The sequence below is a fragment of the Zootoca vivipara genome, chromosome 11, assembly GCF_965207765.1.
Source record: "Zootoca vivipara chromosome 11, rZooViv2.hap1.1, whole genome shotgun sequence".
NCBI classification, from domain to species: Eukaryota; Metazoa; Chordata; class Lepidosauria; order Squamata; family Lacertidae; genus Zootoca; species Zootoca vivipara.
The window spans coordinates 58,180,446-58,241,106 of record NC_142594.1 but is presented as its reverse complement, the minus strand read 5'-3'; the positions used below and the strand labels follow the sequence as shown (position 1 = coordinate 58,241,106).

Sequence of the window (60,661 nt, the reverse complement as noted above, 5' to 3'; positions counted from 1 at the left end):
TCTGGTACAACATCTCTTTTCTTCAAAGAACAGGTAAGAGCCAGAACACAGGAATGGGGAAAACTGGGGCTTATATAATAACAGGGAAAATCTGCAGGGAAAAGATACATTTGGGCAGGAATCAATGGCACGGATTCCCTCCCGCGGGAACCAATCCAGCAGAGGATCAAAATCCTGCACCCTGAACCAGCAAATGATAGACATTCCTGCTGGAACTTGTACATTCAAATAAACTCTGTAATACAATACAATAAACTCTATATATTACAATACATACTTGGCTGTGCTATTACTTTAATACACCACAGCAACGAAATAAATAATGGGACTATAATGAGGATGTGAAAATGAGAAGAGTATAGCTCTAATTAAGTTAAAGATTTTAAAATTAAAATGTATTACAGCAAGCAGGAGAAGTTAAGATGTAAAAAACCCAGGAAGAGGAAGTTGAGGGAAATAATGGGGGGGGTTGGGAGTTGTATTTTTTATATTTGATATGAAATTTTGATGTTTAAAATGCAAAATCCTATCTATCTATCTATCTATCTAAGAAAAGAGGGCGCTTATAACTCTATTGTGGAGCAGAAAACCTACATCTGATGTGGAAAGAGCCTTAGCAGGAGTAAACACAGAAGTGCCCAAACTTTTCAGAGAGGGCCAGATTTGATGAAGTGAACATGCGTGAGGGTCAACCAAAATTGTTGAGCTTTTTTTAGGATTGAAGTTGCTGAGGTTTTTGTTTTGTTTTTTACCCCATGACATATACTGCCACAGGGGCCGGATTAAATGGACTGCCGGGCCGGATGTCCTGCCACCCACAAAGAATTTACTGGGTGAGCCTGTGCGGGTGCCCCAGACTCTGAGCATTCTCCCCCCCCCCACGGTCCTCTTCTACTGTTCTTTATTTCAGATTCACTAAAGTAAAGAAAGACATCGATCAACAAATACTCATAGGATTGCAACAGGTTGAAAGCAGCCTAAGGATGAACATGATCATTAAACGGATTATTTCCAAAAAATACCTATCTGTCCACGAACCTGTTACTGTACTTAGATTTGTATACTGTTGGGTGTTTTTTTTGGGGGGGGGGTCTTCTGCTTTGGCGAGTAAGATTGTCTTCCATGAACACGGTCTCAACAGTGAATCTCAACTGTCAGACCATGGGGGGGGGGGAGAGAAACATCCCTAAATACTGTCTGTTTTTGATGATTTGGGATGTGAAAGGAGAAATTAGGAGGGCAGAATCACACTTCAAAATGACCTTAATAGATTAGACAACTGGGCCAAAGCAAACAAGATGAATTTCAACAAGGAGAAATGTAAGGTACTACACTTGGGCAAAAAAAATGAAAGGCACAAATACAGGATGGGAGACACCTGGCTTGAGAGCAGTACATGTGAAAAGGATCTAGGAGTCTTGGTAGACCACAAACTTGACATGAGTCAACAGTGTGATGCAGTAGCTCAAAAAGCCAATGCAATTCTGGGCTGCATCAAGAGGAGTATAGCATCTAGATCAAGGGAAATAATAGTACCACCGTATTCTGCTCTGGTCAGACCTCACCTGGAGTACTGTGTCCAGTTCTGGGCACCACAGTTCAAGAAGGATACTGACAAGCTGGAACGTGTCCAGAGGAGGGCAACCAAAATGGTCAAAGGCCTGGAAACGATGCCTTATGAGGAACGGCTTAGGGAGCTGGGTATGTTTAGCCTGGAGAAGAGAAGGTTAAGGGGTGATATGATAGCCATGTTCAAATATATTAAAAGATGCCATATAGAGGAGGGTGAAAGGTTGTTTTCTGCTGCTCCAGAGAAGCGGACACGGAGCAATGGATTCAAACTACAAGAAAGAAGATTCCACTTAAACATTAGGAAGAACTTCCTGACAGTAAGAGCTGTTCGGCAGTGGAATTTGCTACCAAGGAGTGTGGTGGAGTCTCCTTCTTTGGAGGTCTTTAAGCAGAGGCTTGAAAGACATATGTCAAGAATGCTTTGATGGTGTTTCCTGCTTGGCAGGGGGTTGGACTGGATGGCCCTTATGGTCTCTTCCGATTCTATGATTCTATGGTCCTATGATTCTATGAAATACGAGCTGCAGATTTTGGCAAGGGGTTCCCTGCTTCCCTGCCAGCTGCTGCTGCTCCTCCTGTTTCTGACCAAGGGAGGCAGCAGCTGAGAGCCCAGCCAGGAGCGCCCCCCCCCCCAAATAAAGCCTCTCCTCTGGATGTGCGCAATGCGCAGGTCTCCTGCTTCGGAGAGAGAAAGCGCAGAGAGGGTTGAGCTTGGTGCGCTCGGATTTGCAAGGGTTAAAAGGAGCAGAGCTGGATTCCTAGAGAGGAGAGGAAATTAGGTTCCGGGTGGGGCGGGGCCAGGTCCTCCAGCGCATCAGTCCCTCCCTGAAAGGGGAGCAGGCTGGGTCTTGGGTTTTCCTCTTGTGCAAGCGCTTCCTTGGTGAGTCCCTTCTCTCTTCCCCCTTTGGGTGCATTGGGGAGAAAGGGGGTCCGAGGGATGCCTGGGGGGCGGCGTTCAGATCATGCATGGGGGGGGGATCCAAGCCAAGAAGCAGAGGGTCCTTTCCTCTCTGCAGATCCAGGCTGGGAGGAGTCCGCGACTCTGTCCTTGCTTTGTATCGCTGCGCTGCTTGCCACTTTCCAGAGGGGTCTTTGGATGAGGAGAAAAATGCGTGCAAATATGTATGAATCAGGACATGCAAAGCAAGATAGGTCAAGCCTTTATTTGTTGTAATTGTAATTACTTGTCGTTAGGGTTAGAGTTAGGGTCAATTATAAATGGAATGTAATTAATGAAATGTAATAGCGATGTTTATTTCAGTTTATTTTTGTATTATTTTAACTATTTGTTTTATTACTGTGGAATTTCCAAAAGAAAGTATTTGTAAAAATTAAAAGAAAAATAAATAATAAGTTGCATTACTGAAATAAATGCACGTTTCGACGATATTCTAATATTCTGAGTTTCACCTGTAGCCAGATGGAGACAGACATAAAATATAAACAAGAAATAAAGGCGAAAATCTGACCTAAAACTGAAATAATGGGCTAATGCTGCCAATTTCTTCAAAAGTCCAATACAATGCAAGCAGCACGCAAGGGCACAGGATTCAATCAAGTTTCAATCAAATATTAGTACAAAAAGAAAACAATAAGAGAGCAATCTGTTAATTTCTTATACGGTTTGAATGCCAAGGTGTTTCTATTTGAAATGTAGACCACTACATCCAAAAATGGAATTTCTTTTTTGTGATGCTGGCAAGTAAATTTTAAATGGAGGTCCAATGTGTTCACCCATTCTTTGAATGCAATACACGTTGCTTCAGATTTAAAAATTATGAGCAAATCATCGGTGTATCTCTTAATCAAAGTGATGTCATTTGTAAAGGGGTTAGATTCAGAAAAAAATGTTTGTTTTCAAAGTCAATCATGTGAATGATCGCTACTGATGGCGCCAATGCCGCACCCATGGCAACCCCCTTGGTTTGGATGTAGAAGTCATTTTTGTACCTGAAGAAATTATTTTCAAAAACAATATCCAATAATTGGATTAAAAATGATAAGGAGGGGTTTGTTCTTGTCTGGAACGTAATAAATTTTCAATGGTTCCTCTTATGGTCTCTAATGGAATATTAGTGTAAAGAGAGCCTGCATGAGTGTTGCCAGGATCGCTCCTCTAGGTATGGGAAAGTCTTCCAGTTTAGCAATGAGATCTTTAGTGTCTCGAATATATGTGGTGGTGGCAGTAGAGTATTCAAATATGAATGAGTCTAGGTACTTGGATAAAGGTTCGGTGAGTGAACCAACAGCTGAAACAATAGGACGGCCAGGGGGTGGTGTGATATTATTATGGATCTGTTCTGAACTCAGTTCTGAAGCTGAGTTCCTTCAGATGCAAGCAAATCCTCTGTTTTCCTTCAGTTAGAAGTATAGCTCCCCCCTACCAAAAAAAGGGGTGTGATCCAGACTCGTGGATGATGCAGACATGCAGCCTCTCAGGTGCCCAGAGGATCTTCTGAGACGGAACAGGAAGCCCAGCTGAGAACCCTGGAGGTCTTGCCACCCAAGGATCCCAAGGCAGGAGAGGCCCTGTGGGGAAGGAAGCAAAGCTGGGGTGGGGTTGGGGGTGAAAGAGGCATCCCCCCCACCTGAGTGTTGAGAGTTACTGGGAAACCCTCTCCCACCAGCTTCGTCTGCCTGTTCTATAATTCCCAGAGTCCCCAGGCAAAAATAATGAAGCCTTAAAACACTCTTAATGGGGTATCTCCTAGGAACTCTCAGCATCCTTAACAAACTACAATTCCCAGGATTCTTTGGAGGAAGCCAGGGCTCTTTAAAAGGGTCCTGCAGTGCAGATGGGACGTAGGGCTCTGTCTGTTGTATTTCCCCTTCCCTTATGGAATAACTTTTTTATTGGGTTTTATAACAAGGATCATAGGGACACGGGTGGTGCTGTGGGTTAAACCACAGAGCCTAGGCCCTAGTGCCGATCAGAAGGTCGGCAGTTCAAATCCCCGCGATGGGGTGAGTTCGAATCCCCGCGACGCCGGCTCCCTCAGCCAATAACGCGAGATGAGCGCCGCAACCCCAGAGTCGGTCATGACTGGGCCTAATGGTCAGGGGTCCCTTTACCTTTTATAACAAGGATCATAGGAGTAATCAATGATACAAATAAATAGACGGAGTCTTTTCGCTTCATTTGTAGATCACAAAAATTGTATGATAAATTTGGAGGCAAATCCATAACATATGCTGAATTATTGGTGGTCAGTGCATGAGTTTCTGGTTCATGAATGGGTTTAAACAAAGCGGGAAACGGGAGAGAGCAGAGTTAACAGTCTTCAGCACTTAGCCAAATTCCTAGTCAGGAGCCCTTGTTGAATGAGGAAGATAATTTCCCCTGATGTTAACAATAAAACAGTATAAAGTGTCGGTCTATCCATGAACATGGGAGGAGCATTCAAAGTGAAGATAATTATTTGTGTTTAAATTTAGACCATATCTCCTCTCAATCTCCTCTTTTCCAGGCTAAACATACGCAGCTCCCTCAACCCTTCCTCATAAGGCTTGGTTTCCAGACCCTTGATCCTCTTGGTCACCCTCCTCTGCCCACCTTCCAGCTTCTCCACATCCTTCTTAAATGGTGGCTCCCAGAACTGGACACAGGACTCCAGGTGTCATCATCATCATCATCATCATCATCATCACTTTTAATTTGAGTATCATACAATACTCAAGGCGGTTTACAAGCTGAAGAAACAGAATCTAATGAAATACAAAACAACCTTATAACAATCTAATGTAATACAAAAATGTGATAATAAAACATAGCTTTAAGATAAGCAATCAAATAATGTAATGTTCAACAATCATTAGAATAGTATAGAATAATATCAGCATATGAAAATTAAACAGAAACCCACTCTTAACATTTACAATAAATCATTTCAGAACAACAGCAATCCACAGTGCATAAAAAATACAATACAAATTGAAAAACAGAGACTGGAGGGTGAGGCAAGGCAGGTGGAAGGAGGCCTTGCCTGATGGAGTCTGATTGTGTGGTCCAGGCACCCCCAAACTTCGGCCCTCCAGATGTTTTGAACTACAATTCCCATCTTCCCCGACCACTGGTCCTGTTAGCTAGGGATCATGGGAGTTGTAGGCCAAAATATCTGGGGGGCCGCAGTTTGGGGATGCCTGGTGTGGTCTGACCAGGGCAGAAGAGAGTGAGACGGTTACTTCCCTTGATCTAGGCAGGTCCTCCCAGGTTTCCCAGTACTTCCCTGCTGGTGAGGACCAGATCCAAGATAGATGATCTTGGAAGGCAGGAGCAATCAGTTGCCTTCATATTTTGCATGGTAACTTTCCTTCAAGGTGGGCTAGAGGCTTGCTTTTCCTACTTCTTCCTGTTAAAGGAAGCTCAGAGTCTGGGCTGCGGTGGAGTCCAGGCCTGGTTCTTAGCAAGACTCAACCATGCTTACTCAAGGAACATCTTATCTTCTCCTGACAGCATATGGATCTTATAACAGAACAATGTATTTGCTTTGTAGGATTTGTTAGCAGTTCTCATAAGGACAGACGGAACTTGGCAGAAGAACAAAGGCTTCCTTCCGACCTTTTGGAAGCTTCTTGAGAGCCCAGATGGATGAGCAAGACTCAGTTGGCTCTGAAGCAGGAAGAGGCCATGCCATCAAAACCGAGAGCAGTGGGGGATTATGGGAAAACTCTGTGCAGAAGATCCTGGGTGAGGAGGACACCGTTTGCTCAGATATGAAGAGCAAGCTGTTCAGGCAGTTGTGCAACCAGGAGGCCAAAGGACCCCGAGAGGTTTGCAGCCGACTCTACAACCTTGACTGTCAGTGGCTGAAGCCAGAAAGGCACACAAAAGCTCAGATGGTGGACCTGGTGATCTTGGAGCAGTTCCTGGCTGTCCTTCCACCGGAGATGGAGATCTGGGTGAGGGAATGTGGAGCAGAGAACAGTTCCCAGGCGGTGGCCCTGGCCGAAGGATTCCTCCTGAGTCAGGCAGAGGAGAGGAAGCAGGTGAGAGAGACTTTCCTGTGGATACTCCCAAGGGGCTCCAAACAGGACGGAGAACAAACAGGGCTTCGAACATGAGAGAGAGTATCCCCAAATTCTCTCCTAATGGTCCATATTTTTTGGGGGGGGGACCAACCTAGGAATTATCTCTTATACCCTAAAATATTTGCCCCTGTCATTCCTTTTCTAATCCTTCTCCCTATTCTCTGTTTTGAATCCTTGTTGCTCTTTCAGGAAAATGATCTTTTTGCAGAAATGGACTTTGATTCCTTTGAGACCGAGAGGATTCCATTGGAGACCAAAGAGAGGCCACTCTGTAAGGAGGAAGGTTTTTTTCTCCATTTGGTCACATTCTGTGGATTTTGAAACTAATCTGTGGATTCTTTTAATCTTCTTAGAGAATACACTTGTGTATTTCTGCGCAACTAAAATATAAAATGGGTACAAACATCTTGCATGCAATCAGCACGTGGCGCTGTGGTCTAAACCAGTGGTCCTCAACCTTGGGCCTCCAGATGTTTTGAAACTACAATTCCCATCATCCCTGACCACTGGTCCTGCTAGCTAGGGATCATGGGAGTTGTAGGCCAAAAACATCTGGAGGCCCAAGGTTGAGGACCACTGGTCTAAACTACCGAGCCTCTTGGACTTGCCGACAGCAAGGTCAGCAGTTCGAATCCCTGCAACAGGGTGAGCTCCCGTTGCTCTATCCCAGCTTCTGCCAACCTAGAAGTTCAAAAGCACACCAGTGGAAGTAGATAAATAGGTAGCGCTGCGGCGGGAAGGTAAACAGCATTTCCGTGCGCTCTGGCTTCTGTCATGGTGTCGAGTTGCGCCAGAAGCAGTTTAGTCCTGCTGGCCACATGACCCAGAAAGCTGAGTCTGGACAATCGCCGGCTCCCTCAGCCTGCAGTGAGATGAGTGCTTCACCCCATAGTCGCCTTTGACTGGAGTTAACCGTCCAGGGGTCCTTTGCCTTTACTTTTTACTACTATTTATTTGGTCCATCTGTGGTTAGAGATGCACTGCTTCACCTCTGAGGAAAGCATGCACTCATGGTCTCCTACATCCCTTTATTTCTCGCAGATGACAGAAGGATGCCAGCAAAACCTCCTCATCCATCTTTTCATGGTAGCGGAGAGGAAGCAGTGGCTGTAGAACCAGATGTGGTAAGGAAGGAGCACTGTGGGGAAAGGAGCAGTCAGGGTTCCTCTGAGGCTGAGGAAATCTCTCTCTTCCTGCTCTGTCTTCTTGCTATATTGATAGTGGAATGCTAGTATAAGTTGGGAAGCAGGTAAGAAACCCTGGAAAAAAGGTTGCCAGGATTCACCTAATCAGCCTCCTCAGTTGCACAATGGGCTTCTCCCCCCTTTCCTCCTACTCTCCATTCCCCCATGCGCCCCTTGAACTTGGCTTTTGCGCATCAGGAGAGTTCCACCCCAGAACAGCACACAGGGAGAGTTTATAAAGAGGGGGTCCTTCCGTCTGGCAACAGGAATGCTTTCGCAGACATAGTGATTTGAAGACCACCGTGCCGTGTGGAGTTCCACCCATTCATACAAAGTTGAATACCCATCGTTTAAAGACACAATAAAAAAATGCCATTAAAACAACAACGCATTTAACATGTAGAAAGCCACAGAGCCATGTCATAGAATCATGGAGTTGGAAGGGACCCCGAGGCTCATCTAGTCCATCTCCCTGCAATGAAATAATCTCAACCTAAAGCACCCATGACAGATGACCACCCAACCTCTCCTTGAAAACCTCCAAGGAAGGAGAGTCCACCACCATTCCACTAGAACAGGCATGTCCAACAGGTAGATCGTGATCTACCAGTAGATCACTGGCTCCCCTTAAAGAAGCTCAGCAAGTTTTGCTCCCCTAAAAAAGGACCTGAACCCCCCAAAACAGGCCTTTCCTTTCAAAAGAAAAAGCTCAACAACTTAGACCTGAACCCCCCAAAAGGGCGTAGATCACTGCCCGTTTTTAACTCTGCGATCGCAGCCTCTTGGGAGTTGGCCACCCCTGCACTAGAACCTGACATTTGTCCCTATTGCATTTCATTCATTCCGTTAGTAGGGCTGCATGAGGCGGATTTGTAGCCAGTTGACTGGCAGAATTTCAAGATGATGAACATAGATGGTCTGTGGTGCATGAAACCCTAGATCAGTGGTGATGAACCTATGGCACGCGTGCCAGAGAGGGCACTCAGAGCCCCAGTAGGGCCGTAGCTTCCATGCCGGGGGTGGAGGAGAGGAGGGCTCGCACTGTCCAAAGCCTCTGGCACCTGGGTCTGGCGAGCATTGAAGGGCTGAGCAGGTATTGACTTTTGATCCGCCAGTCTGTTTTTCCTACTCGGGAGTAATCCACCTTGAGTTCAGCAGGGCTTAACTCCCAGGTCAGTAAGCATATAAATACGGCAACCTAAGAAGGGGCTGCTGGGATTACATGTTCACTAGGGTTTCCCGCGGACGTCGACAGAGAAATAGTAATATATTATTTATACTCCGCCCATCTGGCTGAGTCTCTTTATATTTATTTGTATGTGCGCATATTAAAAACTGGGAGAGGGTGGCTCTTAGTACAGCTCTCCAGTGTACAGTAGTGGCCAAAATTGTGGAACCTACTGGAAAAAATGTATTTCCGAGGTTTGATGGCTCATAACACCACTATAGTCGTACCTCGGGTTACGTACACTTTGGGTTGCGTACTTTTCGGGTTACGTACTTTTCAGGTTATGTACCGCACCCCGGAACGAATCAGGTATGTAACCCGAGGTACCACTGTAGTGCTTTTTTTTCTGTGGGGACGCAGGGGGACACATACCCCTAAACATTTTGTGAATTTAACGGGAGAACAAATTCCCTGTATTTATTTCTCCAGATTTGAAATGTTTTTATTTTTCCCTAGAGGTGAATTTCTTGAGTCAAAATGAGAGTACCCTTAAACATTTTTTAAGAAAAAAAAGCACTGAGTTATACCATAAAATTATGTATCGATGGAAAGATAATTTAATGAAGAATGTAATGCAATAACTTTTATGAAGGATTATTTATTACAACAGCAGTCAAAGAAATGTGAAATACAGAAAAAATGAGATATACAGGTTAAATTGCTGTGTTGGCACTTTGCGATAAATAAGTGGGTTTTGGGTTGCAGTTTGGGCATCGGTCTCTAAAAGGTTCACTACCACTGCACTAGATTAATGGTTCAAGTAGGGAGCTGTGTTGGTCTGCTGTAGTTGAAATAATTTAAAACAAATCTTTTAGAAGAATTTTTTTAGAAGATACTTTAAAAAGACTCTTCTTTTTAATGGGTTTCTCTTTATTTTAATCTGCCTTTTCTAAGTGCTCACAGACTGACTGCTTCATTTTCTGTTCTAGGACCTTTCTTGGTATTGATGACACTCTCACTGGTCAGTCATTACCTGTGTAGTAGATGAGCTTTAAGCTAAGAGGAAGATACTTTTCTTTTTCTTTTAGGTTCCAGTGTGCTTTGAAGATATAGCTGTTCATTTCGCAGACGAGGAGTGGGCTTTGCTGGATCCTGACCAGAGAGCTCTGCATAACGAAGTCATGGAGGAGAATCGTGGGATCCTGGACTCGCTTGGTAAGGCTCCCTGTGGGATTGTAATATCTGTTTTGAAATTCTGTGTGACAAACCTACATATTGATGTATTTCAAGAGCGTTCCGTCTAGCATCTGGGATTCTAAGACTCTCGCAGCTCACTTTGGATGTGGGACTATCTGCTGTTTGGTCTGCAAATATTCTTCATTCAGTTATGCTTTTTTAAACCATGACCAGGCTGGACTGAACTGCCCAAGCCTTTTAAAATGTAGGCTTTAAAGTTGTTTGGGAAGTTGTTTGGGAAAACGAAGAAACTTCAGTCAGCTTTTTTGTTTTTGTTGTGTCATTTTTGTTTGAGGAATGAGATGAGATTGGAGATGTTTCAGCTTAACAAAAGACATAAAAGAAAAGATCCTGGCTTTTTGATCTTTGTGGTTCCAATATTTAAGAGCTGCATTTGTTCCTGAAGCTCTAATAAATTTCTCTCTTGGTTGCAGGTGCTGAAGAATTGCAAATGAAGAATGCGGGAGACCCCGACAGAATCCACAGAGAGGAGAAGCCGTTGAAATATTCAGGGTCTGGAAAGAGATTCAGTCAAAGCTCCCACTCCACTTCCCATCAAATAAATCTTTTGGGGAAGAAACAACATCAGTGTTTGGAATGTGGAAAGAACTTTTGTCGGAAATCCAACCTCACTTCTCATCAAATAACTCACAGCACGGAGAAACCATATCAGTGCCAAGAATGTGGAAAGAGTTTCAGTTGGAAGAGAAGTTTCACTTCCCACCAAAAAATTCATACAGGCGAAAAACCCTATCATTGTTTGGAATGTGGAAAGAGCTTCAATCGAAAGGATGCTTTCACTTTCCATCAAAGAATTCATACAGGGGAGAAACCATATCAGTGCATGGAATGTGGAAAGAGCTTCAGCCGGAAGCAAAGTCTAACTTTCCATCAAAGAATTCATACAGGGGAAAAACCCTATCATTGTTTGGAATGTGGAAAGAGCTTCCGTCAGAAGGATAGTCTCACTTCACATCAAAGAATTCATACAGGAGAGAAACCCTATCAGTGCTTGGAATGTGGGAAGGGGTTCTATGGGAAGAATATGCTCACTTCTCATGGAAAAGTTCATACAGCGGATAAACCCTATCAGTGCTTGGAATGTGGAAAGACTTTCCGTCAGAAGAGCGAGCTCACTTCCCATCAAAGAATTCATACTGGGGAAAAACCATATGAGTGCATGGAATGTGGAAAGAGCTTCACTCACAGAGCTGGCCTCGTGTACCATCAAAGATTACATACAGGGGAGAAACCATATGAGTGCTTTGAGTGTGGAAAAAAGTTCAGTTGGAAGAATATGCTCACTTCCCACCAAATAATTCACACAGGGGAGAATCCTTATCAGTGCTTGGAATGTGGAAAGAGCTTCAGTCGGAAGGATAGTCTCACTCTCCATCAAAGGATTCATACAGGGGATAAACCATATCACTGCTTAGAATGTGGGAAAAGTTTCACCCAGAGGGCCGCTCTCATGTCCCATAAAAGAATTCATACAGGAGAGAAACCATATAAGTGCTTGGAATGTGGAAAGAACTTTGCTCACAAAGCTGGCCTCATGTCCCATCAAAGAATTCATACAGGAGAGAAACCATATGAGTGCTTGGAATGTGGAAAGAGGTTCAGTTGGAAGAACATGCTCACTTCCCACAAGATAATTCACACAGGGGAGAACACCTATCCATGCTTAGAATGCGGAAAGAGCTTCAGTCGGAAGGATAGTCTCGCTTCCCATCAAAGGATTCATACAGGAGAGAAACCTTATCAGTGCTTGGAATGTGGGAAAGGGTTCTATGGGAAGAATATGCTCACTTCTCATCAAAAAGTTCATACAGGGGAGAAACCCTATCTTTGCCTGGAATGTGGAAAGAGTTTCCGTCAGAAGAGCGAGCTCACTTCTCATCACAGAATTCATACAGGGGAGAAGCCATATCAGTGCTTGGAGTGTGGAAAGAGCTTCACTCACAGAGCGGGTCTCATGTACCATCAGAGAATTCATACAGGGGAGAAGCCATATCAGTGCTTGGAGTGTGGAAAGAGCTTCACTCACAGAGCTGCTCTCATGTACCATGAAAGAATACATACAGGAGAGAAACCATACGAGTGCTTGGAGTGTGGAAAGAAGTTCAGTTGGAAGAATATGCTCACTTCCCACCAAATAATACACACTGGGGAGAATCCCTATGCTTGTTTGGAATGTGGAAAGAACTTCCGTCGGAAAGATAGTCTGACTTCCCATCAAAGAATTCATACAGGGGAGAAACCATATGAGTGCTTGGAATGTGGAAAGAGCTTCACTCAGAGAGCCGGTCTTATGTACCATCAAAGAATTCATGAGAGAAGAAACCATATTGGTCCTTGGAATGTGGAAGAGCTTCAACCAGAGGCCCAGTCTCACTTCTCATCAATTAACTTACCGTGGGGAGAAACCATGTAAGTTTTGGAATGTAGAAAGAGCTTTTACCCACTCACCATCAAATAATTCATATGTTGGAAACCATAGAAATGCTTGTAATGTGAAATGAGCTTCAGCCGTAGCTCCGATTTCACGTTCCATAAAGAAACTCACAATGAGGAGAATCATAGAGTGTCTGAATTATAGTTATAGCATTTGAGAGGACTCTGTGTGTTGTGGGACCCTGGTGGCACTGTGGGTTAAACCACAGAGTCTAGGGCTTGCTGATCAGAAGGTCGGCGGTTTGAATGGGCATGACGGGGTGAGTTCCCGTTGCTCGGTCCCAGCTCCTGCCCACCTAGCAGTTCGAAAGCACACCAAAGTGCAAGTAGATAAATAGGGACCGCTCTGGCGGGAAGGTAAACGGCGTTTCCATGCGCTGCTCTGGTTCGCCAGAAGTGACTTAGTCCTGCTGGCCACGTGACCTGGAAGCTGTCTGCAGACACGCTGGCTCCCTGGGCGTATAGAGCGAGATGAGCGCCGCAACCCCAGAGTCGGACACAACTGGGCCTGATGGTCAGGGGCCCCTTTACCTTTACTAGCATTTGAGAGGACTCTGTTTGTTGTCTAGTCCACCCACCTGGAATGCAGGAATCTCCACTATGCCAGATGAGCATGCAACCTCTTCTTAAAAACCTCCACGGAAGGAGAACCCACCACCTTCTGAGGCAGCCTGTTCCGCCCTTGAAGAGCTCTTACCTGTAGAAGGTTCTTCCTGATGTTTAGTCTGATTCTCTTTTCTTGCAACTTGCATCCATTGCTCTTCCAGAGCAGCACAAAACAGGCTTTCTTCATCTTGTCCCCTCTTCCATGAGACAGCCCTTGAGATATTTGAAGATGGCTATCATATCTCTTCTCAGTGTCTTCTTTTCCAGGCTGACCATTCCTCACAAGGCTTGGTTTCCAGACCCTTGAACGTCTTGGTCACCCTCCTCTGCACCCATTCCAGTTTGCTTGTTTTCTGTTCCTGTTCCATGGTGTCAGGGACTGGGCAGAGGGGGACAGGTGGAGACCGCCTCCCCAGCCTGACCCTTCCAGAGAAGAAGAAGACAGTTCAGAATTACAACAGGGGTTTGAGGGAGGTCACAGCTCAGAGGCAGATGAGGGGGAAAGCTGGGAAATAAGGGGAGATGAGGAGGAAGAGGAATCACCAGGAGAGGAATAGCTGACAGACACAGTGTCTTTAGAAAGCATTTGATGCCCCCCTCTTCCAGAACCTGGCAAGCCTTGAAAGTAGTAGAGCAAAGGGCTCAGGAGCCCTGTAGCAGAGAAGGTGACGAATGAGGAAGTGGGAGGAAAAGGGGGTGGAGAGTCACTCGGGACATCGCCATTAGTCCAAGGGGCTGCGTTCTAAGCCTCTTGTCTGTAAATATTGAATAAAAAGCAGGTGGTAAGGACTTTTCCTTGTCTGTTCCTGGCAACCTGCTGTGGGGGTTGTTTCCTCTGCCGCCTGACATGTAGACTAGTCTGATTTTATTGTATGTTGAAAAATTCCAATAAATTTTCTTCCACCCTCACTCTTTTGGATGCTTCCTTGATTTCATTCTCCAACGCAGGATCACTCTGGGCATTTGGGTCAGAGAGACGAAAGCACATTCCAAGTCCTACATTTTGAGAAGACAGCAGAGTGGAATGTGGGTTTTGCTTAAGTGGTGATTAACTTACAGTCTGGTTTTGAAAAACTGAATTAACTCTAAATGATTTTAAACTGAGGAATTAAACTTACAGCTGAACCCATAGTTTATATGCCAATCTTCCTTCCCTGCCAAAAAACTGACGCTTGCATTGAGATACACCTACCTTATTGGTTCCAAGATGGCTCTCCTGCTTAGCTTGCTGTGTGCCACATGAAACCATAGATCAATGGGTATTTCTTTATTTTTTTACCCACCTCTCTAAAATTGGGATCTCGTCTAAGATTTTACTGTGGCTCCTCAAGATATTCCTGCTGGGGCAGAGCTGAAAACTGTTTCTAAAGGCATTTTGCCCCTAAGATTGAATTCCGAGACTTAATTTAAAAACAACAACAGCATTTAGCTCCTAACACACCTTGCTTTCACTATGCCCTCTTAGAATTTCAGTGGATGCAGCAAACAAATGGGGATACTTAGCCCTGCAGCTACAGAGCGGCTTAACTCAGTTTTCCCTCTGATGCTTTGTCCCAGGCATTGAGACAGGCGGTGGCCTGAGAACATTTGTGATGCTTGCTGAATACCTGCAGCTGCAGGAAGGCTGATCATTTGGGCACCTGCAAGCCAAAGCCTATTAAAGTGGGGGAGAACATACCAGTAACACTTTCCCAAAAGCTTTTCTCCCAGGACTTTTCATTCTCCAAGAGAATAATTTCAAAAGGAGATTACAGCATGAAACGGCAGCTCCTGAATTCCGTCACCGTTGGCTGGAATGGGGATAATTGATTCTCGTGCTATTAATGTACGTGTATTATTTATTTTTATTTATTAGCTAATTCTATTGACACCCCACCTTCCAAGGAGCTCAGGGCGCCATACATGGTCTTCTCCCAGCAACACAGGGAAGCAGGTAAGGATAAGAGGCAGTGACAGAGATTTGAACCTTGGTCTCCTAGTCCATCCAACACTCTCCACTCCCATCATCCTTGACCACCTTAGGGATGATGGGACTTGTAGTCCAACAACATCTGGGGACCCAAAGTGGAGAAAGACTGCTCTGCACATTACACCACAGTGGCTCTCTTATGCATGGCGACCCACACCAGACAAGCCCCTTCTCTCTCTGGGGGAATGTGTAAGTGGGACTCCTGCTTCTCTCATAGATTTCTCACCAAGGTCCTATGGTCCGCTGGGGATTCCTTTGTTGGGTTTAGCATCCTCTTGCACTGATGCTACCATGTTTTTCCATAATGACAAGGACATGGGATCATAGGGGGCTCCTTTATCCCACCTCAGACCTTTGCTTCAGCTAGCTCTCATTTGTCTCCACGGACTGCAGCCGTTCTCCAAGGTTTCAAAGATGGGACATTCCCAGCCCTACCTGGAGATGTTGTGGGTTGAATCCATAGCTTTATATGCCACACTTCACAAACCCAGGGTTTGTTTCCTTGGAATGAGGGACGGCGGAGACTGGTATTTTTAGAATATATGGTTTATTTACACATATCTACAACCTGACCCTGCGATGGAGGAAATCACAGCGTCAACACCCCAATAAGTTCTTGCGTTGGCCCATAGTCGCCACCTTGTATTCAAACAAATCAAACATTTCTCTGTCCAGCCCGATGCCTTGCTTCCAGCTTCCCCTAACCCCACCCACCCTAACAACCTAACTCAAACCTAACCCTAAATCCCTAACCATAAGCCAGAGCCTGAACATTAACCCCTAACCATAACCCAACCCTCAAGCTCTAATTCTAAACTTGACCCTGAACCCTGTACAATCATCCCCTGACCCTAAAGCTAACGACCCTCTAACCCTACACCCTACCCTGAACTTTAATCACTAACCCCTGAACACAACCCCTCTAACCGAAACCCCAACAAAAACCCCTAACCACAAACCCTAATGGCATCTTTAACCCCTAATGTAACACTAACTGCAACCCCTACCCATCAACCCTCTTCCAACCATAACCCTCTAATCCTTCTAACCCTAATCCCCCGACTCCTCATAAAAGTCTATCAGAGTTCCTCTCGTCAGTCTTCCTGTGTTCATCAAAATGAACCTCATGCCTCGTGGTGACTTCCTTTCCCTGTGTTTTTTGCTCCCTGAAGCACAGCCAATCGCCATTGTCTCTTCTGCCCTGGAATCTAACTTTTGTCTACTTTCCTTGGGTACACAGACATAGGCAAGACCACCAAATACATGAATGTGCGACATGTTAGGTGCTCTTCCATGTCTAAGTTCCAAAGCCATATGTGTAGCTCCCTGGATTGGTAGTCTGTTTTGGAGACACCCTTCTCCCCATATGCATTTGGGAAGGCCATAGTCACTCAACACGAACCTAGTCATTTCCAGAAGAGATCTAAACTTTCTCTCAAGGACTGAGCTTTGCTTCAAGGTGTGGTTAACATGCCTCAAGTGTGTTATCCCTTCCTCATTCAAGAGGGTTTTCATGTGGTGCGAGAGAAACCATTTGGAACCCTTTCCAATTGGGCTTCAGGCCCCATCATGGGACTGAAACAGCCATGGTCGCGAAGGTCGATGATTTCCGGCAGACTACGGACAGAGGGGAAAGCTGTTTCCTGGTTCTACTGGATCTCTCAGCGGTTTTTGATACTGTTGGCCACAGCATCATTCTGGACCGTCTAGGAGGGATGGGAGCTGGAGGAACTGTTATGCAGTGGTTCTGCTTCTTCCTCCTGGACTGTGTCCTTATTTTCTTTGTGTGCTCAGCAGATACCAGGAAGAGCATCATGATGACACCACCATGGACACGCAAAGGACGGCAGTCACAGTCAGCAGCAGCACAAATTTGCAACTTGGAGGCTCTTGAAGCACGAATTACTTGTCAACGTCTTCAGAGAAGAGATCAGCATTGATGGCTACCTCGTCAGGGTTGCCAAATCGCTCTTAACCGTCTCCCCAGGTGTGACGTGGAAAAGGTATTCAACACCTCGTACAGCGACTTGCACCTTGAAGAAATATTGGGCACTGAGGGTCTTCTCCATTGCAATCCTCATCCACATATTGAAGTCTCCAAAAATTAAATTAATACACAGCAATTTATAGAGGGTTTCTCTGCACTGAGTTCTTGGGTGGGCAGTGAGATTGGTGCTTCCTGAAGCTCTTGCCCTATTCCAAGCACTACTATGGTTTCCCCCTTGTATGAATTCTTTGATGGGTTGTGAGATTGCCCCTCTTATTGAAACTCTTTCCGCATTCCAAGCACTGATACGGTCTCTCTCCTGTATGAATTCTTTGGTGGGAAATGAGACTTAACTTCTGGGTGAAGGTGTTCCCACATTCCAAGCACTGATACGGTTTCTCCCCTGTATGAATTCTTTGATGGGCTGTGAGATTGCCCCTCTTAGTGAAACTTCTTCCACATTCCAAGCACTGATATGGTCTCTCCCCTGTATGACTTAGATGGTGGGAAATGAGACTAAACTTCTGGGTGAAGGTGTTCCCACATTCCAAGCATTGATATGGTTTCTCCCCTGTATGAATTGTTTGATGAGAAGTGAGACTGCCCTTCCGTGTGAAGCTCTTTCCACATTCCAAGCACTGATAAGGTCCCTCCCCACTATGAATTCTTTGGTGGGAATTGAGACTATCTTTCCGATTGAAGCTCTTTCCACATTCCAAGCACTGATATGGTTTTTCTCCAGTATGAATTCTTTGATGGGAAGTGAGATGGAAGCTCCTACGGAAACTCTTTCCACATTCCAAGCATTGATATGGTTTCTCCCCAGTATGAATTATTTGATGGGAAGTGAGACTATCCTTCCGACTGAAGCTCTTACCACATTCCAAACACTGGAATGGTTTATCCCCTGTGTGAATTCTTTGATGGGAAGTGAGTCTTTTCTTCCAGTTGAAACTCTTTCCACATTCTAAGCAGTGATATCGTTTCTCCCCGGTATGAATTATTTGATGGGCAGTGAGATTGTTCTTCTGACTGAAGCTCTTTCTACATTCTTGGCACTGAAATGGTTTCTCCCTGCTGTGAGATATTTGATGAGCAGTGAGGTTGGATTTCCAACAGACGTTCTTTCCACATTCTGAATACTGATAGAGTTTCTTCCCCAAGAGATTTCTTACATGGGAAGTGGAGTGGGAGCTCCGGCTGAAATTCACATGTCCCCGATATTTAAATAACTTCTCTCTTGTGTGGATTTTTTTAAGCTCTCCTTTATTCTTATTTTCCAATTCATCACCACCTGCAAAAAAGAGAGAAACTGATTAGAGCTTCAGGAAGAACTGCAAATTCAAAATATGGGAAGCTGAGATTTGAAAAGCCAGGCTCTATTCTTCAATGGATTTTGCTTAGCACAATCATGGAATCCTCACCATCTCCAATGTCATTCATCTCTTTAGTAAAGCAAAACTGGACACAAGCAAAATAAAATAACCTGACAGAAGCTACTCCAAGTCTCCAACTCAAAACAAAAATTTTAAAAAGCCTGGCCAGTTCACACCAGCCTGATCATGGTTTAAAAAGCATCAATGGAGGAAGAATATTCAAAGTAGGAAACAGTAAATAGCAAGCCATTCAAGCTGAGTTTGGGGGGGTGTTAGAATCCTAGATGCTATAGAAAATATTGGAGGTTCATCATGTACACATATGTAAAGAATTTCGAAATAGATATTGTGTTCCAACAGGAGGCCTTACTTAGAGAATTCATGATCCCACGATTCTCCTCCATGACTTCCTTATGCAGAGCTCTCTGGTCAGGATCCAGCAACACCCACTCATTGTCTGTGAAACGAACAGCTACATCTTCAAAGCAAACTGAACCCTACAAGAAAAAGAAAAGTATATTCTTTTAGACACAATAAAGATTATCTTCCACACAGGTAACTACTGACCAGTGAACTTCACATCAATACCGGGGAAAGTGGAGACTGAGAAGAGATATGATAGCCATCTTCAAATAAGTAAAGGGCTGTCACGTGGAAGATGGATCAAGGAACAAGAGGGAACAAGATGCAGAAAGCCTCTTTTCTCCTGCTCTGCACAGTTGGACCCAAACCAGTGGATCCAAGTTACAAGAGAAAAGCTGCATGCTAAACATGAGGAACCAACTCCCTCAGAAGGTGACGGGTTGTCCTTCCTTGGAGGTTGTTAAGCAGAGCTTGGATGGCCATCTGTCATGGATGCTTTTGTTGAAATCATTGCATTGCAGACCCTTGGGATCCCTTCCAACTCTCCAAGTCTACATTCCTATTGCTCTGTGGTTTCCTGCCTATTAATTATTGTGTTGTTTTAATAGGATTGTTTTGCTGCACAGTTGAGTTATGGATGCTTCTTTTAAGGTCTTAATGGAATTCTTCATTGTCTTTTAACGATGGGTCTTAATCTAGGTGTAAATAGGTGGAAGGAACTCTACACGGTGGTCTTCAAACCATTCTATCTGCACAAGGATTCCTGTTGGCCTCTACTCTCCCCATGTGCTATTCTGGGCGGAGGAGAGACTTTCCTGATGTCCTAAAGCCAACTTCAAGGGGTGCCTGGGGGCACGGGGAGGGAAGCGGGGAAGCGGGGAAGCCACTGTGCAACTGAGGGAGCCGCTTGGGTGAATCCGGACAATGGTTTTGTATGGTTTCTTGACTGCTTCAAAGTCCATTTCAGCATTCAACAATTAACACAGGAATCAAATACAGTGATTGATAAATAATGCTAGCAATTTTCAGAAGGTGATGTTAGGTGAGGCTGCTGTGCATTCTTCTCCGAATGGCAGTTTCATCCCTTCTTGAGAGCAGCTTTGACGAAAGCCAAAGGGAGGAGAAGAGACATTTATTCAGGCCAAAGGCAGCCTGGCTTCCCCTCTTTCCCCACAATGCTCCTTCTTCCTACCTGGTCTGGTTCCACAGCCACTGCTTCTCCTTCACCACCATGAGGAGGTCTTGCCGGTGTCATTGTGTCACCTGCGAGAGACAAAGGTAAGTGGGGGAAGTCACGAGTGCATCCTTCTCTGAGAGGAGAAAGGGGGCCTCTCTCACTTAAGATGGGCCTCAGGATAAGTCTCCCCTGCAAAATGCATTTCGGGGTTTGTACCCATTCATGATTTAGTTGCGTAAAAATACATCTCCCCTTTTCTGGGCTCTTGGCCCCAAATCTCACCCCCCCCCAAAAAGGAAAGGAACCCACCAATTATTTTCAAAATCCACAGAATGTGACCAAACAGAGAAAAAGCTCCTTCCTCCTTACCCTGTGGCCTCTCTCTGGTGACCAACAGAGTCTTCTCTGCCTCAGGGGAATCCAGGCTCCTTTCTGCAAATAGATCCTTTCCCTGATGGAACAAAGATTTAAAACAAAGTAAGGGGCAGCATCGAAATCAGATTGATTATATTCTCTGCAGCCAAAGATGGAGAAGCTCTATACAGTCAGCAAAAACAAGACCTGGAGCTGACTGTAACTCAGATCATCAGCTTCTTATAGCAAAATTCCAGCTTAAACTGAAGAAAGTAGGAAAAAGCACTGGGCCAGTAAGATACAATCTGAATCAAATCCCTTATGAATACACAGTGGAAGTGAGGAACAGGTTTAAGGATTTAGATTTGGTGGACAGAGTGCCTGAAGAACTATGGATGGAGGCTCGTAACATTATACAGGAGGCAGCAACGAAAACCATCCCAAGGAAAAGGAAATGCAAGAAAGCAAAATGGCTATCCAACGAGGCCTTACAAATAGCGGAGGAGAGGAGGCAAGCAAAATGCAAGGGAGATAGGGAAAGATACAGGAAACTGAATGCAGATTTCCAAAAAACAGCAAGGAGAGACAAGAGGGTCTTCTTAAATGAGCAATGCAAAGAAATAGAGGAAAACAATAGAATGGGGAAAACCAGAGATCTGTTCAAGAAAATTGGAGATATGAAAGGAACATTTCGTACAAAGATTACCATAATCAAGGACAAAAGTGGTAAGGACCTAACAGAAGCAGAAGACATCAAGAAGAGGTGGCAGGAATACACAGAGGAATTATACCAGAAAGATATGGAGGTCTCGTACACCCCAGGTAGTGTGGTTGCTGACCTTGAGCCAGACATCTTGGAGAGTGAAGTCAAATGGGCCTTAGAAAGCACTGCTAATAACAAGGCCAGTGGAAGTGATGATATTCCAGCTGAACTATTTAAAATTTTAAAAGATGATGCTGTTAAGGTGCTACACCCAATATGCCAGCAAGTTTGGAAAACTCAGCAATGGCCAGAGGATTGGAGAAGATCAGTCTACATCCCAATTCCAAAGAAGGGCAGTGCCAAAGAATGCTCCAACTACCGCACAATTGCGCTCATTTCACACGCTAGCAAGGTTATGCTTAAAATTCTACAAGGCAGGCTTAGGCAGTATGTGGACCGAGAACTCCCAGAAGTGCAAGCTGGATTTCGAAAGGGCAGAGGAACCAGAGACCAAATAGCAAACATGCGCTGGATTATGGAGAAAGCTAGAGAGTTCCAGAAAAACGTCTACTTCTGCTTCATTGACTATGCAAAAGCCTTCGACTGTGTCGACCACAGCAAACTATGGCAAGTTCTTAAAGAAATGGGAGTGCCTGATCACCTCATCTGTCTCCTGAGAAATCTCTATGTGGGACAAGAAGCTACAGTTAGAACTGGATATGGAACAACTGATTGGTTCAAAATTGGGAAAGGAGTACGACAAGGTTGTATATTGTCTCCCTGCTTATTTAACTTATATGCAGAATTCATCATGCGAAAGGCTGGACTAGATGAATCCCAAGCCGGAATTAAGATTGCCGGAAGAAATATCAACAACCTCAGATATGCAGATGACACAACCTTGATGGCAGAAAGCGAGGAGGAATTAAAGAACCTTTTAATGAGGGTGAAAGAGGAGAGCGCAAAATATGGTCTGAAGCTCAACATCAAAAAAACCAAGATCATGGCCACTGGTCCCATCACCTCCTGGCAAATAGAAGGGGAAGAAATGGAGGCAGTGAGAGATTTTACTTTCTTGGGCTCCTTGATCACTGCAGATGGTGACAGCAGTCACGAAATTAAAAGACGCCTGCTTCTTGGGAGAAAAGCAATGACAAACCTAGACAGCATCTTAAAAAGCAGAGACATCACTTTGCCGACAAAGGTCCGTATAGTTAAAGCTATGGTTTTCCCAGTAGTGATGTATGGAAGTGAGAGCTGGACCATAAAGAAGGCTGATCGTCGAAGAATTGATGCTTTTGAATTATGGTGCTGGAGGAGACTCTTGAGAGTCCCATGGACTGCTAGAAGATCAAACCTATCCATTCTTAAGGAAATCAGCCCTGAGTGCTCCCTGGAAGGACAGATCGTGAAGCTGAGGCTCCAATACTTTGGCCACCTCATGAGAAGAGAAGAATCCTTGGAAAAGACCCTGATGTTGGGAAAGATTGAGGGCACTAGGAGAAGGGGACGTCAGAGGACAAGATGGTTGGACAGTGTTCTCGAAGCTACGAACATGAGTTTGACCAAACTGCGGGAGGCAGTGCAAGACAGGAGTGCCTGGCGTGCTATGGTCCATGGGGTCACGAAGAGTCGGACACGACTAAACGACTAAACAACAACAACAACAAGGGGAGCAGGATTACAAAAGGAATGACAGAGGAAAAAATTTAGGGGTATCTGATATCATTCCTAGGATGCTTCCCCCCCCCCAAAGGATGGACCATTAGGAGAGAATTTTGGAGATACTCTCCCTCCTGTTTGGAGCCCCTTGGGAATATCCAGAGGACAGTCTCTCTCACCTGCTGCTCTGCCTCCTTCCTCTCCTCTGCCTGACTCAGGAGGAATCCTTCGGCCAGGGCCACCGCCTGGGAACTGGTCTCCGCTCCACATTCTCTCACCCAGTTCTCCATCTCCGGTGGAAGGACAGCCAGGAACTGCTCCAAGATCACCAGGTCCACCATCTGAGCTTTTGTATGCCTTTCTGGCTTCAGCCACTGATGGCAAAGGTGGTAGAGATGGCTGCAAATCTCTCTGGGTCCTTCAGCCTCCTGGTAGCAGAACTGCCTGAACACTTTTCTCTGTGCATCTGAGCGAAGGGTGTCCTCCTCACCCAGGATCTTATGCACAGAGTTTCCCCAGAATCCCCCACTGCTCCCAGGGTTGATGGCATGGCCTCTTCCTACTTCTGGGCCAGCTGAGTCTTGCTCATCCATTTGGGCCCCCAGGAAGCCTCCAAGATATCAGAAGGAATCCCTTGTTCTTCTGCCAAGTTCCGTCTGTCCTAAGTAGAGGCGTCTGCAAATCCTACAAAGCAAATACATTGTTTTGTTATTAAACAGATACATGCCCATAAGAAGAACAAAGTTCCCTGAGCAAGCGTGGATGAGTCTTGTTTAGAACCAGGGCTGGAATTCATCACAGGCCAGACTCTGAGCCTTCTTTAAGAAAGGAGCAAACAAACAAAAGGAAGGAGAAGTAAGCCTCCAGCCCTCCTAAAAGTAAAGTTACCATGCAAAATGTCCAGGCAGGATGATGAATCTGCCCAGCTGAAGATGAATCTGCCTAGCTGCTCCTTTCTTTCAGTATTTTCAGTCAATGAATGAATCAGAACTAGTTACACGTAGGTAGCCGTGTTGGTCTGACATAGGCGAAACAAAATAAAAAATAAATTTCTTCCAGTAGCACCTTAGAGACCAACTAAGTTTGTCATTGGTATGAGCCATTGGTATCTGAAGAAGTGTGCATGCACACAAAAGCTCATACCAATGACAAACTTAGTTGGTCTCTAAGGTGCTACTGGAAGGAATTTTATTATTTTTTATTTTGAATCTGAACTGTTATTGACAAGTGAATAATTCATACTGAGTGTATTTGAACACTAGGCGAGATTGTGGGTCCTAACTCTGTAGTCCTCAAGAGTTGCTCTCCCTCTCACTAGATATCTTGATATATATTAAAGATTTCTTGGTTTACAAAGGTATGTCTCATTGATTTGCCCCCCCCATGCATGATCCGAATAGCCTCCCCAATGCACCCTCCCCTATAGTCCTGGGACCCCCTTCTCCCCATTGAACCTAAAGCGGGAAGAGAGAGGAGACTCACCAAATCCCGGGAGTCTCTTTTTTTCATTTTTTAATATATATATATTTTTATTAAAGATTTATTGGTCTCTCACTATATATCTGAGTTTCTAACACTGATCCATAGGCTAAAATACTGTTAAGGCTCTTTTACTGCTATTATCCTTGCTTATAAAATTCCACAAGGAAAGGAATTTCCACACACACACACACGCCTGCATGTGGCACTTATTCTTGCACACTTGTTCTACTACTCTGCTTATTGTGATGCATGCAGATCACAACAGAAGACTCAGTCTAATCATTTGCATCAGTTATTATTATTATTCCTATTATCCTTTCTTATACAACCCAATAAAAAGGCATTCCAGAAAGAGAAGAAAAAGACCACAAACACACACAAACCCCTAGGCCCCACCTGTGCTGTATTTGCAAAGCAGGATAAAGAGTCCTGGCTTCCTCCAAAAAAATACTGGGAACTGTAGCTTGTGAATGATGCTGAGAGTTGCTAGGAGGCAGGGAACTCTGGGAATTATTGCTCAGCTGGGGGGGGGGTGGAAGAGGGTCTGCAAGGAACTTCCAGCAGGGGGTTTCAAGCAGCGTTAATTAATGACAAATAGTTCTTCATTGAAGCAATTAAAATCTTTACTAAGTTTAAAATAAACATCTTCATAACATAGTTCTAAAAACATTTAAGAGATCACACACTGAGTACAGACTCTGTTCCATACTAACACGGCTCTGAGAAACAAAAAATTAAAAAAATCCTTCCAGTAGCACCAACTAAGCTTGTCATTGGTATGAGCTTTTGGTATGAAACAGAAGTCACCAGACCCTTAAGTATAGTGAGAGGGTGGGGAGGGGTATTACTCAGAAGGGTGGTGGGAATGGGTGATTGACTGACAGGTGTGGTAAATATGTGTATGACTGTTAATGACTGCACTTGGTCTTGCAGGAAAAAGCAAGGGGTGAGGTGGCTAAAAATAGCTTGATCATGTATAATGAGATAAGAATCCAATGTCTCTATTCAGACCAGGTCTCTCCATGGTTTTAAGCTTGGTAATGAGTTGCAATTCAGCAACTTCTCTTTCCAGTCTATTTCTGAAATTCTTTTGTAACAAGACAGCCATAGCTGCCAAGTTACCCCTTTTTAAAAGGGATTTTCCCTTATGCTGAATAGGCTTCCTCGCGAGAAAAGGGAAAACTTGGCAGCTATGAAGACAGCTACTTTGAGATCTTGTAGAGATCTTGTATAGATCATCTACCTACCTGTAACAACGACTCTGAGACCCAGACAAAATGGTCGCTACATTGAAGGTAAGTTGACAGTTAGGCTTCAACGGTTTTACCAGCCCGAATGACATGGACGTTCCTGTTCTCTTTCCCCTCCCCTCCCAGCCCAGCATTTCCCTCGTCCTTCTTTTCAGACTATCTCCCTTGGTGGACATCCCTGCCTCCTGAGGGAGGGAGTTCCAAAGATTTAACTCTGCTCCGCGTGAAAACGCACTTAATTTTCTCTGCCCTCCCTCTTCCTCCCTTTCTTTCTTGCTCAAGCCAGCTTTCCTTTTTATTTTGGAAGTATATTTTATGTCCAAATGTTTTTGTCTGGCTACAACCCCGGCTGCTCATAAATGTGACCTTTTTTCTGCGTAAATGTGAATGGCGTTTATATGCACGCCTTTTTTCCTGACCCAAAGAAACATCATCCTCCCCCCAAGAGGCAAGCGACGTCTGGATCCAAAGGAAGGAGAGAGTTGCAGACCTCTTGCAAACTCCCCGGCTCTGCTCCTTGACTTGGGGGTCGCCGCCCCCATGCATGATCTGACCCCCTTCTCCCCACTGAAGCCAAAAACGGGGGGGGGGGAGAGCAGACTCACCCGATCCCGGGCGAGAGGCGCCACCATGCAAGGCAGCACTTGCAGAGAGAGACGAAAGCCAGGCAGCCTCCCTGTGCAAGAGGCGCTCCGCCTCTATTGCTGGAGTCAAGGCGGAGGGAGGGAGGGAGCCCCGTGCATTGCGCGCCCCCGGAGGAGAGGCTTTCTTTTGGGGGACCCTCCTGGACGGGTTGGGTTCTGAGCTGCTTCCTCCCTTGGCCAGGAACAGGAGGAAGAGCAGCAGGCAGGGAAAAGGCTTTGCAAGAAGAAGCAGGAAGCCCCTTGCTAGAACCCTAGAATGGGAGAGGGCGAAGAGGAGGAGGAGGCATCTGTCAAGAATGCTTTGATGGTGTTTCCTGCTCGGCAGGGGGTTGGACTGGATGGCCCTTGTGGTATCTGTTGTGACGTGGGGTTTGTGATTTCAGCTCTCTTGACATAACACGCTGGAGAAAGTTCTCTCCTAACACTTCTTTATTAAAGCAAACAAGACTGACTCTGAGGGCAGGAAGGCTACATTTATAGGGACAGGGAACTAGCTAGAAAGGGATAGATTTTGGAGGGAACAATATCAGGCAATCGCAGTGCTGCCTTTTGGAGGAAACCAAGAAGACAGAGGATCCAAATACAGCAGCTTAAATGAATCAATAGTAGCTGTACCTTCTGGAACCAAAAGGCAGTTACTTTATCCTAATGCAAATACAGACAATGTTGTTGTTGTTTAGTCGTTTAGTCGTGTCCGACTCTTCGTGACCCCATGGACCATAGCACGCCAGGCACTCCTGTCTTGCACTGCCTCCCGTAGTTTGATCAAACTCATGTTCGTAGCTTCGAGAACACTGTCCAACCATCTCGTCCTCTGTCGTCCCCTTCTCCTAGTGCCCTCAATCTTTCCCAACATCAGAGTCTTTTCCAAGGATTCTTCTCTTCTCATGAGGTGGCCAAAGTATTGGAGCCTCAGCTTCACGATCTGTCCTTCCAGGGAGCACTCAGGGCTGATTTCCTTAAGAATTGATAGGTTTGATCTTCTAGCAGTCCATGGGACTCTCAAGAGTCTCCTCCAGCACCATAATTCAAAAGCATCAATTATTCGGCGATCAGCCTTCTTTATGGTCCAGCTCTCACTTCCATACATCACTACTGGGAAAACCATAGCTTTAACTATACGGACCTTTGTCGGCAAGGTGATGTCTCTGCTTTTTAAGATGCTGTCTAGGTTTGTCATTGCTTTTCTCCCAAGAAGCAGGCGTCTTTTAATTTCGTGACTGCTGTCACCATCTGCAGTGATCAAGGAGCCCAAGAAAGTAAAATCTCTCACTGCCTCCATTTCTTCCCCTTCTATTTGCCAGGAGGTGATGGGACCAGTGGCCATGATCTTGGTTTTTTTGATGTTGAGCTTCAGACCATATTTTGCGCTCTCCTCTTTCACCCTCATTAAAAGGTTCTTTAATTCCTCCTCACTTTCTGCCATCAAGGTTGTGTCATCTGCATATCTGAGGTTGTTGATATTTCTTCCGGCAATCTTAATTCCTGCTTGGGATTCATCTAGTCCAGCCTTTCGCATGATGAATTCTGCATATAAGTTAAATAAGCAGGGAGACAATATACAACCTTGTCGTACTCCTTTCCCAATTTTGAACCAATCAGTTGTTCCATATCCAGTTCTAACTGTAGCTTCTTGTCCCACATAGAGATTTCTCAGGAGACAGATGAGGTGATCAGGCACTCCCATTTCTTTAAGAACTTGCCATAGTTTGCTGTGGTCGACACAGTCAAAGGCTTTTGCATAGTCAATGAAGCAGAAGTAGACGTTTTTCTGGAACTCTCTAGCTTTCTCCATAATCCAGCGCATGTTTGCTATTTGGTCTCTGGTTCCTCTGCCCTTTCGAAATCCAGCTTGCACTTCTGGGAGTTCTCGGTCCACATACTGCCTAAGCCTGCCTTGTAGAATTTTAAGCATAACCTTGCTAGCGTGTGAAATGAGCGCAATTGTGCGGTAGTTGGAGCATTCTTTGGCACTGCCCTTCTTTGGAATTGGGATGTAGACTGATCTTCTCCAATCCTCTGGCCATTGCTGAGTTTTCCAAACTTGCTGGCATATTGGGTGTAGCACCTTAACAGCATCATCTTTTAAAATTTTAAATAGTTCAGCTGGAATATCATCACTTCCACTGGCTTTGTTATTAGCAGTGCTTTCTAAGGCCCATTTGACTTCACTCTCCAAGATGTCTGGCTCAAGGTCAGCAACCACACTACCTGGGGTGTACGAGACCTCCATATCTTTCTGGTATAATTCCTCTGTGTATTCTTGCCACCTCTTCTTGATGTCTTCTGCTTCTGTTAGGTCCTTACCACTTTTGTCCTTGATTATGGTAATCTTTGTACGAAATGTTCCTTTCATATCTCCAATTTTCTTGAACAGATCTCTGGTTTTCCCCATTCTATTGTTTTCCTCTATTTCTTTGCATTGCTCATTTAAGAAGACCCTCTTATCTCTCCTTGCTGTTTTTTGGAAATCTGCATTCAGTTTCCTGTATCTTTCCCTATCTCCCTTGCATTTTGCTTGCCTCCTCTCCTCCGCTATTTGTAAGGCCTCGTTGGACAGCCATTTTGCCTTCTTGCATTTCCTTTTCCTTGGGATGGTTTTCGTTGCTGCCTCCTGTATAATGTTACGAGCCTCCATCCATAGTTCTTCAGGCACTCTGTCCACCAAATCTAAATCCTTAAACCTGTTCCTCACTTCCACTGTGTATTCATAAGGGATTTGATTTTTTTTTTAATTTTGTTTTGTTTTATTGTTATTCTAAATTGCAGAGAGGATGATCCCCCTCCTCCTAGAACCATAGAGTTGGAAGATACTGTTGTGTATTGAGTCAAAGGGTTTTATATCTGTATTACAGACAATAGTAATACAGATATAAAACCCTTTGACTCAATACACAACAGTATCTTCCAACTCTATGGTTCTAGGAGGAGGGGGATCATCCTCTCTGCAATTTAGAATAACAATAAAACAAAACAAAATTAAAAAAAATCCTTCCAGTAACACCTTAGAGACCAAGTGAAGTTTGTCATAGGTATTGGAAGAAGTGTGCATGCAAACGAAAGCTCATACCAATGACAAACTTAGTTAGTCTCTAAGGTGTTACTGGAAGGATTTTTTAAATTTTGTTTTGACTGCGTCAGAGCTACATGGCTACCTACCTGTAAATAAAAGCTCTGCTGTAGGGCATCCATCTATTCCTATGCATGTCCTTGTGAGTATTGATAATACCTTCCTTGGAGGAGCCTCTGACTTCTGCTTGCGAAATCTACTCAGTCTCCTCAGGAAGGGATCCCAAGGGTCATCCAGCCCAACCCCCTGCAATGCAGGAATCTCAGCTGAAGCATCTGTGGCAGATGGTCATCCAACTTCTGCTTAAAACCTCCAAGGAAGGAGAGTCCGCCACCTCCCAAGGAAGGGTGCTCCAATGTTTTTACGTTTTGTTGAAAACAAAGTAATATTCCTGTGCTACTGGTCCTGAACAAAGGGTTGATTCAAGTAAAAACACGCCTTTGACCAAGTTGGGCCCCTGGTCCCTTGCGCTGCATATGAACTGGCAGTGTCTCTCCACCAGTTCAGGCAGGGGGTGTTCCCAATCCTTGTATTCTTAAAGATCCGCTTTTGGGTTTGATCCTGGAAGTCAAGGCGTGTGGAACCAGAAATAAGCAGGAGAATCAAGATCACAAACAAAGCGGATTTTAGATGTGTGTTGAAATCACAGCATACTGTATTTAATATTCAGTTGGAAGCCGCCCAGAGTGGCTGGAGAAACCCAGCCAGATGGGCGGGCTATAAATAATAAATTATTGTTATAAGTTATTATTATACAAATGGTGACAGTTTATAAACTCAGGGAAAAAACATGTGGGAATGGGGAAAGCAGAGCATAAAAATTAATGTTTGTGTGATATGAGAGAATTAAAGAGAAGAGGGACATGTATAAAGCGATTAACATGTGAAATAGCTAAAGAGGAAGGCTATAGGCAGAAAACAATTATGAGTAAAGCTTACTATTCTTAATATGGTATTCCCTACCCACTCTAGTACCATGTCCACCACATAAAAATTAATGTGGTGGCAAAATAAATGTTCAAACTGCCACCCTGGTGGGGATCATAGAATCATAGAGTTGGAAGAGACCACAAGGGCCATCCAGTCCACCCCCTGCCAAGCCGGAAACACCATCAAAGCATTCTTGGCATATGGCTGTCAAGCCTCTGCTTAAAGACCTCCAAAGAAGGAGACTCCACCACACTCCTTGGTAGCAAATTCCACTGCCGAACAGCTCTTACTGTCAGGAAGTTCTTCCTAATGTTTAGGTGGAATCTTCTTTCTTGTAGTTTGAATCCATTGCTCCGTGTCCGCTTCTCTGGAGCAGCAGAAAACAATCCTTCTCCTTCCTCCATATGACATCCTTTCATATATTTGAACATGGCTATCATATCACCCCTTAACCTTCTCTTCTCTAGGCTAAACATACCCAGCTCCCTAAGCCGTTCCTCATAAGGCATTGTTTCCAGGCCTTTGACCATTTTGGTTGCCCTCTTCTGGACACGTTCCAGCTTGTCAGTATCCTTCTTGAACTGTGGTGCCCAGAACTGGACACAGTTGGGATGGCTGAAGGCACTTCCTGTGATGCTCATGGGGAAACTGTGGGAAGTTTAGAAATAGTCATTTGCTGGAAAGGGAGAGGGGAAGCTCTTTCCACCCCAGCCAAGTCCTGCGCAGACCGCGGGGCAGATCAAACTCCAGGGGCACTTCAGGACAGAAGAGCGCCCAGCCATGAACCCCAGAGGCATTTGGATGGAGGGCAGAGAGGGCAGGACGGGGAAAGCATTTCCAGCTCTTCTTTGATGGGAAATGTTGACCTCATCTTGCTGGCCCAGTGGGTCAACCCTCACTGGGATTGTGCTGATAGTGGCGCTTTCCTGCTTTCCCTGCGTTCCAGAGGGCCTCGGCTGTTGTGTTTCTTGCTGTGCATTAAAACCAATAAGTTATCTGCAGAAATGGAGACATGACTTCTCAAATACAGCTAGTGGGTGGTAATTTGACTAAATTAGTGTGTCAGCAAAAAGATTTGCACTAGTCCAAGGAGGCGTCCCTGCCTCACTCTCCTTCCTCCCACTGTGCCTGGTGTCTCCCCCACATCTGCTCTCAAGGGTTGGGGAACTCCCAGAGCAGATTTGGGGGGAGGGAGAGGAGAGGGGGAGAGCGTTCGGTTGCTGCACAATGAGAAATCCTTACGCAGGCACTGCCAACCTTTGGGGCCAGTGAAAACATTTCCAGGTGCTTAGAAAGTTGGTGTGAATTTACCTCTTTCACACTATTAGATTTTTGCATGTTCTAAAGTACAGTTGTAGATTTTTTTCTTAATTTTATTGTTTAATCTTTCTGTAAATCACTTTGAGGTTCTTCTTGTTTTTATAATCAAGCTTTGGGATAGGTTTTATGAAATAAATGAAAAAAAGCAAAAATATGTTTTCAGTTTTGGGAGAGTGCTGTTGGGGGTGTCAGCTACAAAACGACGGAGGAAGAGTGGCATAACACCCAGTGGCTGCCTTGGAGCCTGCCATAGCACTAAAATAATTGCAGAAAGCGCTTTCCTTCCATGGGCGTACCCAGGATCAAAACTGGGGGGCGGGGCGGGCATGCCGGCCACGCCCCCACCGCAGCCACCCGATTGGTTGGCATGCTCTGACGTGACCGGGATCCACCCAGGAGGCGTGGTCAACGTCCACGCCCCCCGGAGGGGAGGGGGCGGTCACGCAACTCCTCCCCACCGCCCTCTGCTCTTTTTACATAAAAAAAAACCTAGAGGGGGAAGGGGATCTCGGAGGGGGTGGGGCCAGATCCTCCAGAGCAAAGCTCCCTCCCCTGCGTCACTTCCTGCATGTTTTGCATGTCTCCTGCGCAAGGGCTGCCTCGGTGAGTCTCCTCCCTCTTCCCCCTTTGGGTGCAGTGGGGAGAAGGGGGTCCCAGGACTGCCGGGGAGGATGCATTCGAGGGGGTCCTGTGCGTATAATGCATGGGGAGGGGGACCCCCCAGTCAGAGGATCCGGCACCTTCCTTCTCCGCAAAGCCAGGGAAGGGGAGAGATTGCAGGAGCTGTGGAACGGTGCTCTTCGTAGAGATGCGAGGAAACAATGGCCTGCTAACAGACCCCCCCTTTCAGATTTAGGAATCAGCCTCCTTTGTTAGAAGAGGTTGCAGCCAGGCAGAAACATTCAGACATAAAATCCACCCAAACGAGAAACACAACTTGACCTATGCAGTAAATAAATAAGGAATGTTGGAAGATGGAGGGCAGAAAAAAGAAAGTGCGTCTTCATGCGAACTCCCTCCTGCAGGAGGCAGGGATGCCCACCAAGCTAAATAACTATATTATTATTAATTATTATATTTATACCCTGCCCATCTGGCTAGTTTGCCCCAGCCACTCTGGTCGGCTTCGTACACGTATAAAAATACAACAAAAAAAGAAATAATAGCAATCCAAAACAATAAGATTAAAATAAATAACTTCTATCAGATGAAACAATATTCAATAATGCATTATAATCTAATAGTAAACAGTAAAATTAAACATCAACAAATAATAGTTAAACAATTTACACTTATCAGTTACAATAAAGAATTACTAATCCATAATCTATAAAAAATAAAGGAAAGTCTCAATGCAGATATCACAAAGCATACAAAACCATGCACGTAGATGGTTTTAAAAAGGCAATGAGGCCGATTCATGGTTCCCACGATTCTATGGAGGAAGCCAGGGCTCTTTGAAATGCTCTGATCCTGCTTTGCAAACACAGTGCAGATGGGGCGGGGTCTCTGTGTGTTGTCTTTTCCCTTTTCTTATGGAATAACTATTGAGTTTTGTAAGCAAGGGTCACAGGACTAATAAATGATACAAATAAATAGACGGAGTCTTTTCGCTTCATTTGTAGATCACAAAAATACTATAATAAATTTGGAGGCAAATCCACAACATATGCTGAATTATTGGTGATCAGTGCATGAGTTTCTGGTTCATGAATGGGTTTAAACAAAGTGGGAAACGGGAGAATCATAGAATCATAGAGTTGGAAGAGACCACAAGGGCCATCCAGTCCAACCCCCTGCCAAGCAGGAAACACCATCAAAGCATTCCTGACAGATGGCTGTCAAGCCTCTGCTTAAAGACCTCCAAAGAAGGAGACTCCACCACACTCCTTGGCAGCAAATTCCACTGCTGAACAGCTCTTACTGTCAGGAAGTTCTTCCTAATGTTTAGGTGGAATTTTCTTTCTTGTAGTTTGAATCCATTGCTCCGTGTCCGCTTCTCTGGAGCAGCAGAAAACAACCTTTCTCCCTCCTCTATATGACATCCTTTTATATATTTGAACATGGTTATCATATCACCCCTTAACCTTCTCTTCTCCAGGCTAAACATACCCAGCTCCCTAAGCCGTTCCTCATAAGGCATCGTTTCCAGGCCTTTGACCATTTTGGTTGCCCTCTTCTGGACACGTTCCAGCTTATCAGTATCCTTCTTGAACTGTGGTGCCCAGAACTGGACACAGTACTCCAGGTGAGGTCTGACCAGAGCAGAATACAGTGGTACTATTACTTCCCTTGATCTAGATGCTATACTCCTATTGATGCAGCCCAGAATTGCATTGGCTTTTTTAGCTGCTGCATCACACTGCTGACTCATGTCAAGTTTGTGGTCTACCAAGACTCCTAAATCCTTTTCACATGTACTGCTCTCAAGCCAGGTGTCTCCCATCCTGTATTTGTGCCTTTCATTTTTTTTGCCCAAGTGTAGTACTTTACATTTCTCCTTGTTAAAATTCATCTTGTTTGCTTTGGCCCAGTTGTCTAATCTGTTAAGGTCATTCTGAAGTGTGATCCTGTCCTCTGGGGTGTTAGCCACCCCTCCCAATTTGGTGTCATCTGCAAACTTGCTCAGGATGCCCTCAAGCCCATCATCCAAGTCATTGATAAAGATGTTGAACAAGACTGGGCCCAAGACAGAACCCTGTGGCACCCCACTAGTCACTACTCTCCAGGATGAGGAGGAGCCATTGATGAGCACCCTTTGGGTTCGGTCAGTAAGCCAGTTACAAATCCACTGAATGGTAGCATTGTCTAACCCACATTTTACCAGCTTCTTTACAAGAATATCATGGGGCACCTTGTCAAAGGCCTTGCTGAAATCAAGATAGGCTACATCCACAGCGTTCCCTTCATCTACCAGGCTTGTAATTCTGTCAAAAAATGAGATCAGATTAGTCTGACATGACTTATTTTTCAGGAACCCATGCTGACTTTTAGTGATCACAGAGTTTCTTTCTAGGTGCTCACAGACTGTTTGCTTAATGATCTGCTCTAGAATCTTTCCTGGTATTGATGTCAGGCTGACTGGGCGGTAATTGTTTGGGTCCTCTCTTTTCCCCTTTTTGAAAATAGGGACAACATTTGCCCTCCTCCAGTCTGGGAGAGAGCAGAGTTAACAGTCTTCAACACTTAGCCAAATTCCTAGTCAGGAGCCCTTGTTGAATGAGGAAGATAATTTCCCCCTGATGTTAACAATAAAACAGTATAAAGTGTTGGTCTATCCATGAACATGGGAGGAGCGTTCAAAGTGAAGATAATGATTTGTGTTTAAATATCTCCTCTCAATCTCCTCTTTTCCAGGCTAAACATACGCAGCTGCCTCAACCCTTCCTCATAAGGCTTGGTTTCCAGACCCTTGATCCTCTTGGTCACCCTCCTCTGAACACCTTCCAGCTTGTCCACATCCTTCTTAAATGGTGGCTCCCAGAACTGGACACAGGACTCCAGGTGTGGTCTGACCAAGGCAGAAGAGAGTGATACGGTTACTTCCCTTGATCTAGGCAGGTCCTCCCAAGTTTCCCAGTACTTACCTGCTGGTGAGGACCAGATCCAAGATAGACGATCCCCTTGTTGCTTCTTCCACATTCTGGGAAATGAAATCTTGTGAATGTTGGAGATTCCAAGGGTGGCGGGAGGGAGAGCAGCTCTTGAGGAACCCAGGGATGGGACCCCCTTTCTAGCCTAGTGTCCAAATTACACTCTGTACAAATGACTCACTTGTCAGTTACAGCTCTGACTGGATTCACATACTGAAAATACTGAAAGGCAGGAGCAACCAGGCTCATTCATAGCACAGAAATCCCTTCAGTTGCCTGCACATTTTGCATGGTAACTTTCCTTCTAGGAGGGCTAGAGGCTTCCTTCTTCTTGCCTGCTTGTTTCTTGAAGAAAGCTAAGAACCTGAGCTGTAAGTGGTACAGGCCTTGTTCCTAGCAAGACTCAACCATGCTTGCTCAGGCGACATTTTTCTCTCCTGACAGTGTATGAATTTTAAAACAATGTATTTGGTTTGTAGGATTTGCTAGCAGTTCTCATAAGGACAGACGGAACTTGGCAGAAGACCAAGGGTTCCTTCCAATCTCTTGGAGGCTTCCTGAGAGCCCAGATGGATGAACAAGACTCAGCTGGCCCTGAAGCAGGAAGAGGCCATGCCATCGAAACTGAGAGCAGTGAAGGATTCTGGGAAAGCTCCATGCAGAAGATCCTGGGTGAGGAGGACACTCTCCATTCAGATGTGCAGAGCCAGCTGTTCAGGCAGTTCTGCTACCAGGAGGCCAAAGGACCCCGTGAGGTTTGCAGCCAACTCCACCACCTTTGCCATCAGTGGCTGAAGCCAGAAAGGCACACAAAAGCTGAGATGCTGGACCTGGTGATATTGGAGCAGTTCCTGGCTGTCCTTCCACCGGAGATGGAGATCTGGGTGAGGGAATGTGGAGCGGAGACCAGTTCCCAGGCGGTGGCCCTGGCTGAAGGTTTCCTCCTGAGTCAGGCAGAGGAGAGGAAGGAGGCAGAGCAGCAGGTGAGAGAGACTTCCCTCTGGATCCTCCTAAGGGACTCTGAACAGGAGGGAGAGTATACCCAAATTCCCTCCTAATGGCCCATCCTTTTTTTGGAGAGCATCCAAGGAATGATATCAGATACCACCAAATTTCCCCCCTCAGACATTCCTTTTCTAATCCTTCTCACTATTCTCTGCTTTGAATCTTTGTTGCTTCTTCAACAGGGAAAGGATCCGTTTGCAGAAGTGGGCCCAGATTCCTTTGAGACAGAGAGGACTCCGTTGGACACCAGAGAGAGGCCACTGGGTAAGGAGGAATGGGGTTTTTCTCTGTTTGGTCACATTCTGTGGATTTTGAAACTAATCTCCGGGTTCTTTTAATCATCTTGGAGAAGACACTGAATTGTGTATTTTTGCACAACTAAAATATAAAATGGATACCAATGTCTCACATGCACTCAGCAGGTGAAACTATTTCTATGGCCCATCTGTGGTTAGAGATGCACTAATTTGCCTCTGAGGAAAGCATGTACTCATGATCTCCCACTTCCCTTTATTTCTCACAGATGACAGAAGGATGCCAGCAAAACCTCCTCATCCATCTTTTCATGGTAGCGGAGAGGAAGCAGTGGCTGTAGAACCAGATGCGGTAAGGAAGGAGCATTGTGGGGAAAGGAGCAGGCAGGGTTCCTCTGAGGCTGAGGAAATCTCTCTCTTCCTGCTCTGTCTTCTTGCTATACTGATGGTGGAATGCTAGTATATGTTGGGAAGCAGGTAAGAAACCATAGGAAAAAGTTGCCAGGATTCACCTAATCAGCCTCCTCAGTTGCACAATGGGCTTCTCCCCCCTTTCCTCCTACTCTCCGTTCCCCCATGCGCCCCTTGAACTTGGCTTTTGCGCATCAGGAGAGTTCCACCCCAGAACAGCGCACAGGGAGAGTTTATAAGGAGGGGGTCCTTCCTTCTGGCAACAGGAATGCTTTCGCAGACATAGTGATTTGAAGACCACCGTGCCGTGTGGAGTTCCACCCATTCATACAAAGATGAATACCCATCGTTTAAATTTTAAAGACACAATAAAAAAAGATCAAGATATTAAAAGAAACAACCAGACTTAAAATGTGCAGCACAACATTCCCATTAAAACAGGTGAGGTCCCTACAAACTGGAGGAGGGCAAATGTCCCCAGCCTCAAAAAGGGGGGAAAGGAAGAACAAGTTAACTACAGTCCGGTGAGCTTGACATCGATACCAGAGAAGGTACCAGAACAGATAATTCAACATTTGGTCTGTGAGCATTTAGAAAAGGATGCTGTGATTAGTAAGCATGGGTTTCTCCAACATAATTCATGCCAGACCATTCTAATTTCTTTTTTTGATGGAATTACAAACCTGGTTGATGAGGGGAATGCTGTGGAAGTAGTGTATCTTGATTTCAGTAAGGCTTTTGACAAAGTCTCCCATGATATTCTCACAAGGAAGCTGGTGAAATGTGGGTTGAATGAGGTAACTGTTAGGTGGATTTGTAGCTGGTTGATTGACTGAACCCAAAGAGGACTCATTTAATGGTTCCTCGTCATCCTGGAAAATAATGACAAGTGGGGTGCCGCAGGAATCTGTCCTGGGCCCGTTGCTGTTCAACATCTTTATAAATAACTTGGCTGAAGGAACTGAGGAGATATTCATCAAATTTGCAGATGACACCTGTCACAGGGTCGCTGGCGGCTACTCTAGAGTAACGACTCCAACGCGTTGCCTTTTCATGCTTTTATTATGTGCAGACTATTTACAGTGCAGAAGCTGTACAATGTACATGTTCTCAGTCTGGGGCAGTACCCCGGAATGGGGATTCCTGCGTCTTTTTCCAACAAAGTAGTCTGGGAATCCCCAATCTCCGCCCCCTTTTCTTCATGCGCAGCTCCGGAACAGGAGGGAGGGGTCTTCTAGCCGTGTTTTCCTGCCTCCCTCTTTCCCTCTCCCTTCCTTCCTCTCCCGGTCGGCGCAGAGGCTCTGTGACCCTGTCCGAGCCCTGCCCTCTATTTCCTGTTTCCCCGCTAGACTCATCTCCCCCGCTTGTGCTGGGAGAGGAGCTGGTGGTCACGATGGGAGGGGGCAGTCTATAGCTCCTGTCCCTCACAACACCAAACTGGGAGAGGTAGCTAATGCCACAGAACACAAAATCAAAATTCAAAATGACCGTAGCAGATTGGAGAACTGAGTGCAAGCTAAGAATGTGAATTTCAGTAGGGACAAATGTCAGGTTCTGCACTTAGGCAGGAAGAACCAGATGCACAAATATAGGATGGGGAAAACCTGGCTTACTAGCAGTACAGTTGAAAAGGATCTAGCGGTCTTGGTGGACCACAAGCTTAACATGAGTCAACAATGTGATGCAGCAGCAAAAAAAGCGAATGCTATTCTAGGCTGCATCAACAGAAGTCAACAGATCAAGGCAAGTCATAGCCCTGCTCTAATTTGCCTTGGTCACACCTCACCTGAAATACTGTGTCCAGTTTTGGGAGCCACAATGTAAGAAGGATGTTGACAAGCTGGAACGTTGCAGGGCAACTAGGATGATCAAGGCTGTAGAAGCCAAGTCTTATGAGGAACGGTTGAGAGAGTATGTTTAGCCTGGAAAAGAGGAGCTATGATAGCCATCTTCAAATATCTGAAGGGTTGTCACATGGAGGATGGAGCAAGCTTCTTTTCTCACGCTCTAAAAGGTAGGACTCGAATAAAAGGCTTCAAATTGCAGGAAAGGAGATTCTGACTAGACATACGTAAAACTTTCTGACCCAGCTGTTCAACAGTGGAAGAGTCTCACTCCGGAGGGTGTGAAGTCTCTTTCCTTGGAGGTTTTTAAGCAGAGGTTGGATGGGCATCTGTCAGGAATACTTTAGCTGAAATTCCTGCATTGCCAGGGGTTGGACTAGATGGTCCACAGGGTGATAGAATCATAGAACCCTAGAGCTGGAAAGGACGCAAGGGTCATCTAGTCCAACCTCCAACGAAGGAGAGTCTACAGTTTCGCAAGGGAGTTGTTGTTGTTTAGTAGTTTAGTCGTGTCCGACTCTTCGTGACCCCCATGGACCATAGCACGCCAGACACTCCTGTCTTCCACTGCCTCCCGCAGTTTGGTCAAACTTATTTTCGTAGCTTCAAGAACACTGTCCAACCATCTCGTCCTCTGTCGTCCCCTTCTCCTAGTGCCCTCAATCTTTCCCAACATCAGGGTCTTTTCCAAGGATTCTTCTCTTCTCATGAGGTGGCCAAAGTATTGGAGCCTCAGCTTCACGATCTGTCCTTCCAGGGAGCACTCAGGGCTGATTTCCTTAAGAATGGATAGGTTTGATCTTCTTGCAGTCCATGGGACTCTCAAGAGTCTCCTCCAGCACCACAATTCAAAAGCATCAATTCTTCGGCAATCAGCCTTCTTTATGGTCCAGCTCTCACTTCCATACATCGCTACTGGGAAAACCATAGCTTTAACTATACGGACCTTTGTTGGCAAGGTGATGTCTCTGCTTTGGAAGATGCTGTCTAGGTTTGTCATTGCTTTTCTCCCAAGAAGCAGGTGTCTTTTAATTAAATTAAATTAAAAGTCGCAAGGGAGTAGCAATTATATTTCGTTCTGTTAGTTGGGCTGGATGAGGGGATTTGTAGCTGGTTGCCTGACAGAATTTCAAGATGATGAACATAGATGGTCTGCGGTACATGAAACCCTATCAACGGGTTTCTTTCTTTTTTTAATCTGCCTTCTCTAAGTGCTCACAGACCAAATGTTTGATCTATTCTAGGACCTTTCCTGGTATTGATGACAATGTCACTGGCCAGTTAGTGTAGTAGATAATCTTTATGCTGTCTTAGAGGAAGATACTTTTCTTTTTCATTTTAGGGTCCAGTGTGCTTTGAAGATGTAGCTGTTCATTTCACAGATGAGGAGTGGGCATTGCTGGATCCTGGCCAGAGAGCTCTGCATAAAGAACTAATGGAGGAGAATCATAGGATCATGGTCTCTCTCAGTAAGGCTCCCTGTTGGATCACGATATCTCTTGAAATTCCATACGTATATCTATGTCAGTGATGGCGGACCTATGACACGCGTGTCAGACATGACACGCAGAGCCCTCACTGCTGGCACACGCCCCATCGGCCCATTCGCACTGTTATTGTTGTTCCCCCCCCCATTTGTTCTCCAGCTCCTCCTACAGCTTGTCTCCACTAGAGCTTGTCTCCGCTACAGCTTGTCTCCGCTGTTAAAACCTGGATGCTTTCTTGTTGTTGTTGTTGTTGTTGCTGGTAGCCAGAGATTGGTTTTTTAACCCTTTCTGTGCTGTTTTTTTCTGGTGCTTTGGCAGACTATGATTGGGTGTAACAGCGTTCGTTTTTTAACCCGTTCTGTGCTGGTTTTTTTGGCACTTTGGCAGACTATGTCGGTGTTACATGTTAGTTCCAGTGAAGGTATTATTCGTCATTTATTTCTGTTCTCTTTCCCCCTAAAAAAGTGCAGCAGCTTTGGGGCATCCTCCACAAAAAAGCAAAGCAACTTTTGCACCCCCCCAAAAAAACCTCCAAAACTTTGGTCAGCAGCTCCCCCCAAAAAGCTCAACAACTCTGGGCACTTTGTGATAAATAAGGGTTTTTTTGTTTGGTTAGGTTAAATAATTAGTTTTTTTGGTTTATTAAATAGTTATATATTACAATTATAATTTTTTGTTATTTAAACTATAAATATCGCAAAATTATGGGGTTTTTCTTGAAGTGACACACCACCCGAGTTATGCTCGGTTTTTTGGCGAATTTTGACACACCAAGCTCAAAAGGTTGCCCATCACTGATCTATGTGAAAAACCTCCAATATTTTGATGGAGCTCAACAGCGCCACCTATAGCAGCTGGGATTCTAACACACCCACAGCTCTAAAAGATTTGCCTGCAAATATTCTTCCTCCAGTTATGTCTTTTTAAACAGTAATCAGGCTGGACTGAACTGCCAGGGCCTTTAAAATGTAGGCTTTAGGTTGTAAGGGAAGTTGAAAGAATTTCAGTTGGGTTATTCGTTTTTGGTTGACAAAAGAGATGACTGCCATTGGCTACGGCACAGATTCCATATTCGACTCAACATAATCCATCAATGAAAAGAGCCTGTTTTTTTATCCCTGTTTTTCTGCTATTGAAGAACTGCATTTGTTCCTGAAGCTATACTTAATTTCTCTCCTTGGTGCAGGTGCTGAAGAATTGCAAATGAAGAATGAGGAAGACCCCGACAGAATGCGCAGAGAGGAGAAGCCGCTTAAATATTCGGGGTCTGGAAAGAGATTCAGTCAAAGCTCCCACTCCACTTCCAGTCTAACAAATCCCTTGGGGAAAAAACTCTATCAGTGTTTGGAATGTGGAAAGAACTTCTGTCGGAAATCCCGCCTCACTTACCATCAAGTAACTCACAGTGGGGAGAAACCATATCAGTGTTTACAATGTGGAAAGCGCTTTAGTTGGAAGAGAAGTTTCAATTCCCATCAAAAAATTCATACAGGGGAGAAACCCTATCAGTGCTTGGAATGTGGGAAGAGCTTCAAACGGAAGGATGCTTTAACTTTCCATCAAAGAAGCCATACAGGGGAGAAACCCTATCAGTGCATGGAATGTGGAAAGAGCTTCAGCCGGAAACATAGTCTGACTTTCCATCAAAGAAGCCATACAGGGGAGAAACCCTATACGTGCTTGGAATGTGGAAAGAGCTTCAGTCAGAGGGCCAGTCTCACAGTCCACCAGAGAATTCATACAGGGGAGAAACCATACAAGTGCTTGGAATGTGGGAAGGAGTTCTATGGGAAGAATATGCTCACTTCTCATCAAAAAGTTCATACAGGGGAGAAACCCTATCAGTGCTTTGAATGTGGAAAGGGTTTCCGTCACAAGGGTGAGCTCACTGTCCATCAAAGAATTCATACAGGTGAAAAACCATATCAGTGCATGGAATGTGGAAAAAGCTTCACTCAGAAATCCAGTCTCACCTCCCATCAAAGATTCCATACAGGGGAGAAACCATATGAGTGCTTGGAGTGTGGAAAGAAGTTCAGTTGGAAGACAATGCTCACTTCCCACCAAATGATTCACACAGGGGAAAATCCCTATCCGTGCTTGGAATGTGGGAAGAGCTTCAATCGGAAGGATAGTCTCACCCTCCATCAAAGAACTCATACAGGGGAAAAACCGTATCAGTGCTTGGAATGTGGAAAGAGCTTCACTCAGAGAGCAGGTCTCATGTACCATAAAAGAACTCATACAGGAGAAAAACCATATCAGTGCTTGGAATGCGGAAAGAGCTTCACTCACAGAGCTGGTCTCATGTCCCATCAAAGATTCCATACAGGGGAGAAACCATACGAGTGCTTGGAATGTGGAAAGAGGTTCAGTTGGAAAAATATGCTCACTTCCCACCAAATGATTCACACAGGGGAGAATCCCTATCCATGCTTGGAATGTGGGAAGAGCTTCAATCGGAAGGATAGTCTCACTTCCCATCAAAGGATTCATACAGGGGAGAAACCATATCAGTGCTTGGAATGTGGGAAGAGCTTCACTCAGAGAGCAGGTCTCATGTACCATCGAAGAATTCATATGAGGAGAAACCATATCAGTGTATGGAATGTGGAAAGAGGTGTAGTCAAAGGACCAGTTTCACTTCTCATTGAGTAACTCACAGTGGGAAGTAACTACCTCAGTGCATGGAATGGGGAAAGAGTCTCAGTCGGAAGAATAGTCTTACTTCTCATTGAAGAGTAGAAACCATATAGGTGCATGGAATATAGAAGGAACTTCAATCTGAGGGCAAGTCTCACTTCACAACAAAGAACTCACGGGCAAAAACCATATATGTGTGTGGAATGTGCTTCACCTGGAAGGAAACTCTCAGTTCCCATGAAATAATTCAAACAGGGAAGAAACATACCAGTGCATGGAATGCAGAAAGGGCTTCACCCAGGATCAAAGCCTCACCATCAAAGAATTCATATGTTGGAAACCATAGAAATGCTTGTAATGTGAAATGAGCTTCTGCCGTAGCTCCAATTTCACTTTCCATCAAGAAACTCACAATGAGGAGAATCATAGAGTGTCTGAATTATAGAGTTATAGCATTTGAGAGGACTCTGTGTGTTGTCTAGTCCACCCACCTGGAATGCAGGAATCTCCACTATGGCAGATGAGCATGCAACCTCTTCTTAAAAACCTCCACGGAAGGAGAACCCACCACCTTCTGAGGCAGCCTGTTCCGCCCTTGAAGAGCTCTTACCTGTAGAAGGTTCTTCCTTCCTGATGTTTAGCCTGATTCGCTTTTCTTGCAACTTGCATCCATGACTCTTCCAGAGCAGCACAAAACAGACTTTCTTCATCTTGTCCCCTCTTCCATGAGACAGCCCTTGAGATATTTGAAGATGGCTATCATATCTCTTCTCAGTGTCTTCTTTTCCAGGCTGACCATTCCTCACAAGGCTTGGTTTCCAGACCCTTGAACGTCTTGGTCACCCTCCTCTGCACCCATTCCAGTTTGCTTGTTTTCTGTTCCTGTTCCATGGTGTCAGGGACTGGGCAGAGGGGGACAGGTGGAGACCGCCTCCCCAGCCTGACCCTTCCAGAGAAGAAGAAGACAGTTCAGAATTTCAACAGGGGTTTGAGGGAGGTCACAGCTCAGAGGCAGATGAGGGGGAAAGCTGGGAAATAAGGGGAGATGAGGGGGAAGAGGAATCACCAGGAGAGGAATAGCTGACAGACAGTGTCTTTAGAAAGCACTCGGGACATCACCATTAGTCCAAGGGGCTGCGTTCTAACCCTCTTGTCTGTAAATATTGAATAAAAAGCAGATGGTAAGGACTTTTCCTTGTCTGTTCCTGGCAACCTGCTGTGGGGGCTGTTTCCTCTGCCGCCTGACACGTAGACTAGTCTGACTTTTATTGTATGTTGAAAAATTCCAATAAATTTTCTTCCACCCTCACTCTTTTGGATGCTTCCTTGATTTCATTCTCCAACGCAGGATCACTCTGGGCATTTGGGTCAGGGAGACGAAAGCACATTCCAAGTCCTACATTTTGAGAAGACAGCAGAGTGGAATGTGGGTTTTGCTTAAGTGGTGATTAACTTACAGTCTGGTTTTGAAAAACTGAATTAACTCTAAATGATTTTAAACTGAGGAATTAAACTTACAGCTGAATCCATAGTTTATATGCCAATCTTCCTTCCCCTACAAAAAAACCCTGCAGCTTGCATTGAGATACACCTACCTTGTTGGTTCTAAGATGGCTCTCCTGCTAACTTGGTCTGTGCCACATTGATCAAAGGGTCTCTCTCTCTCTCTCCCCTCTAAATTTGGGATCCTGCTGGGGTAGAGCCAAAAAGTAAGTTTCTAAAGGCTTGTTGCCCCTAGGATTGAGCTCTTGAGGGTTTTAAATATATATATATATATATATATATATAAGATTTTGTCCCTAGCTCACAGTTTGTTTAATATGCCCTCGTTACAGTTTCTTTGGATGCATTAAACAAGCAAACAAACAAATGGGGATACTAGAGCCACTTCCCTCACTCCTTACCTTGATGCTTTCTCAGTGGGATTGAGAAGGGGTTGGTCTGAGAACGTTTGCAAATGCTTGTTGTAAAGCTGCGGTTGCAGGAAGAATGATTGTGCCCTTCATTCATCATCTGAAGATTTACAAGCCGAAGCCTTTTAAGGTATAAAATGGGAGAGAACATAACTCTTTCCCGATACCTTCTCTCCCAGGACCTTTTGTTCTCCAAGGAGGGAGAATTCAGCATGAAACCCCTGTGTTGCAGTTCCTTAAAATGGTTCAATTCTGTCACCTTTGGTTGAAATAGGGATAAAAGATTCTTATGTCCATGTGTTATTTGTTTTTATTATTTAGCTAATTATATTGACATCCCACCTTTCTTCCAAGGAACTCAAGGTGCCGTATGTCACTGTAGAAATCTGAAGCGGGGGGACCTGAAGTGCTAGTTCTAACTGGTTTTAAACTGAAGAATGAAGCTTACAGCTTAATCCATGGCTTATATGCCATTTCCCCTACCAAAAAACTGACGCTTGCATTGAGATACACCTACCTTGTTGATTCAAAGATGGCTCTTCTGCTAGCTTGGTCTGTGCCACATGAAACCATAGTAGATCAATGGGTATTTCTCTTTTTTTTACCCACCTCTCTAAAAATGGGATATCCTCTAAGATTCTGGTTTACTGTGGCTCCTCAAGATATTCCTGCTAGGGCAGAGATGAAAACTTAAGTTTCTAAAATTTTATTGCCCCTAGAAATTGAGCAATGAAGTTTTTTTTAAACTTGATCATTTGGGCATCTACAAGCCAAAGCCTATTAAAGTATAAAGTGGAAGAGAACACAACTCTTTCCTGATACCTTTTCTCCTGGGACCCTTTGTTCTGCAAGAGGATTTCAAAAGGAGATTGCAGCATGAAGCTGCTAGATTGCAGTTCATGAAATGGTTCAAATCTGTCACCTTTGTGTTGGAATGATGATAATAGATTCTTATGTGTTATTTATTTTTATTTATTAGCTAATTATATTGACATTCCCCTCCTTTCTTCCAAGGAGCTCAACACAGGGCAGTAGGTCAGGTTAAGAGACAGTGACAGAGTGGGGATTCAAACCTCGGTCTCCCAGGTCCTAGTCCATCCAACACCCTCCACCAGCCTTTCTCAGCCTGGAGTCTCCCCAGTTTGCAGTGTGGGAGAAGGACTCCCATCATCCCCGATGATGGGACTTGTAGTCCAACAACATCTGGGGACCCAAAGTGGACAAAGGCTGCTCTACACATTACACCACAGTGGCTCTCTTATGCATGGCGACCCACACCAGGCAAGCCCCTTCTCTCTCTGGGGGAATGTGTAAGTGGGACTCCTGCTTCTCTCAGAGATTTCTCACCAAGGTCCTATGGTCCGCTGGGGATTCCTTTCTTGGTTTAAGCATCTCTTGCACTGATGCTACCATGTTTTTCCATAAAGACAAGGACATGGGATCATAGGGGGCTCCTTTATCCCACCTCAGACCTTTGCTTCAGCTAGCTCTGATTTGTCTCCACGGACTGCAGCCGTTCTCCAAGGTTTCAAAGATGGGACATTCCTAGCCCTACCTGGAGATGTTGGGGGTTGAATGGAGGACCTTCTGTATACAAAGCAAGTGTACTAGGATGGAGCTACAACTCTAGGACGGTCACTGTGGTTCAACAAAAGTTCCAGGCACTTTGCACAAAGTCTCCCACAGGGCTGTCCTCTGGTCCACCATGGCTTCTTTGCTGTTTGGTGAACTTTGCTGAAGTTGATGGTTCCTCGGGCCTAACAGCACCCGATTGACAGCAACACCAGAGAGTTCTTGGAAGCATTTTTTCTCTGGCTCTTTCCTGGCCCCTGGAGCCAAGGTCCACACCCTGCACTCGGCTCTCGTTTGTGGCTCCTAGAAGCTGTTGGTATGCAAATGTAGCCACATCTTGGGTAATGGCTTTGGTCTGCTAAACCAGGTGAGGGAAGCTGATGGGTCTTAAACCCTTGGTGACTTAGGGACTTGCCTATCTTCTGCATGTGAAGACAGGCTCGGCCGGATTGAGCAGTCAAGACCAACAGCGGGTCCAACAGTTAAGAAGGTGGTTTCTGCACATGCAGCACAAGGAAATAAGCAGGTGGGGCTTTTCAACCTGGGAAAGTAGTCCATCTAGAAGGAAAACTCTGATCCTAAACCTCTGCTGCCTTGCAGCTGTACTCATTGGTGAGAAAGGCTTGCCAAGTAAATCCTGGGGAACAATCTGTAGCCTTGTGGGATACCTTTGGGAGAAGAAAAGGCTAAGGAGTAAACCCTGTACAAATCTGGCGTGGATTCCCTACGGTGTCTTGTATGTCTCCTTCCAGCAGCCAAGCAGGTGCCAAACATATTGCTCTGCATTCTTTTGGACCACATCAGCGAGGCCAAGAGGGGGGGGTCTTGTCATCTGGGCAGCCTAGGACATTCATACACACTGCCCAGGCTTATGCCCTTGAGATACCACCATTCATCAAAAGACCAAAGGGCAGTTTGCAACATAGAACACATCATTAAAGAGACAAATGATGCCTTGCCCAGGATTTCTTTAAACAGGTGGCAGCACCAAATATGGGGAATCACCATAGCTCAGTAGTAGAGCATCTGCTTGGCAGGCAGAATGTTCAACCTCAGGGATCCCTAGAGATAACACAACAGCTTTCCAGGTTAGTTAGCTGTAAGGCAGCTGGCAGGAGCCACTTTAGCACTGTAATACATACCTTTTATATTTAAAAGGATTAATTTTTAACTCATCTACTTACACTTTGCACTTTTATAGACGGCTGAGCTTGCAGAAGCATGACTAAGTGCTGAAATTCTCCATGATGCTCACTAGATTCTAAATGTTTGGGGGAAAGGGTGTGCCTTTTTCCTTCATTTTCATTATCAGTTATTTCTACCTAAGAAATTGGGAGAAAGCAGGGTTCGTCAGGATTCAGATTAATGAGCCAACTATGGTGTAATTTTTCTGCAAAAATATGATATATTATTATCTGTAAGTGAAGCCACATTTGAAACACTACAGCAGCAGTCCAAGGGATTTTTCTAGGAAGCATTTTATTTAGTCTCATCTGCAATTATGTGTACTGAACACACACAAACACACAGATAATATGAAATTACCGAGAGTTATTGTCTCCAAACAACATTAAACCCGTGCAAGCAGATTAATAGAATAGTACAAATGATTCCCCCTCCCATGAATTCACTAGGCAAACAAATTTTATGATACTTTACCATACATGAAATGGAACATTTCTATTGTAACATTAAATCTTAAGATACTCTGCTTTGACACCGAAGTATCTCTAGTCTAGCCATCTATATAAAAACCCCCAAAAGTCACAATGCACCAAATGAATTTTTTTTAAAAAACAACCACCACCCAACAATTTAAAATAAATTCAGGTGTGGGTTGTGTGTGCCGGGGGAAATGTGCTTTAAATGAAAGGTGTGTACAAAGTCTCAGTGGCGCTTGAGGTCCGCCAGCTTCAGATTTTTCAACCTAAGGAACAGGACAGCCAATAGCTAAGCAGGTTAAAGGGTGTCATATGATTTCTGTGACCAGTTGTTTAATTCCAGGTTAGAAGGTGGGTGCCCTAGTCCAGGAGCACATGGACTGTGTCAGATTCCTCTTTGGAAGTTGCAGAACCCAACACCATGGACACTGTCTTTGGGGCCAAGCTCCATCTTTTCACGAACTTCTGAAATATTTTATTTCCATTTCATTGTTTTGAGGACTGTATTCTCGTCTGGTTTTCATATGTGACTATGGACATTGCAAAAAGTTACCCTTGCAGCCAACTGTCCACTTTGCAGCCAACTGTCCACTTTGCAGCAAAAGCCATCATTTCTATTTATTCATTTATTTTAAAAATGATGGGATTACAGGTCATATTAAGAGGATTGGGAAGTAAGAGAGCATTTCTCAGCTACGAAGCTCAGGGCCAGCCAGTCACTGTCTCTCAGCCTAAACTACCTTACAGGATTGTTCATTTAAGTATTTATAGACAGCTGTATCATAAAAATATACCACAGCAGTTTAGAGCAATATAAGAACATAAAACCAATTAATATCATAAAAATTAGAATTAAAAGCAAGTTAATTAAAACAAGTTAACAGCAAAAATAAAATTTAAAAACAAGCAAGAATAGACCCTTGGGGGTGTACTCTTAATGGAATAGAAACAAAAATATCAGGCAGCTAAAAGTTGGCACAGCAGGAAACTACTGAATCTCTAGTGGCAGGATGTTCCACAGGACTGGGGCCATGACAAGAAACGCTAAAATAAAGGCTTGAAATCAACACTGGTAAAAGGTGCACAGCTGTGAGCTGAGTCTTTCACCAAACACCTGCGTTTTCTCCTTTGCCACTCTTACCTGAACACTTCAGTCCTAATGTAGTGAAGGAGGTGTGTGGTGGAATGCAACTGACTTTTTAAAAAATAAACAAAGGTTTCAATGAAAATTTGTGTACATAAACAAATGCTTTCAAATGTCCCCATTTCCATTTTTGTCACTTTATTACAACTGTAACAACAGGTATTATAATGCTGTCCATCTATTCCTAATTTAACTAAGGCTGATTCACAACAACCCCTCTCACACTCCACACTCTCACACTCCACTCCACCCTCGAACCGTCTCTTCCGGTACTGAAGAGTCCAGAGACCATCTTGGCCATCTCCAGAAGACCTGCTCTCAGTCTTGCAGGCCTTTTCCCACCTGGCCTGGGAGGGCCCAGACTGATGGACTGACTCCAGCTGCAAAGGCTGAGCCTGCTGAATAGGCTCTGGGGCTTAGGGATTTCGGGGTGGCGAGGCTGTTGCTGTTACATTTATTTTTGTATCTTTATTTTAGATCTTGTTGCAATTCTTGTGGAAATTGTTCGGCTTGATTGTATATTTTTAATGTTTCATTCATTGTTTATGACTCCTTTTCGGACACTGTATTTATTGAAACCTCATTTGAAGCTCAGCCAATCACCTCTTACCCCAGCATTCCAAACTCACCCTGCCCCACCTCCCTAGCTAACAGTACCTTAAATCTACTATTTACTATACTTATCATTATGAATTACTTTGATACAGGTGCATACAACTTTACATGCAATTGGAGCCCGAGAGAGATACGATAGCCGTCTTCTAAGATCAAAAGGGCTGAGACATGGAAGATGGAGAAAACTTGTTTTCTCTTGCTCCGGGAGCAGGACTTGAAGCCATGGATTAAAGTAACAATAAAGGAGATTCCAAGTAAGCATCAGACAAGAAATTAGACAATACCATAATAGCTATTCAACACTGGAAGGGAATTCCCACCAATGGATTGGGTGGCCATCTGTCTGAGATACTTCAGCTGAGATTCCAACCTTGAGGGGATTGGGGTAAATGAACCTCAGGGTCGATTCATTGCTACAATTTTATGATTCTCTCCTCTGGAAGATCTTTCATGGGAAATGTGGGAAGTGAGATGGATTCTCTGATTGAAGCTCTTAGCATATTAGAAGCATTGATATGGTTTCTCCCCTGTATGAATTGTTTTATGGGTCATGAGATTGATGTTCTGACTGAAGCACTTTCCACATTACGAGAAATGATATTGTTCCTCTCTTCTGTGAGTTCTGTGATGGGAAGTGAGATGGCTGCTCTGGCTGAAGCTCTTCCCACATTCCAAGCATTGATAAGGTTTCTCCCCACGGTGAATACTTTGATGTCGGCGGAAGTTTGTGCTTGTATTAAACCTCTTTCCACATTCCAAGCACTGATAGGGTTTCTCCCCAGTGTGGATTCTCTGATGGGAAGTAAGATTGGCCCTCTTACAGAAGCTCTTTCCACATTCCATGCACTGATAGGGTTTCTCCCTTGTATGAGTTATTTGATGGGCGGTGAGATGGGCACTCTCACTGAAACTCTTTCCACATTCCAAACACTGATATGGTTTCTCACCTTTATGAATTATTTGATGGGAAATGAGACTTTCTTTCCAGGTAAAGCTCTTTCCACATTCCATGCAGTGATATGGTTTCTCCCCTGTATGAATTCTTTGATGTGCCGTGAGATTGGTGCTCCGACTGAAGGTCTTTCCACATTCCAAGCACTGATATGGCTTCTCCCCCGTATGAATTACTTGATGGGAAGTGAGATAGGTGCTCTTATTGAAGCTCTTTCCACATTCCAAACACTGATAGGGTTTCTCCCCTGTATGGATCATTTCATGGGAAGTGAGACTTTCTTTCCAGGTGAAGCACTTTCCACATTCCAGGCACTGGTAGGGTTTCTCCCCTGTATGAATTCTTTGATGGGATGTGAGATAGGCACTCTTACTGAAACTCTTTCCACACTCCACGCACTGATAGGGTTTTTCTCCACTGTGAATTCTTTGATGGGACGTGAGATTGCCCCTCTCTCTGAAGTTTTTTCCACATTCCAAGCACTGGTAGGGTTTCTCCCCTGTATGAATTCTTTCATGGGTTGTGAGATTGGCGCTCTGACTGAACCTCTTTCCGCAGTCCAAGCACTGATATGGTTTCTCCCCTGTATGAATTCTTTGATGGGATGTGAGATTGGCGCTTTTATTGAAGCTCTTTCCACATTCCAAGCACTGATATGCTTTTTCCCCGTTGTGAATTCTTCGATGGGCCGTGAGCTTGCCCATCTCACTGAAGCTTTTTCCACATTCCAAGCACAGATACGGCTTTTCCCCTGTATGAATACTTTGATGGGAAGTGAGACTTTTCTTCCAGGTGAAGCTTTTTCCACATTCCAAGCACTGATAGGGCTTCTCCCCAGTGTGGATTCTTTGATGGCAAGTGAGATGAGTGCTCTGACTGAAGCTCTTTCCACATTCCAAACACTGATATGGTCTCTCCCCTGTATGGATTCTTTGATGGGAAATGAGATTGGCTTTCTCACTGAAGCTTTTTCCACATTCCAAACACTGATAGGGCTTCTCTGCTGTATGAATTCTTTGATGGGCCATGAGCTTGCCCCTCTCGCTGAAGGTCTTTCCACATTCCAAGCAATAATATAATTTCTCCCCTGTATGAATTCTTTGATGAGACATGAGACTTTTCTTCCAAGTGAAGTTCTTTCCACATTCCAAACACTGATAGAGCTTCTTCCAAATGGGATTTATTTGATGGGAAGTGGAATGGGAACTCTGACTGTAGCTCTCTCCACACTCTGAGTATTGATACGGCTTTTCCACTGTGTGGATGATGTCTTGGTCTCCCTTGTTCTTAATTTCCAAATCATCATTACCTGTAACAAAGAGAGAAATGGATTAGAGCCTCAAGAAGAAATGGAGCCCCAATGATTGAAGAATGCTCATAAACACATGTGATAGATGAAGTACTGAAGGGAGTTAGGGTGAGGTCTTACTACACGGTTCACTGCCTTAGTTAACTGGCACCAACAGGGATATTTATGGGAACCTGAGATTCAAAAAGCATGGCTCTTTTCTAGGATGGATTTTGTTTGTCCACATCATGGAATCTTTGATCAACCAAAAGCCGACACAAGCAGAAATGAAAAAAACTGCCAGGGAGCTACTTCAACTTCCCTAACAATTCTGAAGCCTAAAAAAAGGGCCAGGCATTTAAGACCAACCTGATTGTGGTTTAAAAAGGCATAACTGGGGAAATAAGATTTGCAGACTAAACAGTAGAGAGCTGTAAATTCAAGGTGAGCTGTAGAGGTGTCAGAATCCCAGATGCTGTAGGTTGCACTATTGAACCCCATCAAAATATAGGAGGTTCATCACACAGAGATATGTATTGATTTTCAAAACAGATATTGTGATCCAACAAGGAGCCTTACCAAGCGAGTCCATGATGCCACGATTCTCCTCCATGACTTCCTTATGCAGAGCTCTCTGGTCAGGTTGCAGCAATGCCCATTCCTCATCTGTGAAATGAATGGCTACATCTTCAAAGCACATTGGACCCTAAGAGAAAAATGAAGTTTCTCTTCTAAGACAGCATAACAACTATCCACTACACATTTCTTTCTTATTTTCTGCCTATTCATTGCTGTGTTGTTTTGACGGATTATTATTTTTTTGCTGCACGTTGTATTTATGGATGCTTTTTAAATGTCTTAATTAATGTAATTCTATTACTTTGTATTTTAATGATGGCTATTAATCTTTCTTTAAATGGATGGAATGCCACACTGTGTTCTACAAAACATTTTGTCTGTGCAAGCATTTCCCTCTCTACTCTCCCCATGTGCAGTTCTGTAGTGGGAACCCTCCAAACACACTAAACCTTCAAGGGGCACATGGGGGCACAGAGAGCAGGAGGAGAGGGGGGGGAGGTGACTCCTGGCAACTGTTTTGTATGGTTTAACTACTATTTTCACATTCAACGATCAATATATAAATAAAATTGCAACCAGTGGTAAATGATACTACAAGCACTCAGAAGGCTAATTAAGGTGAGGCAGCTGTTTATTATTCTCAGCACATAAACCTCCTTGAATGGCATGTTCAGCCTTTGTTAACGGCAGGTTTGACAGAAGCCAAGAGAGGAGAGGCTCATCCTGGCCCAGAGGCACCCTGGCTGCCTTGCCCCTGAGCCCCTTTCCCCACAATGCTCCTTCTTCCTACCTGATCTGGTTCCACAGCTGCTGCTACTCCTCCGCCACCAAGAAAAGATGGATAACCAGGTCTTGCCAGCATCCTTCTGTCACCTGCGAGAGATAAAGGTAAGTAGGAAGCCATGAGTGTGTGTGCTCCCAGAGGTGAAGCAGTGCATCTCTAACTACCGGTACAGACGGGCCTTCGAAAAAGTGTCACCAGTGGAGTGCATTTTGATGTTGGTACCCATTTCGTATTTCAGATGTGCAAAAATACGTATCCCCTCCTTTAGGCTCTTGACACCAGGTATCCTCAAAAACATGAAAAGAACCCACAGATTGTAAAGAATGTGAACAAATGGAGAAAAAGCTCCATCTTACCTAGGGGTGTCTCTCTGGTGCCCAATGCAGTCCTCTCTGCCTCAGAGGAATCAGGACCCATTTCTGCAAAGATCACCATTCCCTGATATAGCAACAAGGATTCAAAACAGAGATTGAGGGGGAAGATTAGAAAAGGAGTGGCAGAGACAAAAAGAATTATGGAACTCCCAAATCATTCAGACCCCCTTGAGGGTATCCTGAGAAAAGTCTCACCTGCTGCTTTGACTGGCTTCTCTCCTCTGCCTGACTCAGGAGGAATCCTTCGGCCAGGGCCACTGCCTGGGAACTGGTCTCTGCTCCACATTCCCTCACCCAGTTCTCCATCTCCGGTGGAAGGACAGCCAGGAACTGCTCCAGGATCACCAGGTCCAGCATCTGAGCTTTCGTGTGCCTTTCTGGCTTCAGCCACTGACGGAAAAGGCGGTAGAGTCGGCTGCAAACCTCTCGGGGTCCTTCGGCCTCCTGGTAGCAGAATTGCCTGAACCGCGGGCTCTGCACATCTGAGTGGAGGGTGTCCTTCTCACTCAGGATCTTTTGAATGGAGATTTCCCATAATCCCCCACTGCTCTCAGTTTTGATGGCATGGCCTCTTCCTGCTTCAGGGCCAGCTGAGTCTAGCTCATCCATCTGGGCTCTCAGGAAGCCTCCAAGAGATCAGAAGGAACCTTTTGGTCTTCTGCCCAGTTCTGCTTGTCCTAATGAGAGGTGCTAGCAAATCCTACAAAGAAAATACATTGTTTTGTTATAAGACTAATACACGGTCAGGAGAAGAAAAAGGTTCCCTGAGCAAGTGTGGATGAGTCTGACTAGAAACAAAGGCTGGATTCCACCACAGCCCAGAGTCTGAGCTTTCTTTAACAAAAGAAAGAAGGAAGGAAGGAAGGAAGGAAGGAGAAGTAATCCTCTAGCCCCACTTTGATAGATTCTAAAGATAGAGGCGGATTCTCCCTGCCAGATTTAAGATTATATTATGAAGCATCCTGTTTATGCTGGCTAAGGGAATGGATATTATTTTACAAACTCTGGCATTTTAGATCTCGAGGGTCATGACAATAGATACGGTTGGCATGCATTTTTGTGGTACACGAAGGTTAAAGTATATACAGCTTTCCTAAATCATGTAGTAAGAAAATTGGTTTAGGAAGTATAGGAAAAATATAAAAATCTATTAGAACAAAAAACACCATGGTGGCATTCCCCACAGGGAGCGATATCTTTGAAAAAAATTCAATATGAGAAATGCCTGGGCAACTTACAAAGAACTGTTAATGGAAATAGAACATCAACTACGATTTAAGAGTATAAGAGAATAATTAACTGATCGGTTACAATACCATGAGCTAAAAGATATATTTAGGATGGATAAAAAGAAAATTTTTCTTAATAAAACCTCTAAATTTGAAAAAGAGCTGTTAGAAAAGAAGACTAAATTGCTTTCAAAAATGTATAAATTAATATTAAAATATTAATATTAGAATAGCATATGAAAGATGAGCAGGTTAAATCAGTTATAATACACTAGGCTTTGGATATAATATACAACTTACAGCATGGGAGAAGCTATGGAGCTGGGATTTGAAGCATGTTATATATTGAAAGAAATTTTTATTAAAATGGTGTATCTTTGGTATTTAACTCCTAGTAAACTAGCTAAAAGGGGGACGCAGGTGGTGCTGTGGGTTAAACCACAGAGCCTAGGGCTTGCCGATCAGAAGGTCGGCGGTTCGAATCCCTGCAACAGGGTGAGCTCCCATTGCTCGGTCCCAGCTCCTGCCAACTTAGCAGTTCGAAAGCATGTCAAAGTGCAAGTAGATAAATAGGTACCGCTACAGCGGGAAGGTAAATGGTGTTTCCGTGCGCTGACCTGGAAGCTGTACACCGGCTCCCTCGGCCAATAACACGAGATGAGCGCCACAACCCCAGAGTCGGTCACAACTGGACCTAATGGTCAGGGGTCCCTTTACCTTTAAACTAGCTAAAATGTACAAAACAAGGTCAAATACATACTGGAAATGTAAGGAAAAAGAAGGCACATTTAAGGTAGTAAAAGAATTCTGGGAGATGTTTAAAATAAACTTTTCTAGAAAACTCGAAGCTTTTCTTTTAGGAATTCTAGGTGCTGAAATTCCAACAGATCAGAAAAGACTATTCTGACCACTTCTGCTCAGATGTTATAAGCCCAGAGATGGAAAGAAGACAAGAGTCATCTTCTTCATACCAGAGAAGAATGGAGGATTAAGTTATGGACTATGCCTAATTAGCAAAGATGACCGGAAGAATCAGAAACCAGGAAGACCAAAATTTTAATAAGGAATAGGGGAAATGTATAATTTACATTAAAAACCATTGTAAACAACTAAAATTATTAGTAGGATTGGAATAACACTTCTGGTTTAATGTTGAATTTCGGGTATAATAGAGATTTAAAATATTTGGATTAATAGACAATATGCAGGAGGAAAAGGTTAATATAAGGATCCACAAAGGACAAAGGAGAGGGGGGAAATTCAGGAGATCCTTCGGAATTATCTTTTTATGTTGGTTGTCTGCTAATTGTTTGTAAAAAATTTAAATCTGAAAAACTAACTAACTAACTAACTAATCCTCCAGCCCTCCTGGAAAGAAAAAGACCGTGCAAAATATGCAGGCAACTAAAGGGATTTCTGTGAGATGAAGCAGCCTGGTTGTTCCTGCCTTTCTGCATTTTCAGTCAAAGAGCCAAGTCAGAAGTGTGATTGACATATGAATCGATCGACTACGGAGTATAAAAAGGACACTAAGCTAGAGTGGGGGTCCTAACCCTGGGATCCCCAAAAGTTGCTCTCCCTCCCACCCCCACTTTGGGGGCAATTTCTTTCCTGCTTCTGTCTCGTTTTCTAGCACTTGGAATCTGCAACACTCTAAAGACATGCTAATGAGGTGGGCTACCCCCAAATGGGCAGGGTATAAATAATAAAATTGTTGTTGTTTTCCTGAGGGCCAAGTGGGCGGGGTCAAAGGACACCACTTAAAAACAAGTTAATTAGGAGTAATCTTCTTTCTGTGATTGCAAGTGGTTTGAAACCGCGCTTAATATTATGTATACCAGGCATAGGCAAACGCGGCCCTCCAGGTGTTTTGGCCTATAATTCCCATCATCCCTAGCTAACAGGACCAGTGGCCAGGAATGATGGGAGTTGTAGAAGAGGGGTGGAGGGAAGTTAATTTGGATTATAGATTTAAAGGAGAATAATATTGTTAAGCTGTATTGTGTTTAAGATATTTGGAAAAATTAATAAAAATTATTGCAGGGGGGGAGAGAGTTTGCCTATGCCTGGTGTATACCATCCTGGGAACTTAGGGCCAAGCACAGGTAATCAATATTAACAATATTAATAATAATAAAACATAGTGGGTGTTCTCCAGCATCCCACACGGCCCATTTCCAGCTCCAGATCCTTTGCCAGCCCCCGTCCCTTGGGGGCTGAGGGGGCGGGGCCATGGGGCTCCCCACTTGGGGTCACATGGGGCATCGCAAGGCCCTGATTGGCTCCCAGCCCTTTTGGAGGGAAAATCGAAGGAGCCCTTTCTGAGGGAGAGAGTTGAACAGGGCCTGATCTGAGAGGGGAGGTGGGGATATTACTACTCTACTACTACTACTACTACTGGCTCTGATCTGAGAGGAGAATCTCTCTAGCCAGAAGAAGGAGCCTCGCAGCAGCTTAGATAGGAAGACGACCCAGTGGAGGGTCTGGGGAGAATATGGAGGCAGGATTTAATCTGGAGGGCTGAGTCTGAGGAGGCAGGAGAGGGAGAAGCTGTGGGAAGAAGGACTAAACCAGGGTCTCCTCCTTCCAGTCAGGAGGGGAGAGATCTGCTAGGAAAAGGGGACCCCTAAACAAATAACAAGGGCTGAGGGGACCCCCTGGGTCTGTGGGAAATCCCTTAGGGGTGGGATGGCTAAGAAAGAGGAAGATGGATGAAAAATGCCCCTCGCTCAGGAACCAAAACATTAGGCTGAGAAGGAAGGTGTGCTGTATTAAAAGTATTTAATTGTAACCCTAGTCATAACTAAATAAATGGACAGAAACCGAGTTAATCCTTTTACCTCCTATGGTAGAAACCTGAACATCTAACTGAAGTGTAAAAACTCATTTTTAGCAACTGAGGTTTAAGAAAAGCTGTGCATATACTACAGTGACATCTTTATATTTAGCTTATGTCATAACTTTTATTTGAAAGGACACATCTCCTGACCCAAAAATTGTTTCACAAACCTCTTCTTTTTGTTCAGCTCTTTCCTAATACTCTAAATCACTAAAATTTTCCCTCACACGATATCCTCACAAGGCAGCCTGTGGTAAACTGCAGAAATCCATGTCACTGGCTTGCCAAGCGGTGGGTCCGCTATATTTAATGGGGGGCAGCTAGCGGGGTGAGTCTACCATGTTATTAATCGGTGGCTAGTGGTGGCTTCTGCTACAACAACTCACAAGCTGGTCCAAAATGGAGCAACCACTTTATCGGCCAGGTTCCCTCTCTTTATTAACGTCATTCCCCCCCCATCTTTTTTTCCTCCAGAGAGCTCAAGGTGGCCTCTACGGATCTGCCCCTCCTCATTGAATCGCCTCAGCAACCCTTGAAAACACATTTCATTCCTGTTTTTGGTGTTCCGTTCATTTTGGGGCCCAAATCGAGGTGCTCATACCAGGGGTTCACTTAGGTCCCCAAGAATTTGAAGAACTGCCTCCTTTTCTACCGCCATGACCCCCTTCCAGGTTTTGGTATCACTAAGCTACAAACACAGCATCATGAAAAGGAGGAGAGAAAAAAAAACCCCAGGAACACCCCCACCCCCCTTCAGGATTGGGCTGCACCTGGTTGATCTAAATTTGAATTTAAACATAAACTTCTATCATCACTTTGAACCCATGTTCATCAATAGACCAATTACTTGATATTGTTTCATTGGTAACATAGGAGGGAAAATGACTATTTTTCCCACTTGACCTAAGCACAACCCCAAGGGCTCCTGGCCAGGCCTTTGGCTAGAAGATGCTCAATGTTATCTGTTAACTCTGCTCTGTCCTGTTTCCCCCTTTTCTGCTTTAGCTTAAAACCTATTCATGAACTGAGAACTCAGACACTCCAATAATAACGAACCATGTGTTGCAGATACTCCTGCCAATTTATTACGCTATTTTTGTGACGCAGAGAAGACTCGGTGTTTGGTTTTTCCTTATCCTTTATTCTTCCTATGATCCCTGTTCATAAAACCCAATAAAAAGTTATTCAAAACAACACCACCACACACTCCCAGGCCCCCCTCTGTGCTGCATCTGCAAAGCAGGATGAGACCCCACAGAATCCTGGGAACTGTAGTTTGTAAAGGGTGCTGAGAGTTCCTAGGAGATACTACCCCCCCCCCTTAGGAGTGTCTGAGCAATTCAATCTTTTTGCCAGGAAACTCTGGGAATTATAGCCCAGGCAAAGGGAGCTGGTGGGAGAGGGTCTCCCAGTTAAGGATGCTGAGCGTTGCTAAGTGACCATTCCCCTCCCCCCGAAAAAAAGGGTTCTAAGAATTTGTGCTTCCTGCCAGGGAAATCTGGGAATTATAGCTCGGGCACAGGCGGCCCTCCACCTCTCCGCAATCCTTATTGATGGGGTTGCACAGCTCAGGTTTTCCTTTTGTCTTTTGCGTATATTTCATGCCTCTGCTCGTCCCTGTGGCTGATCCTGATCAGTCTTCTCTGCATGCTCTTTCCCCTGACCCAGAGACCCCCCCCCCAAAAAAAGTAGCAAGCAGCAGCCTTGGGATCCTAAGGAAGACTAGAGTGCCAGGCTTCCTGCTGCAAACACGTCCCCTCCCTGCCTTTTCAGAGAGGGGTAGGGCAGGACCCTCTACTCCCAGACTTGGGGGGGGGTCCCCACATACATTAGCTGAGCAGCCCCCCCCCCCAAGCACGCCCACCCTGCAGTCCCGGGACCCCCCCTTCTCCCCCAGACTCACCAGATCCCAGAATGCGCCACGGAGGCAGCGCTTGCTCCGCACAGACAAAAACCACCAGCCTCCCTTTGCAGGAAGCGGGGAAGAGGGGGAGGGGCTGTTGCTCTGGAGGACCTGCCCCTCCTGTATTGCCTGTCCTCTCTAGGAATGTAGATCAGTGCCTTGTAACCCTTGCAAAGCCGAGGTCACCCCTCCCTACCTGCGTTGTTGTCGCTTAGCCCAGGAGGAGCCTCCTGCATTGCGCACAACCAGGGGTTTTCTTGGGGGGCCCTCTGGTCTGGGATCTGAGAAGCTCCCTGCCTTGGCCAGAAAAAAGAAGCGCAGGGGAAATGCTCCCGGCCAAGATAGCCCCCCCAAATGAAGGCTCTCTGGGTGTGCGCAATGCACGGGGCTCCTCCTGGACTCCTGCTTTCAAGAGAGAAAGTGCAGAGAGGGCGACAGGGGGGAGCTTGGTGTCTCGGCTTTGCAAGGGTTAAAAGGAGCCGCGCTGGGTTCCTAGAAAGGAGGGGAGAGGAAATGAAGGCGGGGGAGAGACAGGTTCTCCATAGCAAAATTCCTTGGCTTTTGTCTCTATCTGCAAGCCAAGCGCTGCCTAGGTGGCGCGCGCCTCCTGGGATCCGGCGAGTCTCTTCTCTCTCCCCCCTTAGGGGTGCAACGGGGAGAAGGGGAGTCCCAGAGAGGATGCATTGGGGGGGGGGCTTGTTCAGATCATGCATGGGGGGTGAGCAAGGAGCACAGTGGGGACTCCTTTGGCGTGATTCCGCAGGGCAACTGTTCTGATGCTGAGTCCCTCCAGATGCAAGCGAATTGTCCTTCAGTGTTAGAAGCTCACCCGCTCATTCATCAGGCTCTACGGTTCCCAGAATTCTGTGGAGGAAGCCAGGACTCTAAAGTAGGATGATCGTGCTTTGTAGATACAGTGCAGACAGGGCCTGGGTATCTGTCTTGTCTTTCTCCTTTCTTCTTGGAATGGCTTTTTAGTGGGTTTTATAAACAAGTATTATAGGAGTAATAAAGGATACAAAAAACAGACCAAGTC

At 44.9% G+C, this 60,661-nt stretch overlaps 3 protein-coding genes across 17 annotated transcripts; 1 reads left to right on the top strand and 2 right to left on the bottom strand.

Annotated features, from left to right (window-relative positions):
* The first annotated feature begins 2,296 nt into the window (after positions 1 to 2,296).
* On the top strand, positions 2,297 to 44,081 carry LOC118092276 (uncharacterized). Of its 15 annotated transcripts, none has more exons than XM_088654348.1 (11): positions 2,298 to 2,452; positions 5,040 to 5,186; positions 6,066 to 6,558; positions 6,790 to 6,871; positions 7,642 to 7,724; positions 34,893 to 35,039; positions 35,608 to 36,111; positions 36,316 to 36,397; positions 36,657 to 36,739; positions 39,985 to 40,111; positions 41,316 to 44,081. In XM_088654348.1, the coding sequence occupies exons 3-11, from the start codon at positions 6,157 to 6,159 to the stop codon at positions 42,785 to 42,787; spliced, it is 2,982 nt and encodes a 993-aa protein (XP_088510474.1). In that variant the 5' UTR covers positions 2,298 to 2,452; positions 5,040 to 5,186; positions 6,066 to 6,156; the 3' UTR covers positions 42,788 to 44,081. The 15 variants fall into 15 exon arrangements, with proteins under 15 accessions (XP_088510477.1, XP_088510478.1, XP_088510474.1 ...); XM_088654347.1 differs by having other exon boundaries at positions 5,040 to 5,313; XM_088654346.1 differs by adding an exon at positions 3,934 to 4,089 and having other exon boundaries at positions 2,375 to 2,452; positions 5,040 to 6,558.
* On the bottom strand, positions 17,161 to 23,523 carry LOC132592880 (uncharacterized). Its single transcript, XM_088654218.1, is given in 6 exon segments — positions 17,161 to 17,398; positions 17,400 to 18,498; positions 18,951 to 19,077; positions 20,136 to 20,206; positions 20,490 to 20,571; positions 23,019 to 23,523. Coding segments are annotated over 6 exon segments (2,031 nt in total). The 5' UTR covers positions 23,433 to 23,523.
* Positions 44,082 to 47,719: 3,638 nt separating the features above from the next.
* Positions 47,720 to 59,832, bottom strand: LOC118092270 (uncharacterized). The gene is made up of 6 exons (XM_060280479.2): positions 59,626 to 59,832; positions 53,850 to 54,354; positions 53,637 to 53,718; positions 53,287 to 53,369; positions 52,497 to 52,623; positions 47,720 to 51,938 (listed from the first exon to the last, which is right to left on the bottom strand). Exons 2-6 carry the CDS (start codon positions 54,261 to 54,263, stop codon positions 50,263 to 50,265), a joined length of 2,382 nt encoding a protein of 793 aa, XP_060136462.1. The 5' UTR covers positions 54,264 to 54,354; positions 59,626 to 59,832; the 3' UTR covers positions 47,720 to 50,262.
* Between the last annotated feature and the right edge of the window lie 829 nt (positions 59,833 to 60,661).

What these genes read in the sequence shown, in the direction of transcription:
- LOC118092276 (XM_088654348.1), top strand. Translation starts at nt 6,157, where the DNA reads ATGGATGAGCAAGACTCAGTTGGCTCTGAAGCAGGAAGAGGCCATGCC. An exon ending in TGGCTGTAGAACCAGATGTG is followed by an intron (nt 7,725 to 34,892) that starts GTAAGGAAGGAG and finishes CCTCTTTTCCAG; the next exon opens with GCTAAACATACGCAGCTGCC. An exon ending in GGAAGGAGGCAGAGCAGCAG is followed by an intron (nt 36,112 to 36,315) that starts GTGAGAGAGACT and finishes CTTCTTCAACAG; the next exon opens with GGAAAGGATCCGTTTGCAGA.
- LOC118092270 (XM_060280479.2), bottom strand. Translation starts at nt 54,263, where the DNA reads ATGGATGAGCTAGACTCAGCTGGCCCTGAAGCAGGAAGAGGCCATGCC. An exon ending in GAAGCCAGTCAAAGCAGCAG is followed by an intron (nt 53,719 to 53,849) that starts GTGAGACTTTTC and finishes TTGCTATATCAG; the next exon opens with GGAATGGTGATCTTTGCAGA. An exon ending in TGGCATCATGGACTCGCTTG is followed by an intron (nt 51,939 to 52,496) that starts GTAAGGCTCCTT and finishes TCTTTGTTACAG; the next exon opens with GTAATGATGATTTGGAAATT.